Source organism: Oncorhynchus kisutch, linkage group LG6 (genome assembly GCF_002021735.2).
Source record: "Oncorhynchus kisutch isolate 150728-3 linkage group LG6, Okis_V2, whole genome shotgun sequence".
Lineage (NCBI taxonomy): Eukaryota > Metazoa > Chordata > Actinopteri > Salmoniformes > Salmonidae > Oncorhynchus > Oncorhynchus kisutch.
Window position 1 is genome coordinate 54,436,081 of NC_034179.2, and position 56,159 is coordinate 54,492,239.

At 43.5% G+C, this 56,159-nt stretch overlaps 1 protein-coding gene across 3 annotated transcripts; it reads right to left on the bottom strand.

The window, feature by feature from the left end:
• Positions 1–15,711: 15,711 nt before the first annotated feature.
• On the bottom strand, positions 15,712–50,894 carry LOC109892177 (neuronal vesicle trafficking-associated protein 2). Of its 3 annotated transcripts, none has more exons than XM_020484617.2 (5): positions 50,514–50,894; positions 49,960–50,127; positions 37,664–37,780; positions 17,171–17,281; positions 15,712–16,817 (listed from the first exon to the last, which is right to left on the bottom strand). In XM_020484617.2, exons 2-5 carry the CDS (start codon positions 50,086–50,088, stop codon positions 16,626–16,628), a joined length of 549 nt encoding a protein of 182 aa, XP_020340206.1. In that variant the 5' UTR covers positions 50,089–50,127; positions 50,514–50,894; the 3' UTR covers positions 15,712–16,625. The 3 variants fall into 3 exon arrangements, with proteins under 3 accessions (XP_020340206.1, XP_020340207.1, XP_020340208.1); XM_020484618.2 differs by having other exon boundaries at positions 50,525–50,739; XM_020484619.2 differs by having other exon boundaries at positions 49,960–50,088; positions 50,514–50,718.
• Between the last annotated feature and the right edge of the window lie 5,265 nt (positions 50,895–56,159).

Sequence of the window (56,159 nt, forward strand, 5' to 3'; positions counted from 1 at the left end):
ACTTTTGACTGGTATTGTATGTATTTAAAATATCTATATATATATTATATAATTCATGGATTGTTTTAAATGCTCATAAAATATGGTAAATACTTACTTCCTCACGTGGGACAATATGTGCTCTATCAGGTACAGATTGAGCTAACGCCAAAAGCAATGTAATTAACTTGTAAATAAATATTCATAACAGTCATGGAAAACTGATAAACCAGATGACTACATCCAACAAGAGTCAAAGGACAGAGGGATATACTGGCTAGAACCTTTTCATTGTGGATCTGGTAGGGCAAAAAGCATGGCCAATTTGATTGTTTCCCACCGATGTTGTTTGTAAGGTTCTATTGTAGGTGAAAGGGCAACATGTTGTGTGGACTAAAACAGCATACAACCAAGTGTATACCAAAGCATGACCAAATGAATTTGCCAGCTACAGTAATCCTGAGAAACATTGAGACATTCTTGGTTAAATGTTTTGGTCAAATAAATCAGTTAGCTCTCTACCTTTGATAAACAACTAGTTAGCTATAGCTAGCTGTTAACTTGCTAGCTAGTTAGCTCCCATGCCAATTTCAACTCTTTCTAAGCTAATATCTAATGTCATACATTTGAAGTTATTTCAGAATGAACGTTTACTGACTAGAGCATCATGCTGTGTGACATTATGTTAGCTAGATATCCCCAGTTAGATCATGTGTTTTCACTTATTGCATGTGCATGCTTGTTGCATTCTTCCTGGTGCACTCATTATTTCTTGAGCTGGATGCTCGTTCTTAAATAGTAATTTGTTCAAAACAATGGCAGCATGTGCAGGAGTTGTCATTCGGTTTTTGAAATGCAAAAGTGAGATAGGTGTTTTTATGCTGTTGTTCAAATGCACAGATCACTTGATATATCTTTTCAAAGAAACTACCGGAAGTTCGATAACTTGGCATCATATTTCTGTTATGATGTTTTGTTGACTCCAACCACTCCAACCACCTCACGTCCCAGGTATTCAGCTGGTCAGCGGCCGCCGCTGAGCTTTTCAAATTGAATAAGGTACTGGCATTGACCTGTATATACCTGCACTCTCCTGTTTCTTCAACCTGTCTCGTACTTCTTGTGGGTTGTTTTAAATTCTATTTTCTATTATTATCTACCATGTATTATTGTTATTACTGAATTGTTTCGAAAGAGCTTTCAAGGTAAGAATTTCACTGTACTGTTTTACACCTGTTGTAGCCTGTGCATGTGACAAAATTTGAAACTTAAAAATAGTAATAATAAAATAGAAAAAGACTAAAACAAGAGTCAGGCAGCAGGGATATGGGTAATCCAATTCTTACAGTTTCAGAGACCTGTTCCCTGTTTTCTATTTTTCAGTGGATGGAATGAATTTATTTGTCACAAATCAGTCCTTAAATAGAACAGAATAGAATCCTCTGTGGTGAACAGATCCCTGGTGACCTTTACACACATTTGTCAGCTCAACAAATGAGGCTTCAACTTTAACTGCCTCACAGAGGTCAGGACTGTTAAAAGTCTCAAAACGTAATAAAACATTAGCTGTGTCTGGGGGGAGTGGGGGGGGGGGGGTGCGCATGTCTGTGTGTGTATGTTTGTGCGTGTGTGTGCATGTCTGTGTTTTTGTGTGTGTGAGTGTGTGCATGTTATGTGTATGTGTTCTGTTTTGACCTTGTTTACTTAATGTCTCCCCTGGTGCTTGTGTCCCCCTGCCTGGGTGTCCAGCTGAGCTGCAGCCTTTCTCTGACAGCACGACAGCAGGTGGAGGAGATGAAGGTGTAGACACACAGTTTGCATCTCAAATGGCACCCTATTCCCTATGTAGGGCACTACATAGGGAATAGGGTGCCATTTGGGACACAACCCCACAGATGGCGTACAGTGGGTAAGTCCTACACAACACTCCTCTAGCAATGCCTACGAGCAGCATACAATGTACCTGAATCATTGGCATCTCAGTCTGGAGCCACTCTGTCAAACAAGCAGTCTGACAATACACCTTGTTGAGATTACGCCACCCACTTTTCATATTCAGCCTGAAATATTGAAATCTGGAAATGGTGCTCTATGCGCTCTAAAAACTCACCAAGAAATCCTGAGGAAACGGGGAAAGAGTGTCTTTGAAAATGAAGTCTGTTCAATTAAAGATAAAGCAAATAAAAGAGAGAAGGAGGGAGAGGAAGGTGGGGGTACTATCGGCTAGCATTGAAAACAACCAATCAAAGCGTCAGTATTAAAATTGGTGTTTTAAACATGGCTGTTTCGGTGAGAAAATAAATGGCTGTTCATTTCCACGTGTCAACAGTAATTCACGAGGGTGCCAGTCAGTGCTAACGCTGCATAGCCCTCTAGTATCTCCTGTCCTGCTCTCTTCACAGGTAGTAAAGACTGTCCACAAAGACAAAAGGCACGTCTCTAACAGTGACTTGACTAGTGCAGGGTTTATTGGGTTTGATAAACCTGGACAGCCTAACAATTGAGGCTATTTTCAATTATTAAAATCCCCATTTAGGAATCAATCTTTGATTGAGGTAAATATTGGTTCAATATTAACAATCAACCCTCTCTTAATAAATTAACGAAAATTGCTGAAAACATGTTTTTTCTTTCGTCATTATGGGGTAATGTGTGTATATGGGTGTAACGTTAACAAATGAAATACAAAAATATCTCATTCACATAAGAATTCACACCCCTGAGTCAATACATGTTAGAATCACCTTTAACAATTATTACAGCTGTGTTGTTCTGGGTAAGTCTCTAAGAGTTTTGCACACCTCGATTGTAGAATATTTGGACATTATTCCTTTTGAAATTCTTAAAGATCTGCCAAATTGGTTGTTGATCATTGCTAGATAACCATTTTCATGTCTTGCCATCGATTTTCAAGAAACTGTCACTTGGACACTCAGGAACACTCAGCAACTCCAGTGTAGATTTGGCCTTGTGTTTTGGGTTATTGTCCTGCTGAAAGGTGAATTCGTCTCCCAGTGTTTGGTGGAAAGCAGACTGAACCAGGTTTTACTTGAGGAGTTTGCCTGTGCTTAACTCCATTCCATGTATTTTGTATCCTGAACCCCCCCCCCCCCCCAGTCCTTATCGAATACAAGCATATCTATAACATGATGCAGCCAACGCTATGCTTGAAAATATGGAGAGTGGTACTCAGAAATGTGTTGTATTGGATTTGCCTCAATTATAACACTTTGTAATCAAGACATGAAGTTAATTGCTTTGCCACATTTTTTGCAGTATTACTTTAGTGCCTTGTTGCAAACAGGATGCATGTTTTGGAATATTTTTTATTCTGTACAGGCTTCCTTCTTGTCAATCTGTCAATTAGGTTAGTATTGTGGAGTAACTACAATGTTGTTTATCCATCCTGTTTTCTCCTATCACAGCCATTCAACTCTGTAACTGTTCTAAAGCCACCATTGGCAGTGAAATCCCTGAGCGGTTTCCTTCCTCTCCGTCAACAAGTTATGAAGGACGCCTGTATCTTTATAGTGACTTGGTGTATTGATGTACCATTCAAAGTGTCATAACTTCACCATGCTCAAAGGGATATTCAATGTCTGCTTGTTTTATTTTTTACCCATCTACCAACAGGATCCCTTCTTTGCGAGGCATTAGAAAACCTCCCTGTTCTTTGTGGTTGAATCTGTGTTTGAAATCCACTGAGAGACTGAGAGTCCTTGCATGTAATTATATCTGTGGGGTAGAGAGAGGAACTATTCATTCAAAAATCATGTTAAACACTAGTATTGCACACAGTGAGTCCATGCAACTTAATGTGACTTGTTAAGCAAATTTTTTTCTCCTGAAATTATTTAGGCTTGCCATAACAAAAGGGTTGAGTATGTATTTACTCAAGACATTTCAGCTTTTCATTTTTTATTAATTTGTAAAAAAAAATTGACATTATGGGGTATTGTGTGTAGGTCAGTGACAAAAAAAACTCAATTTAATCCATTTTAAATTCAGGCTGTAACACAACAAAATGTGGATAAAGTCAAGTGGTATGAATACTTTCTGAAGACATAAAGGACGTAAAGGAATGTGCTGTATCTTGCTTGTATTGTCCCTGGAGTTATTCAATCATCCTGTTTACTGATATTGTTCAATGTTTGTGCAACAAATCTCTCCTGTTTCATGTTGCCTCTGCCCTATGAATATCTAATTGCATGTGTTTTCCCAGCTCCTGGTTGCGTTTTGATCTGAAATCTGAATCTTGACATTCAAGACGTGTCTGAGGTTTCCCGTTGTGAGCATATGGGGAGCAGAGAGCTCAGAGAAGAAGTGCTAATTAGAACAGTAGTTATAATAACCCTGTCAGTCACTGACTCTCTGCTGAGACAAAACACACTGCCTCCCTGTGAGGCAGCAGTAACAAAGAACAGGTAAGGTATTACTATACTGTATATCTGTACCTATAGTACAGTCCTGTGATATGCATGGTGTACAGTGGTGGAAAAAGTACCCAATTGTCATACTTGAGTAAAAGTAAAGGTACCTTAATAGAAAATGACTCAAGTAAAAGTGAAAGTCAACCAGTAAAGTCCTACTTGAGTAAAAGTAAAGGTACCTTAATAGAAAATGACTCAAGTAAAAGTGAAAGTCAACCAGTAAAGTCCTACTTGAGTAAAAGTTCAAAAGTATTTGGTTTTAAATATACTTAAGTATCAAAATAAATGTAACTGCAAAAATAGAGTTAAGTGTCAAAAGTAAAAGTATAAATCATTTCAAATTCCTTATATTAAGCAAACCAGACGGCACAATTTTGTTTTTTAATTTACGGTTAGCCAGGGGCACACTCCAACAAGCATTTGTGTTTAGTGAATCTGACAGATCAGATGTAGATGCAGTAAGGGATAACCAGGGATTTTCTCTTTAAATGCGTGAATTAGACAATTTTCCTGTTGTCACGTTCTGACCTTTATTTCCTTTGTTTTGTATTTAGTTAGTATGGTCAGGGTGTGAGTTGGGTGGGCAGTCTATGTTTGTTTTTCTATGTTTTGGGGCATTTCTATGTTTCGGCCTAGTCTGGTTCTCAATCAGAGGCAGGTGTCATTAGTTGTCTCTGATTGAGAATCATACTTAGGTAGCCTGGGTTGCACTGTTTGTTTGTGGGTGATTGTCTATGTTAGTGGCTTGTGTCAGCACAGGTCTATTTTGTAGCTTCACGGTCGTCATTTGTTTATTGTTTTGTATGCAGTGTCAGTACTTTCTTTATTAAAGATTTACCATGGACACTTACCACGCCGCATTTTGGTCCTCTGATCCTTCTCTCTCTCCTCTTCAGATGAAGAGGAGGAAGACCGTGACACCTGTCCTGCTAAGCATTTAAAATGTAAGTACTTTTGGTGTCAGGGAAAATGTGTGGAGTAGGAAGTACATTATTTTCTTTAGGAAAGTAGTGGAGTAAAAGTTGTCAAAAATATAAATAGTAAAGTAAAGTACAGATACCCCAAAAAACGACTTAAGTAGTACTTTAAAGTATTTTTACTTACGTACTTTACACCACTGATGGTATATCTCTGGATATCTGTTCCGTTTTGGTCTGAACTGTTTCAGGTATTCCCAGGTAGAATATGCTTATATGACCCTGTGATGCACATGTTCGACTAGCTCTGTATGCACTTTAACCATCATACTACCAACATATTTTACATTCTGTGTCACGGGTAACTTGGTGCGTGAGGGAAGAATCAGGCGCAGAGAGCATATAGTTCCACAGGAAGACGTGCACTTTTAATATCGCACAGAAAATAATGCCCAACAAAACGGCACGGAAAATGTGGACCAACCCAACACAACAGGGTACCAGGTCCACGAACACCAAAAAAACATACACACGTAACATATGAGTAATCCCGCACGAAACAAGGGCGGGTAAACGTACTATAAATAAGGAAGCCAATCAAGCACACAAATAGACAGGTGCAACTAATAAGACAAAACAAACAGACAACGAAAAAGGGATCGGTGGCGGCTAGTAGGCCGGTGACGACGACCGCCGAGCACCGCCCCAAACAGGCAGCGGAGCCAACTTCGGTGGAAGTCATGACAGTACCCCACCCCCGAGGCGCAGCTCCCGTAGCGCGACCCGGAGGGCGAGGCGCCGGGTGATCCGGGTGGAGGCGGTGGAAGTCTCTCAGGGGGGAAGGATCCAAAATGTCCCCCACCGGTACCCAGCACCTCTCCTCCGGACCGTACCCTTCCCAGTCCACGAGGTACTGTAGGCCCCTCACCCAGCGTCTCGAGTCCTGAATGCCACGTACTGTGTACGCCGGGGACCCCTCGATGTCCAGAGGGGGTGGAGGGACCTCAGGCACCTCACCTTCCTGAAGGGGACCAGCCACCACCGGCCTGAGGAGAGACACATGAAACGAGGAGTTAATACGATAATACCTAGGAAGCTGTAACCTGTAACACACCTCGTTTATTCTCCTCAGGACTTTAAATGGCCCCACACACTGCGGCCCCAGCTTCCGGCAGAGCAGGTGGAGGGGCAGGTGGAGGGTCGAGAGCCAGACCCGGTCCCCCGGTGCGAACACGGGGGCCTCACTGCGGTGCTGGTCAGCACTCCTCTTCTTCCGCCCCCCCGCCAGTCTCAGCAACTCCTGGACGGCTTTCCAGGTGTCCTTTGAGCACTGTACCCATTCCTCTACCGCAGGAGCCTCGGTCCGGCTCTGATGCCATGGGGTCAGGACCGGCTGGTAACTCAACACACACTGAAACGGGACATGTTTGTTGAGGAGTGGGGGAGGGAGTTCTGAGCGAGCTCAGCCCAAGGAACATCGCCCATTCACCTGGCCGGTCCCAGCAATATGACCGCAGAAACCTGCCCACATCCTGGTTTACGTGCTCCACCTGCCCATTACTCTCGGGGTGAAAACCCGAGGTCAAGCTGAACGAGACCCCCAGTCTCTCCATAAACACCCTCCAAACTCCAAACGTGAATTGGGGGCCCCGATCAGAAACGATGTCCTCAGGCACCCCATAGTGCCGGAGACATGGGTAAACAGAGCCTCCGCTGTCTGCAGGGCCGTAGGGAGACTGGGCAACAGGATGAGACGGCAGGACTTAGAAAACCGATCCACAACGAACAGGATCGTAGTACTTCCCTGGGACGGGGGAAGGTCAGTAAGAAAGTCCACTGATAAGTGTGTCCACGGCCGTTGTAGAACGAGGAGGGGCTGTAACTTCCCTCTAGGCAAGTGTCGAGGAGCCTTGCTCTGAGCGCACACTGAGCAGGAGGAGACATAAAATCTCACGTCCTTAGCCAACGTGGGCCACCAGTTTCTCCCCCTAAGACTCCGCACTGCCCTCTCGATGCCAGGATGACCCGAGGAGGGTAGAGTATGAGCCCAACGGATTAGTTTATCACGGACCCCCCTTGGCACGTACTGAGCCCCTGCTGGACACTGAGGGGGGGCCGGCTCTAACCGTGATGCCCTCTCTATCTCCGCGTCCACCTCCCATACTACCGGTGCCACGAGACACGAAGGTGGAATGATGGGGGTCGGCTCAACGGACCGCTCCTCTGTATCATAGAGGGACAGCGCGTCGGCTTTGGTGTTTTGGGAGCCTGGCCGGTACGAGATGGTGAGATGGTCTCCTCGCTGCCCGGATATACTCGAGATTACAATGGTCAGTCCAGATGAGAAAAGGATATTTAGCCCCCTCAAGCCAATGTCTCCATACCTTCAGAGCCTTGACTACAGCCAACAACTCCCGGTCCCCCACGTCATAGTTTCGCTCCGCCGGACCGAGCTTCCTCAAAAAGAAGGCACAAGGGCGGAGCTTTGGAGGCACGCCCGAGCGCTGGGACAGCATGGCCTCGGACACGTCCAACTCCACTATGAATGCTAAAGAGTGGTCCGGATGTGCCAACATGGGCGCTTTGGTGAACAGCTCCTTCAGACGACTGAAAGCTCTGCCCGCCTCTGCTGACCAACACAAGCGCACCGGTCCTCCCTTCAGCAGTGAGGTAATGGGAGCAGCCACCTGACCAAAACCCTGGATAAACCTCCGGTAGTAATTGGCAAACCCTAAAAACCGCTGCACCTCTTTCACCATGGTCGGAGTCAGCCAATTACGCACGGCTGTAACGCGGTCACACTCCATCACCACTCCAGAGGTGGAAATACGATAACCCAGGAAGGAAACGGCCTGTTTGAAGAACACACATTTCTCGGCCTTGCAATACAGGTTCATGCTCCAGCAGTCGGCCAAGTACCTTACGCACCAGAGACACGTGCGCCGCGTGTGTGGCAGAATAGATCAAGATGTCATCGATGTACACTACCACTCCCTGCCCGAGCAGGTCTCGGAGAATCTCTTCTACAAAGGATTGGAAGACGGCTGGAGCATTCTTCAACCCATATGGCATGACGCGGTACTCATAATGGCCAGATGTAGTACTAAATGCAGTTTTCCACTCATCTCCTCCCCGGATACGCACCAGATTATACCCACTCCTCAGGTCCAGTTTTGTGAAGAAGCGCGCCCCGTGAAATGATTCCACCGCTGTAGCGATGAGAGGCAGTGGGTAACTAAACCCCACTGTGATAGAATTTAGACCTTGATAATCAATGCACGGACGCAGACCTCCCTCGTTCTTCTTCACAAAAAAGAAGCTCGAGGAGACGGGTGACGCGAAGGGCCGAATGTACCCCTGTCCCAGTGATTCAGCAACATATGTCTCCATAGCTACTGTCTCCTCCTGGGAGAATGGGTACACGTGACTCCTAGGAAGTGCAGCGTTCTCCAGGAGGTCTATCGCGCAGTCCCCTCAACGATGGGGTGGTAATTGGGTCGCCTTCTTTTTACTGAATGCGATAGCCAAATCGGCATATTCAGAGGGAATATGGTCTGGACTCTCCACCGTAGTTGCACCAACGGCAACTCCTATACACCTGCCTGAACACTCCTCTTACCACCCTCAAAGAGCCCCCTGTCGCCAGGAAATCACCAGGTTGTGCTGAGCTAGGCAGGGAATTCCCAACACCACTGGAAACGCAGGTGAATCGATAAGCAACAGACTAATCCGCTCCTTATGACCCCCCTGCGTTACCATGTCCAGTGGCACCGTGGCCGCCCTGACCACTCCTGACCCTAATGGTCGGCTATCCAAGGAGTGCACGGAGAAAGGTAGTTCTATCGACACCGGTGGAATCCCTAGCCTTAACGCGAGCCCACGATCCATGAAGTTCCCAGCTGCGCCTGAATCAACTAGCGCCTTATGCTGTAGAGAGGGAGAAACCCCAGGAAAAGAGGTTAACACAAACATATGACCGACAGGAAGCTCTGGGTGAGTCTGGTGCTGACTCACCTGGGGTGACCGAGTAGTGCTACGCCTGCCTTCCCGACTCCCAGATGAGCTCCTCCAGCACCGGTCGGCCGTGTGTCCTCGCCGACCACAACTGGTGCAGGAGGAGACTACTCCTCCGGTTCCCCCTCAATTTTTATTTTTTATTTTTTTTATTTCACCTTTATTTAACCAGGTAGGCTAGTTGAGAACAAGTTCTCATTTGCAACTGCGACCTGGCCAAGAAAAAGCATAGCAGTGTGAGCATACAACAAAGAGTTACACATGGAGTAAACAATTAACAAGTCAATAACACAGTAGAAAACAAAGGGGGGGTCTATATACAATGTGTGCAAAAGGCATGAGGAGGTAGGCAAATAATTACAATTTTGCAGATTAACACTGGAGTGATAAATGATCAGATGGTCATGTACAGGTAGAGATATTGGTGTGCAGAAGAGCAGAAAAGTAAATAAATAAAAACAGTATGGGGATGAGGTAGGTGAAAAGGGTGGGCTATTTACCAATAGACTATGTACAGCTGCAGCGATCGGTTAGCTGCTCAGATAGCTGATGTTTGAAGTTGGTGAGGGAAATATAAGTCTCCAACTTCAGCGATTTTTGCAATTCGTTCCAGTCACAGGCAGCAGAGTACTGGAACGAAAGGCGGCCAAATGAGGTGTTGGCTTTAGGGATGATCAGTGAGATACACCTGCTGGAGCGCGTGCTACGGATGGGTGTTGCCATCGTGACCAGTGAGCTGAGATAAGGCGGAGCTTTACCTAGCATAGACTTGTAGATGACCTGGAGCCAGTGGGTCTGGCGACGAATATGTAGCGAGGGCCAGCCGACTAGAGCATACAAGTCGCAGTGGTGGGTGGTATAAGGTGCTTTAGTGACAAAACGGATGGCACTGTGATAGCCCCCCCCTAACTCCATGGGGATAGGAGATGGAGGGCTGGGGGGTGGAAACAACAGGGCCTGTTCCGGACGCCCGCGGGCAGCCAGCAGGTTGTCAAGACGAATGGACATGTCTATAAGTTCATCCAAACTGAGGGTGGTGTCCCGACACATTAGCTCCCTGCGGACGTCCTCCCTGAGACTACAGCGGTAGTGGTCTATCAATGCCCTGTCGTTCCACCCTGCTCCTGCGGCCAAGGTCCTGAACTCCAGGGCAAAGTCCTGCGTGCTCCTCGTCTCCCGTTGCAGGTGGAACAGCCGTTCACCCGCCGCACGACCCTCTGGTGGGTGATCGAACACTGCTCGGAATCGGCGGGTGAACTCAGGGTAATGATCCCTCGCCGAGTCTGGGCCATTCCACACTGCGTTCGCCCACTCCAGGGCTCATCCCGTCAGATAGGAGACGAGGACGCTCACTCTCTCCTCCCCGGAGGGAGTAGGACGGATGGTCGCCAGGTATAGTTCTAGTTGGAGGAGGAACCCCCGACACCCAGGCGCCGTCCCATCATACTCCCTAGGGAGTACTAGACGCAGAGCCCCGGAGCCAGATGCTGTAGCAGGGGTAGGAGGTGCTGGTGGAGGGGGTGCTGGAGATGAGGTGGGAAGGCCACTCCTCTCCCATCGGTCCATCCTCTCCATCATCAGATCCATGGCCGATCCGATACGGTGGAGAATGCTGGTGTGGTGGAGGACCCTCTCCTCCATCGACGGGAGAGGAGGTGCGGCTGCTCCTGCTGATTCCATTCCAAACGTGCAGGATTCTGTCACAGGTAACTTGGTGCGTGAAGGAAGAATCAGGCGCAGAGAGCATATAGTTCCACAGGAAGACGTGCACTTTTAATATCGCACAGAAAATAATGCCCAACAAAACAGGGCGCGGAAAATGTGGACCAACCCAACACAACAGGGTACCAGGTCCAGAGCACGATCACCCAAAAAAACATGCACACGTAACATATGAGTAATCCCGCACGAAACAAGGGCGGGTAAACGTATTATAAATAAGGAAGCCAATCAAGCACACAAATAGACAGGTGCAACTAATAAGACAAAACAATCAGACAACGAAAAAGGGATCGGTGGCGGCTAGTAGGCCGGTGACGACGACCGCCGAGCACCGCCCGAACAGGCAGGGGAGCCAACTTCGGTGGAAGTCATGACATTCTGTGCATGGGTTACAAACTGACTCAAGAAGAAACTATTGGAAAAAGCAATAATCATTGCAAAATATCAACTTAATTCCTATCTAAATATAATTAGACGTGTACATAATATTATTTTAGCACAATTACAGTCATTTGCATTTTCTGTCAAATGAAAATATACACTTTTCCCTTAGATAATGTGCAGCTTTTCTTTCTCCAAAGTACAGTTGTGGCCAAAAGTTGAATGACACAAATATTAATTTCCACAAGGTTTGCTGCTTCAGTGTCTTTAGATATTTTTGTCAGGTGTTACTATGGAATACTGAAGTATAATTACAAGCATTTCATAAGTGTCAAAGGCTTTTATTGACAATTACATGAAGTTGATGCAAAGAGTCAATATTTGCAGTGTTGACCCTTCTTTTTCAAGACCTCTGCAATCTGCCCTGGCATGCTGTCAATTAACTTCAGGGCCACATCCTGACAGATGCCACATGCTTTACTGTTGGCATGACACAGGACTGATGGTAGCGTTCACCTTGTCTTGTCCGGACAAGCTTTTTTCCAGATGCCCCAAACAATCGGAAAGGGAATTCATCAGAGAAAATGACTTTACCCCAGTCCTCAGCAGTTCAATCCCTGTATCTTTTGCAAAATATCAGTCTGTCCCTGATGTTTTTCCTGGAGAGAAGTGGCTTCTTTGCTGCCCTTCCTGACACCAGGCCATCCTCTAAAAGTCTTTGCCTCACTGTGCGTGCAGATGCACTCACACCTGCCTGCTGCCATTTCTGAGCAAGCTCTGTACTGTTGGTGCCCCTATCCCTCAGCTGAATCAACTTTAGGAGACAGTCCTGGCACTTGCTGGACTTTCATGGGCGCCCTGAAGCCTTCTTCACAACAATTGAACCGCTCTACTTGAAGTTCTTGATGATCCGATAAACGGTTGATTTAGGTGCAATGTTACTGGCAGCAATATCCTTTCTAGTAACGCCCTTTTTGTGCAAAGCAATGATGACGGCACGTGTTTCCTTGCAGGTAACCATGATTGACAGAGGAAGAACAATGATTCCAAGCACCACCCTCCTTTTGAATTTTCCAGTCTGTTATTCAAACTAAATCAGCATGACAGAGTGATCTTCAGCCTTGTCCTCGTCAACACTCACACCTGTGTTAACGAGAGAATCACTGACATGTCAGCTGGTCCTTTTGTGGCAGGGGTGAAATGCAGTGGAAATGTTTTTGGGGGATTCAGTTCATTTGTATGGCAAAGAGGGACTTTGCAATTAATTGCAATTCATCTGATCACTCTTCATAACATTCTGGAGTATATGCAAATTGCCATCATACAAACTGAGGCAGCAGACTTTGTGAAAATTAATATTTGTCAAATTTTGGCCACGACTGTGCAGTCCACATTAGTACTAAAAAGCTGATTTACCATAATTTCATTGTATTATTATTTAGTTTTTAGAATTTTGAAGTAAATATGAACTCTGCCATATTTATGTGGTAAAAATGACTGCAATTTAAAGGGCCGGTACACCAAAATATGAAATATAAGTAACTTTATTGACAAAGTGTTTCATCCATTGATCCTGAGAAACAATGACCAAACAAATGGCTTAGTTTTCTTTATTTACTTACCCCAGCATACCCCACAGTCGCCGCTAGTGACACAATGGGATTGGTAGTACCTATGGCAGAATGATTCAGTAAGCATGGCCAAATCCTCGAAGTCACTTAAAAAATGTTGGTATAGCAAACAAAATATCTTAACAAATTGCACTTAGGGCCGAATTTTGGCCCGAGTTAAGAGCACATAAATGGAACGTAATTCCCTTTTCTACACTTTTGTCTCTATGCCTATTCTGACCTCTAACTTAAGCAATTAAATGAAAGTGTGGTGGAGGAGTGTCTACAAATAGGTTGTATTCTGACCTTGACTTAATACAACCGCCTTTACGCGGGAGGAAACTATGAAGAAGGTTTAGCGCAGAGTTTCATAAACTCGGTCCTGGGGCCCCACCCTGGGTCGACATTTTGGTTTATGCCCTAGCACTACACAGCTGATTCAAATAATCAAAGCTTGATGATGAGTTGGTTATTTGAACCAGCTGTGTGGTGCTAGGGCAAACACCAAAATGTGGACCCAGGGTGGGGCCCCAGGACCGAGTTTGGGAAACCCTGGTCTAGAGAACCTATTGGTTCCAAGTGGAAAATATTATATTATATTTATATTTTTTCAGATATAAATAATACCATTCTCCATGCGCTGTAATTTACAACTTGATGAAAGCTATTGATACGAGCTACGTAAATGAATAATCCATTTGGATGAGGGAATTGTAAATATAAATGACATTTGCTTTAGATATATTTAACCTTATAATCCCTGGAGACAGATGTGAAACCAGACATATGGCATCAAACTGAAGCATATTAACATATCAAAGGCCTTGGGATGGGCACTCTCTCTTAATGTCTTAATTATAGGCTACCCGACATTCTCTGTATCCTATTTCTAACTTGTTAAATATTAACCACTGTCAGTATCGACTGTCAGTGGGCCTAATAACAACACAGATTCAAATGCCAATTTACTGTTAGTTACTTTCAGTTGTTATAGCCTACATGATCATTCCATTTAATTCCATTGTTTCGTTTAGCTTAATTTGCTTCCTCTTTAACACCGTCACGGCCATGTGGTTGTTGCTGAGGATCATTAGCAACAGTTGATAATATAAAAAAAGACATGTAGGCTAATTAAATTGTTATGGAGTGGAGCGCAGACCAAGCCGTAACAGTTTAAACACGACACATGGTGCCATACTGGGCTGTGTCATCACACAGTTCCATGGTTAGTGCAGGCAATTGACACCCTATTCTCCCTATTATAATTGTACATGTATCTATGTACACTAATCTTCCAACATTATCATGGGTTAAAGAACTGAAGTCCATATCGATACAGAAACACAACACAATTATTCTGATTTATTAAGAGCAAGTTGATTGACAAAGTCATGAAAAGTTGGAAGAATTTAATAAACCACTTTTGGGATATGATTAAAAAAGCTCAATGACCATAGGGTTCTTGGTCACCTCCCTGACCAAGGCCCTTCTCCCCCAATTTCTCAGTTTGGCCCGGGAGGCCAGTTCTAGGAAGAGTCTTGGTGGTTCCAAACTTCTTCCATTTCAAAATGATGGAGGCCACTGTGTTCTTGGGGACCTTTTTTGGTACCTTTCCCCAGATCTATGGCTCGCCACAATCCTGTCTCTGAGCTCTATGGACTATTCCTTCGACCTCATGGCTTGGTTTTTGCTCTGACATGCACTGTCAACTGTGGGACCTTATATTGACAGGTATGTGCCTTTCCAAATCATGTCCAATCAATTGAATTTACCACAGGTGGACTCCAATCAAGTTGTAGAAACATCTCAAGGATGATCAATGGAAACAGGATGCACCTTAGCTCTCATAGAAAATACTTATTCAAATGTGATATTTCAGTTTTTTTATTTGCAAACATTTCTAAAAACCTGTTTTTGCTTTTTCATTATGGGGTATTGTGTGTAGATTGATGAGGGAAGAATTCTTAAAAAATCTATTTTAGAATACGGCTGTAACGTAACAAAATGTGGGAAAAGTGAAGGGGTCTGAATACTTTCCGAATCACTGTAAAATGTGATATTTCAGTTTTTTATACATTTGCAAAAATTTATTAAAATAACCTGTTTTTGCTGTCATTATGAGGTATTGTGTGTAGATTGATGAGGGGGGAAAAGTGAAACATTGACTTCAATTGAATCACACTAAAACGCTGATCTTCGGCGCTACAGATTGAATCCAACCACTACTGTACAGATTTTTTATTTATTTTACCTTTATTTAACCAGGCAAGTCAGTTAAGAACACATTCTTATTTTCAATGACGGCCTGGGAACAGTGGGTTAACTGCCTGTTCAGGGGCAGAACGACAGATTTGTACCTTGTCAGCTTGTCAGATGTGGACCAGGATAATGAAGAGATTTGAAGTCCGGAACATTGAAAACAACAGGACAAATACTTTTTGTACAGGTCACAGCTTGCTTTATTTTTCATCTCAAACCTATGGGACGCACACTGAGAAACTACTCCAGGCTTTGCTACATATTATCTACCAAAATCACAATAGTTCAAAAAGCGTTTTTTTTGACAGCCTAAAAAAATTTTTTTTAACACAACAAAACTACGCAGAGAAGCTTATCTAAAAATGTATCTAAACATTGCAGAACCAAGAGTTTTAGCAAAGACAGTGATATGCACACTGTTCCCCATAATCTCCACATCTTGGGTATTTATCCCTAGCTAGGTCCACATATTCATGTTGTGTACAGTATCTGGACTGTTTTCTAAAGCAAAACATAACTGGCAATAAGGCCATTTTTTTTTTTCTCCCTTTGAAATATTTTTTAAAACGTCATGAAACCTAGCTACAACAATGCACACACAGAAACTAGCATGAATGCATTGGGCTTTATACAGCTTGCCTCAATGACGGAACTATGACATACAGTACAGTACCTTGAAAAGTGTTCAGTTATCAAACCGTCATGATAGAGAATACTTAGCTAGCTTTTCTCAGATAATTCAGGAAATCTATTGTATACTGGTGTTCATGTTCAACTTCCATAGACGTACAAATCGATACTCACTTGGGAAAACCTTTTTTTATAAGAATGTATTCCAGTATGATTATGCACAGAGTGACATAGATAAGCCTGGACTTGAATCAGAAACATGTTCCTAGTGTTTATCATTACATGCCTTCCACTACACACAGTCATGACACTACAGGAGGCCTAGCAGATAACAGGCGCACACATCTGAAAAATGAAGTTTGACTCTTGTTAGTAGCAGCTCAGAAAAACTGACTGAGTGGATTTCAACATTGACTCGTGCCTTTGTACAAACAGTTGTTTGATATCAAATACAAAACAGCAATAACAAGTTTAAAAAAATAGTGATGATAAATAATAAATACATAGAGGGATGAGAACAGAGACAGCCGGGAGAGAAGGGAGATTCAGATACGGGTAGGAAGGCGGGTGTGAGAGTACTCTGAGCCGAGCAAGACACTGGGGAGACAGACACTCCCTGTTAAAAGCTTGGAATGGAGACTGGCAGACGAGGTGGGGTTGGTGGGAGGTTTGGGCAGGCAGACTCAATGCCCATCTGTGTTGGGCGGCTTGGCGTCGTGCGGGGCAGCGCCAGCAGGGAGCCAGGGAGAGACGGAGCGAGAGGTGGTCTGCTTGGCCATGCTGTAGTGGCTGATCACCGTATAGAAGCGCCCTCGGGAGTTGGCATCCTGAGCAGTGTAGTAGGCCTCCAGAGAGGCAGGGATGCACCGCTTATGCTGCAGGGGGGAGAGAGGGAGAGAGTGGGGAGGGTTCAATATCATACTCTCCTCATTTACACACTGTTGCACAGCACTAAGGGCTTTTTCTGGTGAAGAGTTGTTGTTTTTTCCTCTGGAGAGTGCAGTGGCTGTGTCTAAATTAGATCTACTTCAGCTAACATGCCTGTAGTCCACAGCAAAAACCTCTAAAGGTGACTGTACAGACAATTAACCAGTGTAGTTGTAACGCTCTGTCCCAAATAGCACCCTATTCCCTATGCAGTGCACTACTTTTGACCAGGGTATATATATGGCTCTAGTCAAAAGGAATACACTATATAGGGAATAGGATGCCATTTGGGCCCACTCACCTTGTATATGAATCCGTCTGGGCAGCTGTGGTCGTAGGTAAACGCCTTGTACACCACCAGGAACACTATGCAGGCCAGGAAGGCCAAGGCCAGGACTATGAGGATAGTGACCTGCGAATGATACACACCATTCAATTTAATAGCTGCCGGCGAAGTCAGGTTTCCTGTCAACGCGGAGATCTAAAACATCTTAAAGCAAGGTTCTGTTATTTAATAGATTCGATGGAGTTTGACACTATAATATTGGTATATGTTCAAAAGAGCACTCCAACTACTACCATCATTTGTCTGGGGACAAGGTGAGAGAAAACAAGTCAATTTGCAGGATATAACTCATCATTTGTCTCCAGAAATGCCATCTGAGTAGAGGTAGAACGTGTTCATTGCCTGCTATATTAAGCCCAGTGTAGACGAACAGATTCAATAAACACCTTCACTAATTACATTTTTCACAACCCAGCAGCCAAATTGGTCACAAAATGCAGTTGAAGCAGACAGACGCTGGAAAGAAAATAGCTCCATAACCACATTCCTAAAAAAGACAATCCAATATGTCAGAATACATTACTTTCAATAGAGTGATCCAAATAAGTACATCTATATAACTACTTGATGTAGAAATTTGGTGCTTCAAATGTGTATTTCCCTGGTAGACAAGATGATTTTATAGTGGGAGATTAACATATAACAGGAACGATTTTCTCCCGTGTTCCTCCTGAATCTATGATTGGTTAATTAACATTATGCAAATGTATGTCAAATGATAGCTGAGAGATGTTAGAATGGTTTTGCAATCTGATTACTTTAGAGAGGAGTGAAAGAACGTGTACACACGGCTAAGCTCTACCATAATATGTGGTGGTAGTACAGTTAAACTCTGGTTTAGTAGTGTCAAATCAAGTGACCGAATGGCTATATTCATCCTCACTTCCACAATTAATGATAATGCACCATAAAACCATTTCCCCGTTTCCAATGGCCTCCCTCCATATCGCCCATCACGCCACCTCGGCAGGATGCTAGGCTAGGGGATTTACATGTAGCTAGCGTGCTGATCAGCAGAGATCAGAGTGATTTGTAAAAAGGGGAGCACAGAGGCTAAATGACTATTGACTTAGGTGTTAATGTGAGGACACATGTTTGGTTCAGTCAGAATGTTCATTAAATTACATTTGCTTACCACACACCCTGAACATGTGAAATGGCTGCTTATAAAGGGTATTAGGGCTTTAACGGCAGTTATCCATATGACGTATAAACACATTATTCCAGTACGGGAGTGTTTAAGCATTCAATTGATAGCTTTTAACCTAGATTTGTAGTGTATTGATAATATTGATAGAAGCATGTGGTCTATTAATATTAATGATTAACTTTTTACATTATTCATAAACTCAATGAACCCTAAACCTCACAGGATTTGGTTTAATGCCATAACACTAATTTTGACATGTGTAGATATAGGATTTTCTTTATCTATCTATATGTCCATATCTACAGTACCAGTCAAAAGTTTGGACACACCTACTCATTCAAGGGTTTTTCTTAATTTTTTACATTGCAGAAAAATTGTGAAGATATCAAAACTATGAAATAACATATACGGAATCATGTAGTAACCAAAAAAATCTAAATATAATTTAGATTATAGATTCTTCAAAGTAGCCATCCTTTGCCTTGACAGCTTTGCACAATCTTGGCATTCTCTCATCCAGCTTAATGGAGGTAGTCACCTGGAATGCATGTCAATTAACATGAGGGCTTTGTTAAAAGTTAATTTGTGGAATGTCTTCTTAATTCTTAATGTCCTTCTTAATGCGTTTGAGCCAATCAGTTGTGTTGTGACAAGGTAACGGTGGTATACAGAAGATAGCCCTATTTGGTAAAAAAAAAAACATATTATGGCAAGAACTGCTCAAATAAGCAAAGAGAAACAACAGTCCATCATTACTTTAAGACATGAATGTCAGTCAATCCGGAAAATGTCAAGAACTTTGAAAGTTTCTTCATGTGCAGTCGCAAAAACCATCATGATGAAACTGGCTCTCATGAGGACCGCCACAGGAAAGGAAGATCCAGAGTTACCTCTACTGCAGAGGACATGTTCATTAGAATTACCAGCCTCAGAAATACAGCCTAAATAAACGCTTCACAGAGTTCAAGTTACAGACACATCTCAACATCAACTGTTCAGAGGAGACTGCATGAATCAGGCCTTCATGGTCGAATTGCTGCAATGAAACCACTACTAAAAGACACCAATAAGAAGAGACTTGCTTGGGCTAAGAAACACGAGCAATGGACATTAGACCGGTGGAAATCAGTCCTTTAGTCTGATGAGTCCAAATTAGAGATTTTTGGTTCCAACCACCGTCTTTGTGAGACGCAGAGTAGGTGAACGGATGATCTCTGCATGTGTGGTTCCCACCATGAAGCATGGAGGTGTGATGGTGGGGGAGTGCTTTGCTGGTGACAGTGTTTGATTTATTTAGAATTCAAGGCACACTTAACAAGCATGGCTACCACGGCCATCTGCAGCGATACGCCATCCCATCTGGTTGCGCTTAGTGGGACTATCATTTGTTTTTCAACAGGACAATGACCCAACACGTAACATGATGTCTGACGAGTGTACACTTGCAGGGCAAGGGGCGAGGGAGGGAGGAATTATTTTTTAAATGGACCACCCTTGGCCATAAATTCATCACTCGTTCATTCCGCGATGATTGTGTTTTCAGCCACCGGAAGCTTGTGGTTGCTTTATATGCACTTCAGTCAATTATGACTGCATGTCTACTTATATTAAATATATAATTATGAATATACACCTGTGTGATAGCTAGCATATTAATTAGAGAACTAATGTTAGCCTGCCTAGCTGGAACTTCTGAAGGAAAATGTTTTATTTCTACAATTTCCAAAAGATAACCAAACAAAAACATGTACTTTTTATGGGACATGTTTGTGCCGTCATGTGCATAAGTAGCACAACTTATTTGCATTTGTTTTTACTTACACGTGTATGTTGACTTCTGCAATGATGTAGTTTTTAAGGTTTCAGACTTTTCTCAGCGGATGTACAAATGTCCCGAATTGAATTATGGGGAGACAATGTAAATTGTCTGGTGGCGATTTTATTAATTGTTCAGCAGTCTTATGGCATGGGGGTAGAAACTATTGAGAAGCCTCTTGGTCCTAGACATGGTGCTCCGGTACCGCTTGCCGTGCGGTAGCAGAGAACTGTCTATAACTTGGGTGACTGGAGTCTCCGACAATTTTCTGGGCTTTCCTCTGACACCGCCTATTATATAGGTCCTGGATGGCAGGAAGCTTGGCCCCAGTGATGTACTGGGCCTTTCGCACTACCCTTTGTAGTGCCTTGCGGTCAGATGCCGAGCAGTTGCCACACCAGGCGGTGATGCAACCGGACAGGATGCTCTCGATGGTGCAGCTGTAGAACCTTTTGAGGATCTGGGGATCATTGCCAAATCTTTTCAGTCTCCTGAGGGGGAAAAGGTTTTGTCGTGCCCTCTTCACGACTGGCTTGATATGTTTGGACATGATAGTTCAGTGGTGATGTGGACAGCAAGGAACTTGAAACTCTCGACCTGCTCCACTACAGCCCCGTCGATGTGAATGGGGGGCCTGTTCGGCCTGCCTTTTCCTGTAGTCCATGATCAGCTCCTTAGCTTTGCTCACATTGAGGGAGAGGATGTTGTCCTGGCACTACACTGCCAGTTCTCTGACCTCCTCCCTATAGGCCGTCTCATCATGTTGTGTCGTCAGCAAACTTAATGATGGTGTTGGAGTCGTGCTTAGCCACGCAGTTGTGGGTGAACAGGGAGTACAGGAGTGGACTAAGTACACACCCCCTGAAGGGCACCAGTGTTAAGGGTCAGAGTGGCAGACATGTTGTTGCCTATTCTTACCACCTGGGGGCGGCCCTTCAGGAATTCCAGGAGCCAGTTGCAGAGGGAAGTGTTTAGTACCAGGGTCCTTAGGTTAGTGATGAGCTTTGAGGGCACTATGGTGTTGAACGCTGAGCTGTAGTCAGTGAACAGTATTCTTACATAAGTGTTCCTTTTGTCCAGGTGTGAAAGGGCAGTGTGGAGTGTAATAGAGATAGGATCATCTGTGGATCTGTGGGGTGGTATGCAAATTAGAGTGGGTCTAGGGTTTTTGGGATAATGGTGTTGATGTGACCTATGACCAGCCTTTCAAAGCATTTCATGGGTGCTACGGGTTGGTAGTCATTCGTTAGGCAGGTTACCTTAGTGTTCTTGGGCACAGGGACTATTCTGGTCTGCTTGAAACATGTTGGTATTACAGACTCACAGGGAGAGGTTGAAAATGTCAGTGAAGACACTTGCCAGTTGGTCAGCGCATGCTCGGAGTACACGTCCTGGTAATCTGTCTGGCCCTGCGGCCTTGTGAATGTTGACCTGTTAAACTCTCTGGGATCGTTTGGGACGCTAGCGTCCCACCTCGCCAACAGCCAGTGAAAGTGCAGGGCGCCAAATTCAAAACAACAGAAATCTCATAATTAAAATTCCTCAACCATACAAGAATTTTACTCCATTTTTGACGATCTTCATCAGGTGACACTCCCAGGACTCAATGTTACACAATAAATGTATGTTTTGTTCGATCAAGTTCATATTTGTAACTGCGTTCTTCGTTTGTTGAAAGAGAGGACCGAAATGCAGCGTGGTGGTTAATCATGATCTTTAATGAAACAAATGACGGAACGATACATGAACTAACTTATAAATACAAAAAACAACAAACTGAACGTGAAACCTATCTGGTGAAACTACACAGAGACAGGAACGATCACCCACGAAATACAAAGCGAACTCAGGCTACCTAAATACGGTTCCCAATCAGAGGCAACGAGAAGCACCTGACTGCTGATTGAGAACCGCCTCAGGCAGCCAAGCCTATACAACACCCCTAATCAGCCGCGATCCCAAATACTACAAACCCCAATACGAAACACAACACACAAACCCATGTCACACCCTGGCCTGAACAAATAATTAAAGAAAACACAAAATACTAAGACCAAGGCGTGACAATATTTATATCCAAAAACCTCAGTTTACATTGGTGCCATGTTCAGAAATGCCTCCAAAACATCGGGAGAAATTGCAGAGAGCCACATCAAATAACATAAATACTCATCATAAACTTTGAAAGATACATGTTTTACATAGAATTAAAGAAACTTGTTCTTAATGCAACCGCTGTGTCAGATTTCAAAAAAGCTTTACGGCAAAAGCACAATATTCAATAATCTGAGAACAGGTGTTCAGCCACAACAGCAAGCCATACAGTTACCCGCCGAGTCAACAAAAGTCATAAATAGCATTATAAATCTTCACTTACCTTTGCTGATCTTCGTCGGAATGCACTCCCAGGACTCCCACAAGAAATGTTTGTTTTGTTCGATATTTATGTCCAAATACCTATGTTTTGTTCGCTCGTTTAGTTCACTATTCCAAAGGCACAATGTGCGAGTGCAAAATCCAGACAAAAAGTCAAAAGAGTTGCATTACAGTTTGTAGAAACATGTCAAACAATGTTTACAATCACAATATTTTTTATAATAAATCTTCAATAATATTCCAACCGGACAATGGCGTATTCATTACAGAGGAAAAAGAAGGAACGGCACGCCCGCGTGACCGTGCAGTAAACAACTGATTGGCCACAGCCTAGTCCACTTGTTGAAACAGCTGTTATTCGAGCCCCTTCCACAATAGAAGCCTCAAACAACTTTCTAAAGAGTGTTGACATCGGCTGGAAGCCTTGGGAAGTGCAATCTGGCCCCATAGACACAGCATATTGGATAGGCAATCACCTAAATGAATCTACAAACCTCAGATTTCCTACTTCCTGGTTGGATTTGTCTCAGGTTTTCACCTGCCATATGAGTTATGTTATACTCACAGACATCATTCAAACAGTTTTAGAAACTTCAGAGTGTTTTCTATCAAATACTACAAATAATATGCATATATAGCATCTGGGACAGAGTAGCAGGCAGTTTACTCTGGGCACGCTTTTCATCCAAACGTGAAAATGCTGCCCCCTATTCCAAACAGGCTAACTAACCTCCAGACAAGCTTCAATGCCACAACTCTCCTTCTGTGGCCTCCAACTGCTCTTAAATGCAAGTAAAACTAAATGCATGCTCTTCAACCGATTGCTGCCCGCACCTACCACCCGTCCAGCATCACTACTCTGGACGGTTCTGACTTAGAATATGTGGACAACTACAGATACCTAGCTGTCTGGCTAGACTGTAAACTCTCCTTCCAGACTCACATTAAGCATCTCTAATCCACAATTAAATCTAGAATTGGCTTCCTATTTCGCAACAAAGCATCTTTCACTCATGCTGCCAAACATACCCGCATATAACTGACCATCCTACCGATACTCGACTTCGGGGATATAATTTACAAAATAGCCTCCAACACTCTACTCAACAAATTGGATGCAGTCTATCACAGTGCCATCCGTTTTGTCACCAAAGCCCCATATACTACCCACCGATGTCACCTGTACGCTTTCGTTGGCTGGACCTTGCTTCATACTCGTCGCCAAATCCACTGGCTCCAGGTCATCTACAAGTCTTTGCTAGGTAAAGCCCCGTCTTATCTCAGCTCACTGGTCACCATAGCAGCACCCACCCGTAGCACTCGCTCCAGCAGGTATATCTCACTGGTCACCCCAAAGCCAATTCCTCCTTTAACCGCCTTTCCTTCCAGTTCTCTGCTGCCAATCATTGGAACGAACTTTAATAATCACTGAAGGTGGAGACTCATATTTCCCTCACTAGCTTTAAGCACCAGCTGTCAGAGCAGCTCACAGATCACTGCACCTGTACATAGCCCATCCAACTACCTCATCCCCATACTGTATTTATTCATCTTGCTCCATTGCACCCAAGTATCTCTACTTGCACATTCATCTTCTGCACATCTACCATTCCAGTGTTTAATTGCTATATTGTAATTACTTCGCCACCATGCCCTATTTATTGCCTTACCTCCCTTATCTTACCTCATTTGCACACACTGTCTATAGACTTTTTTTCCCTACTGTATTATTGACTGTATGTTTGTTTATTCCATGTGTAACTCTGTGTTGTTGTATGTGTCAAACTGCTTTGCTTTATCTTGGCCGGGTCGCAGTTGTAAATGAGAACTTGTTCTCAACTATCCTACCTGGTTAAATAAAGGTGAAATATATATATATATATATATATATATATATATATATATATATATATATTTCAATAGAGTTGGTTGAGAGAGGTCTTAGTGCCAGCTTCATTCTGTGGTGGTAAATTGACAGCTAGGAACTATATAAATGAGAACTCTCTTGGTAGATAGTGTGGTCTACAGTTTATCATAAGGTACTCTACCTCAGGCAAGCAATACCTCGAGACTTCTTTAATATTAGACATTGAGCAACAGCTGTTGACAAATAAACACACACACACCCCACCCCTCATCTTACCAGAGGTAGCGTCTCTGTTCTGCCAGTGCATGGAAAATCCTGCTAGCTCTATATTGTCCGTATCTTCGTTCAGCCACGTCTCAGTATAACATAAGATGTTCGTTTTTTTTCTTCACGCAAAAGGTGGGAATCTGGGCCTGTTCCGGTGAAAGCAGGATATCCTTCTCGACAGACTCGTTAAAGGAAAAAGTTTCTTCCAGTCCGCGGTGAGTAATCACTGTTATGATGCCCAGAAGTTATTTTCGGTCACAAAAGACGGTAGCAGCAACTTTATGTACACAATAAGTTACACAAAACGCAAAAAAACTAACAAAATAGCACAATTGGTTGGGAGAATGTAAAACATCTGCCATGCTCTTCGGTGCCATCTTCTGGACCGCAGACTCTGTCTCACAACGTACCCAAACCAGCGGTGTGCGTGCGCCATTGTGCGCAAATTAATTTTGTCCCCCCACACAAAACGCATTCAAGACACGCAGGTTAAATTTCAAAACAAACTCTGAACCAATTATAGTAATTTGGGGACAGGTCGAAAAGCATTAAACATTTATGGCATTTTAGCTAGCTAGCTTGCAGTTCCTAGTTCATTTGTCTTATTTAGCTAGCTTGCTGTTGATAGCTAATTTGTCCTAGGATATAAACATTGAGTTGTTATTTTACCTGAAATGCACAAGGTCCTCTACGCCGACAATTAATCCACCTATAAAACAGTCAACCGAATCGTTTCTAGTCATCTCTCCTCCTTCCGGGCTTTTTCTTCTTTGCACTTTATATGGCGATTGTCATCTCAGTTACCACGACGACCGACCAAACTCAGTTCATCTTCCAATCACCCACGTGGGTATAACCAATGAGGAGATGGCACATGGGTACCTGCTTCTATAAACCAATGAGGAGATGGGAGAGGCAGAATTTGCACCACGATCAGCATCACAAATAGAACCGACTTCTATTTTAGTCCTTGGCAACGCAGACGCTCGCGGGCATTGTGGGTGCAATAATTGAGTAACGTACATGTTTAAATTTGTTTTGCGAATCAAGTGGTGTGGTCAGCATGTCAATGGGCTACTATTATGGTATTAAAGAAAGTCATTACGCAGCCATATTAACAGAGAACATTTATTATCAATTCAGGAGAATAAGCCATTTAATGAGGCGACCAGTTCAGGAGTGGGTGTAATTAATGATCAGATTCAGAACATGACATCGAAACCAGTCCAATAATGTTAATGAACAGTAATACATACCAGTGTTTAATATCGAAGAAAAAAAACAATCATTAGGATTTGGTCATCATAATTACCATATGAGTAGCTTCACAACCTTGAAAAGGTGTATATTTTTAACTAGTTCAATAAAATGTAATATGAATGTCAGAATTAATTAACAATAATAATTAACATACTGAACAATAACTAATTTATCTGTTTAGTTATTGCGTGTGTGTGTGGCCTATCAGTGGGAATCCTGGGGGTGTTTCTTCAGTTTGATAAGTTTATTGATGTCTGGGGTGATGGTTGACAGGGCAACTCGGATGTCATGCTGGCTGTCCAGTTTGTTTCTGCTTTGTGCCGCTGTGCGCTTTGTTGATCAGATTCTCAATCTCGAAATCAGCATTGGGGAAACATGTCAATCCTCCTGTTAGAAATATGATTTGGCCAAACGGTAAGCTTCATCTTGAAGGCATCCACGTTGTCCCTCTGTTCAAATTGATTGTGCCCCCATCCCTTGCTTTGACACATTGAGCGAATTCAGATTCTTTAAAAAATCCGCCAGGTAGTCAACCTTCGTGAACTACTCCTCTCAATCGAAATGGTCAGCCCAAGGTGACATGTTTTCCGAAAGAAACATAGCAATCTCCGCTTGAAGTGGGTATGTGTGGGGCGAGAACGTTATTGTTTTGGTAAGTGAGTATGTGCAGCGCGAAAACCCTCTGAGTCCGAACGTAGCTAGCCATTTCATCACTGTGGACATTCTGCACGTGCAAAGTCAGCAACAATAAGCCGTACAGCGCACGCACGCCTGTGTGTAGCAGTAACGTTCTGTAAAGTCAGCAACAATAAGCGGTGCGGCGGTATCCTTTCAAAATAAATGTTGAGGTGCGGCGGTTACTGTTCAAAATAAAATAAATGTTTTATATATTCTTGCACAAGTCTTGCGACCCCTTCAAATCATTGACCCCCCAGTTGAGAATCACTGTTCTAGAGTACACTACAACATTCTATAGTAAGTACTACACATGATCAAGGGATACTACAGTGTGTAGTATACTACACAAGGGGAGGGTCTAATCCTGAATGCTGATGGGTTAAAACCGCATTCCAGTCAGTTTTTATTCCAGAAATTACCACCGGCTAAATCTATGACGTTGAAATGCTTATTTACTCTGTTCCATCTGACTGCGCAATCCACTGTCTCATCAGCCCAGCCAATTTATGAACTATAAAAAAAAAATCTTTACATTATCTCACAATTCTTTTATACTAACATTTAGTTTTCAACAGTGGAGATTTGTATAAACCTTGCTGTATGTCTCTCCGAAATTTGCAACATTGTTTCAACATTCAAATTCGATCACCAGCTGTCCCATAGTAATGAATGTGTCAGGAGTCGGTATGAGACCGATAAGCAAGCAGCTTTTCTCAGCCAGTCGAAATTATGAATCAGCATAATTTTTATGGATATATATACAAAGAACTATCAATAGAAAACATGTAAACGAAACAAAGTGCAGCTAGTTTGCAGTCTTTCCAGCTTCAGTTTGAAGTGATTGTGTTAGCTGTGTTGTTGGCTAGCTCCTCTGAACAACAGTGTCCTGACAAATGAGCACATTTTCTGCGCCAGGCGAAATCACACATCATTAGCTCATTGTTATGGATGTATCCAAATAAATGTCACTAGAAAGCAGCTTAAACAAACGCAAATGCAGCTACTTTGCTGTTAATCTGGCTGCAATGTTTGATGTGACTGTAAATTAGCCGTAGTTGGCTAGCTAGCAAGCAAGGGATAAGAACGTTGCCAGCCAGTATGGCAATGGAACATTTAGAACGAAAGACTGGGCCGCATCCCTAGATACAGAACAATACTGAACGACTGGGTCGCTTCTCTGGCAACCGAACCGGTATAACGAACGACAAGCCGGGTTGGGTAGCAACCCTAGATTTGTGTCAGGACTATATCTTGTGGAAGGATGAAAAAGTATAAATAAATGAATATGAAATATGAAAATATGCCAATCATTATTTAAATATGTTGGTAACCTGTTGTATAAAAAGGTTTACTTCGTCTCGGGCCTAACAACACCCGTGCCAATATATCCTCCAAACACCGGCTTCTCGGGCATTATCACTTAATTATTCTACAGAATTCTGTAGGAAGTACTGTAGTATTCTTCAGTAAACTGTAGTATTTTTTCTTGTGGTTATTGGCAGATGTGTGCTCCACGCTGACACTGGGTTAGTTGAGAATAGGATGGACTTGCTTGGACTGTAATGGGGATTACATTGGTGTGCAGTGACAGATGACCCTGTGCCATCAAATTGGCCCATTTGAAGTGCTGGTATTATTTCACTGGGATAGTCAGGGGTCTGGTATCTGTACCGCCATGACACCGTTTGTTTTGATCTGTATTTTTGATTAAATACACACTGTTTCATTTTCGAAAGCTTTTTTCCGGCTAGTGGCAATGCCAAAGTGTATTTGTCCTTGTGCCAATTGTGGGCCTACATGAACATTCCCTTAGCACTTAACTCTTCAATGAGGTCAGGGAGGGACGTCATCAAATGAGGTCAAATTTGCCCCGAACATTGCAGCTCTAGTCTAGTTAGTGCAGACAGACATAGGCGAGACATTAGACCATCTGCTCGCCTCTCCTATGCCAGCACTGTTTCTCCGCCTGCATGTTAGTTTATTACTCTGCCCTGCTGCTGAGGCTCAAGGTTGATGTTTCTACTGCTGTTGTTGTTGTCGGCGTCATAATCTGACGTCAGTATAATCCATATAGACGGAGGCTCATAATCCCCCGGCAGCAGTGGGATTTATTCACTGGCTAAACATCCCTGGAGTGCAGCAGGGTGGATGTGTTACGGTGCTACAGTAACAATACAGTCAGTGGTACAGTGCAGAGAGGGAGTGTTCTTCAGCTGGCCACGTTGAGGAAACAAAAGACAATCCAAACAGATTAAAGAGTCAGACGTGATTGTGTCGCTCTCCCTGAGATGAGCCCCACTGCAGATGTCCATACTGTGGATGGCTGGACATCTCAATGACTCCGTTAACCGCCCACAACAACTGCTAGTTTTAATATTCTCACTCCCTTCTGTCTATCACCCCTCATCTCCTCTCCCCCACATGTTGTTCAGCAGTTCACTGAATCATCTGTGGCTTTTTGTGTAATAGGTTGCTGTTCAAATCTTGATTTATTATTGTAGGTTCCGAATGCAGGGGAAAATGTCAGCATATGGCTGCTATGTTTCTTCAGCACCATTTCTGTCAACATCAGACATATGGTTTTGCTATACAAGTGTCAGTTTTATCTACCCTTTCCTACCTAACGCTCGCCCAGCCTTGTAATTCCAGTCTCCATCCCGTATGCTGTTAGAACGCCACCCTCACAGCAAGACCACTTTCCCAGCCATATGTTAGAGCGAAAACTCTTACAGTCGCTCCAGGGGGGGAGATAGTGAGGCAGAGAGAAAGCTAGAGAGAATCTGTTCTTCTTCCTCTAGCACCAGGTTGGTGCTGACAGAACAATGGGAAGATAAGTCCTAAGTAAATCAATAGGTCCTTGATTGGGACCTGATTAGGAATAAAGGCCCATTGTCTTTGCGTCATATTCTTATCAGGCACAGAAAATAAACCATTTTCTTCTATTGTAAGATAAATAACACGAAGAAAATCATCTTCGTCTGCCATTTTCACAACAATGACCAGATAACTGCATCTCCGAGTCTAAGACTTCGTAAAATGGAGGGAGCTTTGTAAGACCGAGGGAACTACAACTGTCTTTTTTTTTCTTTTCTAGGATGTAATCATCTTAGATTTCCTGCCAATGCTCTTATGAAATGGTTTCAGAGGAGTGAGCAACATGGCAACCTGCAGGGGAATGCCCACTAGGGCATGGTACTGTAGTAGCTGAGGAAGGGAAGAAGAGGAGTGTCGCTCAGGAGACGTGCCAGGGGAGAATGGATGTCCCATGCGGGTTGATTATCCTGTGGAGGTAACCATGTCTAGAACAACCACAAAGTACAAACATATTCTCTCTTGTTGAGATGTCATCTGACTCTCGGGTCATCTCTAAAGAGCCACACGTACATCTTCAATGCAACAAAATCAGATTTCTGTACAGTACAATCTGTATGACAACTATGATACCGATAGTCAGGTCCATAATTATTGGAACCCTTGATAAAGATGAGCAAAAAAGGCTGTATACAAAACAATATACAAATACTGAGCTATAATGTATGCTCCAAGAAATGTGGAAATTATTATTTTATACTAATACAATTGCTCAGAGAAAGACATTTTGTTTAACAAGTAAACAAATCTAAATACTGTAGCACCCCTTGCGAGGATAACGACACTGAGCCTTTTCTTAATTGTTTTATGAGTTGGAGAACACATTGGGAGGGATCTTAGACCATTGCTCCATACAGAAACGTTCCAGATCCTTGATATACTTCATCTGCTCTTATGGACTGCCCTCTTCAATTCAAACCAGAGGTTTTCTATTGAGTTCAACTCCAGAGACCGAGATGGTCAGTGCAAAATGATAATTTTGTAGATTTGATTAGTGCTTGCGGTTATTGTCTTGCTGGAAGATCCACTTGCGGCCAAGTGTCAGCCTCCTGGCAGAGGCAACCAGGTTTTGGGCTAAAATCCTTGAGTACTTGGTAAAGTTCATGATGCCATTGACCTTAACAAGGGCCCCAGGACGAGTGGAAAGCAAAATAGCCCCATAACATTAAAGGTCTACCATAATATTTTACCGTAGGTATGAGTTACTTTTCTGCATGCGCTTCTGTTTTTCAATACCAAACCCACCACTGGTGTGAGTGGCCAAAGAGCTCTAATTTCATGTCATCTGACCACAGCACCGCTTCCAATCCAAAGGCAGTGCTATGATCAGATGAAAACGCACACCAGTGGTGGGTTTGGTATTGAAAAAGAGAAGAATATGCAGAAAAGTACCTCATAACTTGCATCTACAGGTCCTGTTCTCCAATGTCATAAAACATTCTTAGAAAAAGGCTCAGTGTCGTTATCCTCGCTAGGGGAGGATGCTAGAGTATTGAAAACGGGTGACAATAACATTGTCCCCAATCTTTTTTGTATTTTTTTGTATTACTTGTTAAACTAAATCTCGTTCTCTATTCTAAGAGTATAAAATAATATAATTTCCCAATTTTCCGAGCATACAATATAGCTCAGTATTTTGTGTTATTTATTTTATACAGTCTTTTTTGGTCATCTTTATCAAGGGTGCCAATAATTATTGACCTGACTGTATGTGCATAATGATCAACACACAATTATACTGACACACAAATGCCAATAGAATGCCACTTATCCATTAGAGAAAGGAAGCAGTGTCATGTTCAGTATGAGTTCATTTCTCATTATGTTAATGTTTCCCAATTAGGACAGGTCTCTCAGGAGATAGAACTTCAAGTGTGTGAAGGAACACACTGCCATGTCTAATAAGGACAGTCCCTGGCTCAAGATTATGAACTTAGGGACACAATCTCAATTTTTTTTAGGGATAACACTCGGAAGACTTACTGTAGTGGCGTTCTATGAATATCCGCATGCACAGAGAAGAGGACGTGGAGTAAACCTCAGAGACCGGAGCTGAGCCTCATCTTCTTCCTGGCAGCATGGCACTCACTCACTTTCTTCTTTTTTTTTTTTGCGATAAAATGAGTGGAATCCTGGCCATCTACCTGTTCTGAGTAAACACACCACTAACGAGGTTCAGAGGATATGCAAACAAAACCAATTTGATTAGCTAATAAGCAAGCATGTCAGAGACATAACGTTGCTGAGGAGAAAGAGGAGATATTAATGCTGATGTGTTCGGGGCTCGGGAAATCTACCCGACAACACCCCATAGGCTTGGTAAAGAACAACTAAACAGTCCTCAAACCTCCTCTTTTAACATCCCTTAGACATTAATATCTTCGGGTCACTCAGTCTCCAGCGTCTCACACACACACACACACACACACACACACACACACCTCGTATGTGCTAGATGTAGGGAGAGGAGGAGCAGCTTGATGAGGAGATGAAGAGAGTTCCACATGGCCCTATGTGGACCCTGCCTGCCTGGCTGTGTGCTACCAAGTGCTTAGTTAATTGTACCTAATGCCTACTCCACTGAGTCACTGTCTGAGAGCATCATCGGCAGCACAACAACAAGGCTGGTGCTCCTGGGCAGTGGCTCCCCCGCCACGGTGCCAAGGGATCCTCAGGCCAGTTGGCCGAAATGTAATGATGTACAGTACAAAGAGAAGAGATAGAGAGTAGAGGAGAAAGACGAACAGATATAAATCTAGAGAGATAGAGAGCCCAGCGAGTGTCATACTGTAATAACACACAGAGAGAATTGGGGAGGCGAGAGAGAGAAAAACAAAACCTGTTCTGTATCTGGAGCCACTAATTGATCCCCAAGCTCACCTTGCCAGGCCAGGAATGGAGGCCCCCTGAAGGTAGGTGCCCCGGGGCCCCAAATGCCGTAGTCTGATGGAGGAGAGAGCTCTGACAGAGCACAGCAGTCAATGAGAGTCCCACTGTTTTCGTCATGGTCTCACAACATGCACAGTGCTTATGGAAAGTGTCAGTCACACTAACCAGAAACAAACCACAGCATCCCTGACATGGACTGCTTGGATCACAAATAAGATCCCTATATGCTACCTCCTCAATGTGAGCATCGTTCTATTCCCACATCATGGTAGATCAAATGTTCCAATCACTTCTGCAGGGAGTGAAAAACAGATGACAGAATGTAAACCTGGTAGAGTTGACGGAAAATTGAACTCGTCCTGAAACTTTATACAGAATGTATAATCATTAGGGACAAAGTTCATTGGATTTAATATTAGCTCTATATTCAGATGTAATGATTGTGAGGTATTGGAGGCAGCTGAGAGGTGGGATTAATCAGCGTTAGAACAGAGAAAAAGCCATCTGGCTCTATAAATCATCTCAGGCATTGTTCACACAAAAGCCCTTGTCCCCCATGGCACCTCAAATACGCTGTCCTTTTTGAAATGACAAATCACAAAAAGAAATTGCCCCTTTGGCGCACACACTACTAACCGTCTTTTGTTGTTATTTTGGTCCAATGGAACAGTGAATAGGAGTCATAAATTAGCATATCGTATTTCCCATCTGTAGCCTGTTTGTATATGTGTGAGTGGCAATAATGGGGAAAGCAATTCATTGTAACACTTTCTCCACATGCTCAATCTTAGCTATCAAACAATGCCTCCTATCTACTCATGCCATAACCATTAAAAGTTTAACCTCCCCATGCAATGCCATGTTGATCCAATCAATGGCCAGCATTCACCATGAAGGTGTCTCTAATTGGCTACCACTAGGACCTGGCAGTGTTTCCATGGCTCCAGGGTGAGTGGGTCAGAGGGTGAGTGTTTGTATTTACTCGCTGGTCTGCAGCCCTCCTACGGCGCAAGTGACAGACTGACAAAATAGTAGAGGACTGGTGGTTGCTGCTGGCCAGAGGCCATAACATAGCTACTGACTGGAGGACTGACTGTATCAAAGGCTGATTCATACTGGCCATTGACATGCCTCAGTTGTGTGGCAGAGCTGAGGAAAGCATGTTAGTCAAATATGCACGTTGGGGACGCTGTGAGCTAGTGCATTACTTATTGTCAGTCTGAAGGGCTGTCTGAATACAGGGAGAATAGCCTCTGTTACATTCCCCAGTGTCTGTGTTGTTGTGAGTTTGTGTATATGTATGTGCGTATTTCAGGAAATGGCTTCCTGAATTCCAAAGCAGCTGATTGGTCGGCCCATCACTAATTGGAGCTCTGACCCCACCCTCTCGTCAGGGGATACAGCTGTCTGCAATTACCGACTCCTTCCGCAGCTTGAAAAGCGAGTGTTCCTTTGTTTCGAGAGAGAGCTTCTTTGTATGTCCTGTGTTTTGTAGCCGCTCCTGTAGAGGTATACCATAGTACCTAATGTTTTTGGTTTATTCAAATTGTCACTAAGTTTGGTGAATTTATTTTGTTTAATTTATTCCCGGGGAAGGCACCTTGGGAGTGTTTAGGCAAGAGGACTGCTAGCATACATATACCCGTAGTATTTACTATGTCTATGCACACTAGGTAAGACCTGGGCGTACCACCCCCTGTATTTTGGTTAGCGCGCCAGGTTGTGCTAAGAATAGGTAACCAGTGGGTAGGTAGGAGAGGAACATATTTTTTATTTCCTTTGCTTTGGTTCCATCCAGCCCCTTTTCTCCACCTTACCGTGTGAAGGAAGAATAAATTCCCTGTAAACTGTAATATTCTCTGTCATCCTTACCCGCACCTACAATCACATACTTTTTTTCACTCCGCAAGGAGTTGAGTTGTAGCAGGGTGTTGCATTCCCCCCTCCTAGAGGTGTACGTAACAGCCTCTCTACATGGAAATGATACATTTCTTTGTAACATATTTAGAGTTCCACAGAGAATCCATGTAAATCAATGTGATGCCTCACAATCCAAAACATACACTCACTGGTCAGTTAATTAGGTCCACCACCACGTTGAGTTATGGTGGCCGTGACTTGCTATATAAAGCAGGCAGACAAACATCAAGGCATTCAGTTACTGTTCGATTGAACGTTAGAATTAGCTCGTCAGTGTCAGGCATGCCGGATCCAGTAACTCAGTGTTTTTCACACACGCAACAGTGTCTAGGGTTTACCAAGAATGGTGCGACAAACAAGAAACATCCAGTCAGCAGCAGTCCTGTGGGCAGAAACAGCTTGTTGATGAGAGAGGTCGAAGGAGAATGGCAAGAATTGTGCAAGCTAACAGGCGGGCCACAAACAGACAAATAACCGAGCAGTACAACAGTGGTGTGCAGAACGGCATCTCGGGAATGCACAACTCGCCAATTCTTTTCATGGATGGGATATTGCAGCAGACGACCACACCGGGTTCCAATCCTATCAACTAAAAACAAGAAGAAGCAGCTCCAGTGGACATGCGATCACCAACACTAGGCAATTGAGGAGTGGGAAAACATTGCCTAGTCCGACGTATCCCAGTTCCTGTTGCGTCATGCTGATGAGTCAGGATTTGGCATGAGCAGCATGAGTCCATGGACCCATCCTGCCTGGTGTCAACGGTACAGGCTGGTGGTGTAATGGTGTGGGGAATGTTTTCCTGGCACACATTAGGTCCCTTGATACCAATTAAGCAAGGAACGTTTCCAACCCCTTGTAGAACACATGCCAAAGAATTCAGGCTGTTCTGGAGGCAAAGGAGTGTACGACCCGGTACTAGATGAGTGTACCTAATAATAAACTGACCGGTGAGTGTACGTTGTCTCTTAATAAAGAGAACACCCACACCTGCACAAACATTTTTTATAAATTGCGCTGCTTCGCATTGTATCCCGACTCTCTACTCCATCTCTCTCGGTGTCCACTGATAAAATGGCAGACAAAACAGCATCGGGGTCTAAACTAGCAGTATTGTTGAATATGTGGAGATATCTCTGCAAGCCGAGACACCCAGCCAGCGCCTGTCCTTCATTCTCATTCTGCAGCCTGCCGGCTTCTCTAGAGGACGAGTCCCTTGACAGAGAGAGAGGCATCTCAGCTCAGATCTCTGCACTTTCACGTCATTTTCTCTCTCCTCATGTGCACATGGGGAGAGCCTAGCTAGTGTTGCAGATGAACCAATTTTCCTGTGTGCGCGCATGTGTGCGTGCCTAACAAAAAATGACAAAATAATCACACACGGAACATTCTGTATGGCAGCATTACTCATCCAACTGAAACGACATGCTGTTTGTAGAACATCCGTGACCTCCAACCTGTTAGAACACGAACACTTCGGTGGAGTGGAGCATTACTTGCGACAGGCCTTTTTATCTTCAGATTTAGATTTCCTCAGAAGATAATTATAGGATAATTGCTTTGGATGAGTCTCTCTGGTTGTGTGGTGTGGGCAGGACTCTGGATGTGGCTGCTGCTGTGTGCTCTACTTGGCAGGTTGTGTGTGTCAAACATCCTGCCTCCCTGCCTGGAAAGAAAAGAGAGAGCAATAACCTGCACTCCGAGCCCCAGCAGCCTGCTTAAACCCCGTCCACCTATCCATCCACCCACTCATCCATCCATCCCTCAATCCGCCTCCCCACTTTAATTGAGTCCTTCTAATTCCCCCTTTTATTTCGACATGATATGTTAATATGTTCCGCTTTGCTGCATCAGATACCAAGAGACCTCCGTCTTCTTTTGTTTTGTGTGTTTAATGAGGGAGAACGTTCCTCCCCTGTTTCCCGGATAAAGTAACTAGGGGGAATTTGGCTGCGCTCATCAGGGAGCAATCGCACGGAGAACTTCATCCATCAACACAATCTGCACAGCTTTGGAGAGGGGATGTGCGAGCTTTCGACACAGATCCGTCTCTCTCTCCTCAGTCAGCGCTGGGCCAGGTTCATCAGTCACGCAAGGCAGGCAGCCCACCCCAAAAGTCCCTACAGCACACAAATCAGGCTGAGTAAAAAAAAAGTCTCATTTGAATTCCCTTCCACCCAACAGAAGTTGATAGCTCACTGCTTGCAGTCTGCAAGGGAGGGCCCTCCTTGTTTCCGGGTCATATGTCTCCGTCTCATCTGCCGGTGTGGGAGGGAAGGCCAGGCATGGTCGATCAAGCCTCTCCACTCTGCCACGGAGGGAGCAAGGCAGAAGATATCCGCCTCTCTGTCAGTCACAACCCCACTCAGACAAGCTTCACAGCCTCTGTTTGTGTTGAATATCTAATTCTCTTTCTTCTCTGCTGGCTCCTCAAATGACCTTAACGGCAAAGCCAAACTTCCCCTCTCTCTGCTCTCCTTTCTCCATCTCACATTAATTATAGTCAAACACTCTGCAGAACTCTCTCTTCCATCAAAATGTAACAGTACCAAATGGTTATAGCCTCACTCTCATCGACTGTATAAGGAATTGCAGCTGTGGAGGGGACAATGACCACTGCTATTGACATTCATCAAGCAGAGGGTGTGTTAATTATGGATGAGGTCAATCCATTTCACTCTATGCTCTGGGTCTCCACTCACTGTTCGAGACAGAGCTGCTCTGGGTAAGATAGTAGTGCATCTTGGTTTGAATATCATCCTGGAAATCTAATTTGTATGTAAATAATGTGATAAATTCAGATGATACAGACAGAATTTACTCAGGTACTGTGGATCGCACACTGTAATATTCATACAGGCATTCAGTACAAGCTTGCTAGCTCAAGTATTAGAGACTCTCATGAGTTTATGCATGACTTCTGGCTACCATGACAACCAAATTACAATTTTGTTTCCCATAGAGCACCTAAGAAATTAAACTACGATCCGGATCCAATGAAGTTGATGCTTTCCCAAAGGTAACTCCTCATCAGGAACGATGGTTATGTGCTTAGGACCAGAATTATAATACTGAAAACGCCAGCCACAGCCAGGGGGGGCTGGTGGGAGGAGCTATAGGAGGATGGGCTCATTGTAATGGCTGGAATGGAATTCATGGAACTGAGTCAAACATGTGGTTTCCATATGGTTGATGTGTTGGATGCCGTTCCACGAATTCCATTCCAGACATTACAGTGAGTCCATCCTCCTATAGCTCCTCCCACCAGCTTCCTCCGGCAGCAACGTTGCTGTTTAGCACACTGAGGGAATAGTTGGTACGTCTCAGTGAATGAAGAAATAACTTTCCTAGTACCTTGATTCTCTCTGATACTCCATCAGTGAAGCTGATGGTGAACTCCTCCACCTTGGGCACCTTCAGCTTGGTTTTCTTCTGGTCCGTTTGGTACTCAGTCCGTGTCTTCACCACCACCTGCAGGGAGAGGAAAACAATACACAGTCAGTCGGTTACAGTGACACAGCACATTATCACTAATGGGTTGGCTGGACTTCGGTTAGACACAGCCATAAGCCATCATACCACAAAGTCTTGCTGTTACGTCATCACTGTGTTATATATATACAAAAGGGCAAAGGCAGAGAGGAAAACTAAAACCTCTGCCAAGCAACTGTCAGGGGGTGGCTATTTTAGGCACTGTCCCGTATGATGCCCGCCAATCAGAGCCAATCAACTCTCTTTTAACATGATGTAGAAGAACAGAGAGCTGGGTAAGCAGGGGTCTGTCCTAGTAATGTCACTCTGCTATTCTTCACTGAAATTGGCTCAGAATTGCAGTCAAAATACAGAGGGGGAGAGAGAGAGATACAAGTGTGAGCCTCATTTGGCTGCTTGTATGAATGTTACACCTAAGGTGTCGGCAGAAAGTACTATGCAGTAAATGACTGATGAATTCAGCAGTTTGTACTGCTGGTTCCTTATCACTTCTACAGGCCACTGTACTGTTTCTCTCAGCTATTAGACACTATTCACCTGAACCTCTCTAACTTGACAAAAGCACAGGAACTGAGTGACGCTAGCACTTCCAGTAATGATGGATCAAGGAATATATTTCCAAAATAATTACGCCTTCCACAAACCCCTGGTACCTCCACTCTCCAACTCACAATCTGGAATGAATGGCATTATATTATCCTGAAGTCTCCAAGAGGAGACTCGGCTACTGCAATTACAGCCTCTCCGACTCCCTCCCGATCACTTTGACATTTAATTTTCCCCCCGAATTACCAGGCTGTCTGCACCCATTTTTCTCTCCATGCTCCCCTTTATTATTTGAGAGACCCTGTTATCATTACCACTGTCATTTCATTTCTCATTCATAGATAAAAGCAATGGTTAGGCTACCCTTGGGTGAGGACCTGCAGTTGCAGTTTCCCAGGTAGGTATTTCTAGTCAATGGAAGTACTAGGAGCTTCTCCTGAGTCATATAATCCAAAAGGGACTGTATTTGCATTATGATTTACGTGGATCAAAATGGCTAATACTAAAGGATGGACACGGTTATTCAAATATCCAAACGGATGTTAGTATTTGAATACTTGCAAGAGTATTCATTTTTTGAAGAGAAAAAAATCATAGACCTATTTTAACAATGAAAAGGCTCTATTTGTCTCAATTAAATAAAAATGTTATGTGACATTGCTATACACAATAAAACAACAAACTTTTGAATATAGTTCTTATGACGTTGGCCCCATAAAGACAAGAGCTGTGTTCGAATACCCATACTAACAAATTGTATACCACATACATAATGAATATATACTACCTTCTATATACTATTAGTTCATTTTAGCATACTGTAAACGAACGGTATCCCTTTCAGTTGAGCGTACTAGCACTTCGCCTGTCTACCGGAAGTTGATGCTGATGCTATTGTACAATGCATAAAATAGTAAAAATAAAGAAAAACCCTTGTATGAGTAGGTGTCCTAAAACTTTTGACCAGTAGTGTATAAATATTTTTTTTTGGGGGGGCTGTTTTTGCAGGTTATTTTGGCATTAATGTGTGTCACATATCAGTTTGCAAACAATGTAAAATAAGTATATACAGTTGAAGTCAGAAGTTTACAAACACCTCATTTAAACTCATTTAAAGTTTTTTCACAATTCCTGACATTTAATCCTGGTAAAACTTCCCTGTCTTAGATCAGTTAGGATCACCACTTTATTTTAAGAATGTGAAATGTCAGAATAATAGTAGAGAGAATGATTTATTTCAGCTTTTATTTCTTTCATTTCTTTCAGACCTCCTTGCTCACACACGCTTTTTCAGTTCTGCCCACAAATTGTCTATAGGGTTGAGGTCAGGGCTTTGTGATGGGCACTCCAATACCTTGACTTTGTTGTCCTTAAGCCAATTTTGCCACAACTTTGGAAGTATGCTTGGGGTCATTGTCCATTTGGAAGACCCATTTGCGACCAAGCTTTAACTTCCTGACTGATGTCTTGAGATGTTGCTTCAATATATCCACATAAAGGAAAATTATCTATGGTGCCATCTATTTTGTGAAGTGCACCAGTCCCTCCTGCAACAAAGCACTGCCACAATATGATACTGCCACCCCTGTGCTTCACGGTTGGGATGGTGTTCTTCAGCTTGCAAGCCTCCCCGTTTTTCCTCCAAACATAACGATGGTCATTATGGCCAAACAGTTCTATTTTTGTTTCATCAGACCAGAGGACATTTCTCCAAAAAGTACAATCTTTGTCCCCATGTGCAGCTGCCGTAGTCTGTTTTTTATGGCGGTTTTGGAGTATGTGCCCCATGTGCTGAGCGGCCTTTCAGCTTATGTCGATGTAGGACCCGTTTTACTATGGATATTGATACTTTTGTGCCTGTTTCCTCCAGCATCTTCACAATGTCATTTGCTGTTGTTCTGGGATTGATTTTCACTTTTCGCACTAAAGTACGTTCATCTCTAGGAGACAGAACGCAACTCCTTCCTGAGCGGTATGACGGCTGTAAGGTCCCATGGTGTTTAGAAATTGGAAATTGCTCCCAAGTATGAACCAGACATGTGGAGGTCTACAAATTTTTTTCTGAGGTCTTGGCTGATTTCTTTTGATTTTCCCATGATGTCAAGCAAAGAGGCACTGAGTTTGAAGGTAGGCCTTAAAAAAGATCCACAAATACACCTCCAATTGACTCAAATGATGTCAATTAGCCTATCAGAAGCTTCTAAAGCCATGACATCATTTTCTGGAATTTTCCAAGCTGTTTAAAGGCGCAGTCAACTTAGCGTATGTAAACTTCTGACCCACTGGAATTGTGATACCGTGAATTATAAGTGAAATAATCTGTCTGTAAACAATTGTTGGAAAAATTACTTGTGTCATGCACAAAGTAGATGTCCTAACCAACTTGCCAAAACTATAATTTTTTAACAATACATTTGTGGAGTGGTCGAATAACTAGTTTTAATGACTCCAACCTAAGTGGATGTAAACTTCCGACTTCAACTGTATCATTGAGTTAATAAAGTCACATTCAAGCACGGTCTCTTTTTTGTTTTCTTGAGTAAGGCAGCTCCAAAATGCAGGTGTTTCAGACTAGATCAGTGGTGGGGCAAACCAGCAGAAAATACGGAGCGTTGTGCCGTGATTGGCTCAGTGTTCTGTCACTCATAGGGATACTACGTCACCGCCAAGTCTAAGGGGAGACATCGAAAATTCGAGCCCCTTGGGTGCTGCCATAGAGTTACATTAGAAGAGCCAATCCAAGAAGGCTCAGGGTCATTGGCCACGGATAAAATGACGTCAAATCACGTTATAGGTACAGTAGCTTTGATTAGACTGATCATGTCAACATCATACTTTCAAAACCTTAGCTAGCAGTCATCATCATGAATCAAGTCGACAATCTACTTGTCATATGAAGAGAAATAATAAAGAGAAATTATAGATAAAACGTATCGGTGCTCAGCGGCCATTGGACATCAATTCAACAATGAGTGATGGTCCCAAATTTGGTATTAAGGGGCTCTTTTTCAAGTTTAAAATGATAAATGTTCAACATTGGCCATGCTGTCAATGAAGCATGATTTGTGTCGCGCTCAAAACAACTTTTAACTCGGAACTGCGAAAACTTCACTTCAGTGAGTTCAAGACAACTGGAAAGTCGGAAATAAACAAGCTCCGACCCAGAAAATATGTTTTGAACGGTCACCCAACTCAACTTTCTAGAGCTACGACCTAAAGATCAATGACATCATTATTCAACCTTGTTTTTTTCAGAGTTCCCAGTTGTTTTGAAAGCACCATAAATCCAGAGAATGCCAGACTTTGATGACAAAATTTGCCCACGAAGGACCGCTGCACCACCTTCCTGTTCAAGTGAGCACAACAAGGTGTCCAAAAATGTATTGTATGCTGCTGCATAAATTATGTAATATGCCAGGGGGATATGTATACTGTAGCTATGAAAGTAATACTAAGTGTATGTTGTATAGTAAGATGTTAGTAGCCCATGTGCCTCACCCTAATAATTTAGTAAATTTACCCCTCTTAATTTCGCCTACTATTCTGACTTGGTGGTACATGTAGCCTATAACCTGTTTTAGAGAAATGTAATCATCAAAGATTTTAAGAGCTTTCATTGTCTGCTTTTACACCCCCTTTAGTTATCCTACGGTTCTGACTTGGTGTACATTTGGTGTACAGGGAGAACACTGTAAGAACGGCCCATGTTCTGAATTCTGTCGCTTTACATTTCAAAAGTGCTAAACAAATAGTTATATTGACTACGTCCGTCCTAGCTCGCTCATTAATGTCTTAATTGAAATTACAGATTGCCTCTTATCTGCTTGTTGTCCCCTTATGCCATAGTTTGTACATCTCAATTGTCATTAGAAACCACATTTGCTTAAGCAAGTCAGGCATATCAGCTATGTTTTTTTTAAGGTAGTATATGAGGCTGAATTAACTGTTTTGCTGCCAGACAAGGCTCCGCTGATAGCCAGATGTAGCAGTGGTAAGAGGTTTGGACTGCTGTTGGGACGGTTTTATGTAGGCCCTAACAGTTTGTGGGCACCGTTTGTCATCGTTATATTGCAATTAATGCATTGTTTAGTGTTGTGTAGTAGCTTTGCTGGCATTCATCCCACTTTTACTTAAATTTGCCCCACCAATATTTACATTTTAAAATCACCACTGGTGATGTCTTATTCTAAATCTACAATCTTTCCACACCAGCCCATAATGACAAAGCAAAAAACAGGTTCAGACCTTTTTCCCCCCCATTGTTTTACTAATTAAAAAATAGCTTATTTACATAAGTATTCAGACCCTTTGCTATGAGACTCCAAATTGAGCTCAGGTGCCTCCTGTTTCCATTGATCATCCTTGAGATGTTTCTACAACAAATGATTGGACATCATGTGGAAAGGCACACACCTGTCTATATACGGTCCCAGGGTTGACAGTGCATGTCAGAACAAAAACCAACACATGAGGTCGAAGGAATTGTCCATAGAGCTCCGAGACAAGATTGTGTTGAGGCACAGATCTGGGGAAGGGTTTCAAAAAATGTCTGCAGCATTGAAGGTTCCCAAGAACACAGTGGCTTTATCATTCTTAAATGGAAGAAGTTTGAAACCACCAAGACTCTTCCTAGAGCTAGCTGCCCAGACAAACTGAGCAATCGGGGGAGATCACTCTGACAGAAATTCAGAGTTCCTCTGTGGAGATGGGATAACCTTCCAGAAAGACAACCATCTCTGTAGCACTCCACCAAGCAGGCCTTTGGGGTAGAGTGGTTAGACAGAAGCCACTCCTCAATAAAAGGCACATGACAGCCCGCTTGGAGTTTGCCAAAAGGCACCTAAAGACTCTCAGACCATGAGAAACCATGATTGAACTCTTTGGCCTGAATGCCAAGCTTCACGTTTGGGGGAAACCTGGCACCATCCCTACGGTGAAGCATGGTGATGGCAGCATCATGCTGTGTGGATGTTTTTCAGAGGGAGGGATTGGTAGATTAGTCAGGATCGAGGCAAAGACTAACAGAGCGAAGCACAGAGAGAGATCCTTGATGAAAACCTGCTTCAGAGCGCTCAGGACATCAGACTGGGGTGAAGGTTCACTTTCCAACAGGACAACGACCCTAAGCACACAGCCAAGACAACACAGAGTGGCCTCGGGACAAGTCTCTGAATGTCCTTGAGTGGCCCGGACTTGAACCCGATCGAACATCTCTGGAGACACCTGAAAATAACTTTGCAGCAATGTTCCCCAATCCAACCTGACAGAGCTCGAGAGATTCTGTAGAGAAGACGCATGTCTGAAAATGTGGCCACCATCATAATGTGGACAAGTTCAGGACACATTAGAAATGCAGGTGTGCCAAGCTTGTACAGTGGCATCATACACAAGAAGACTCGAGGCTGTAATCGATGCCAAAAGTGCTTCAACAAAGAACTGAATAAAGGGGATATACTTAAGTACATTTATGTTCAGTTTTTTTTATTTTTAATACATTAGCAAAAATGTCAAACTATTTTTGCTTTGCCATAATGGGGTATTGTGTGTAGATTGATGAGGGGGGAAAAAACAACTTAGCAAAAAACAACCTAGCAAAATGTGGAAAACGTCAAGGGGTCTGATTACTTCCAGAAGACACTGTAGGTAGGGATAAAGTGACTAAGTAACGGGATAGATAATAAACAGTAGCAGATGCGTATGTGACATGTCAAAAAAGTTAGTGCAAAAAAGGTCAATGCAGATAGTTAACCAATAGCTGCCCGGACTATGTAACAAACTATTTAGCAGTCTTATGGCTTGGGGGGTAGAAGCTGTTCAGGGTCCTGTTGGTTCCAGACTTTCTGCAACGGTACCGCTTGCCATGCGGTAGCAGAGAGAATAGTCTATGACTTGGGTGGCTGGGTCATCCTCTGATACCGCCTGGTATAGAGGTCCTGGATGGCAGGGAGCTTGGCCCCAGTGATATGCCTGCCTGACTACCTCCGGAGGTGGGCAGGAAGATCTGATCACAATCAGATCACAATGAATCTTTTGATTGTCTACACTTGTCTAAAAATGTTGGCACAATCAGAATGTGGACAAGATCAGGACAAAGGTTGTATGTTAGAACCAGTTTTAAAAGGAGCTAGTGAGTTCTACTCTTCATATATTCAAAGACGACAAACCAAGTAGCCTATTCAAACCATCTGATTTCCTTGTGTTTCTTGAGCCATGTAATTTGCCATGTAATTTGCCCTGTTCAGCAAACACAGGACCACTGTAAACACGTCATGAAATGAGCCTTAACTCTGCTGTTTCAAATGTCAATAATTCCGCATTAAAAAACGAAATCTTTGGTATTTTCCAAGGCTGTATGCCCAATAGTCTTTATCATGCCCTACATTACTCTTCTCATATGTATATTCTGTACCATCTACTGCATCTTGCCTATGCCGTTCGGGTATCACTCATTCATATATTTGTATGTACAGTGGGGAGAGTATTTGATACACTGCCGATTTTGCAGGTTTTCCTACTTACAAAGCATGTAGAGGTCTGTGATTTTTATCATAGGTACACTTCAACTGTGAGAGGCAGAATTTAAAACAAAAATCCAGAACATCACATTGTATGATTTTTAAGTAATTAATTTGCATTTTATTGCATGACATAAATATTTGATCACCTACCAACCAGTAAGAATTCCGGCTCTCACAGACCTGTTAGTTTTTATTTAAGAATCCCTCCTGTTCTCCACTCATTACCTGTATTAACTGCACCTGTTTGAACTTGTTACCTGTATAAAAGACACCTGTCCACACACTCAATCAAACAGACTCCAACCTCTCCACAATGGCCAAGACCAAAGAGCTGTGTGAGGACATCAGGGATAAAATTGTAGACCTGCACAAGGCTGGGATGGGCTACAGGACAATAGGCAAGCAGCTTGGTGAGAAGGCAACAACTGTTGCCGCAATTATTAGAAAATGGAAGAATTCAAGATGACGGTCAATCACCCTCGGTCTGGGGCTCCATGCAAGATCTCACCTCATGGGGCATCAATGATCATGAGGAAGGTGAGGGATCAGCCCAGAACTACACGGCAGGACCTGGTCAATGACCTGAAGAGAGCTGGGACCACAGTCTCAAAGAAAACCATTAGTAACACACTATGCCGTCATGGATTAAAATCCTGCAGCGCACGCAAGGTCCCCCTGCTCAAGCCAGCGCATGTCCAGGCCCGTCTGAAGTTTGCCAATGACCATCTGGATGATCCAGAGGAGGAATGGGAGAAGGTCATGTGGTCTGATGAGACAAAAATATAGCTTTTTGGTCTAAACTCCACTTGCTGTGTTTGGAGGAAGAAGGATGAGTACAACCCCAAGAACACCATCTCAACCGTGAAGCATGGAGGTGGAAACATCATTCTTTGGGGATGCTTTTCTGCAAAGGGGACAGGACGACTGCACCGTATTGAGGGGAGGATGGATGGGGCCATGTATCGCGTGATCTTGGCCAACAACCTCCTTCCCTCAGTAAGAGCATTGAAGATGGGTCGTGGCTGGGTCTTCCAGCATGACAATGACCCGAAACACACAGCCAGGGCAACTAAGGAGTGGCTCCGTAAGAAGCATCTCAAGGTCCTGGAGGGGCCTAGCCAGTTTCCAGACCTGAACCCAATAGAAAATCTTTGGAGTGTGCTGAAAGTCCGTATTGCCCAGTGACAGCCCCGAAACCTGAAGGATCTGGAGAAGGCCTGTATGGAGGAGTGGGCCAAAATCCCTGCTGCAGTGTGTGCAAACCTGGTCAAGAACTACAGGAAACGTATGCTCTCTGTAATTGCAAACAAAGGTTTCTGTACCAACTATTAAGTTCTGCTTTTCTGATGTATCAAATACTTATGTCATGCAATAAAATGCAAATGAATTACTTAAAAATCAAACAATGTGATTTTCTGGATTTTTGTTTTAGATTCCGTCTCTCACCGTTGAAGTGTACCTATGATAAAAATTACAGACCTCTACATGCTTTGTAAGTAGGAAAACCTGCAAAATTGGCAGTGTATCAAATACTTGTTCTCCCCACTGTACATATTCGTATTCATTCCTTTACACTTGTGTGTATAAGTTAGTTGTTGTGAAATTGTTAGGTTATATTACTTGTTAGATATTACTGCATGGTCGGAACTAGAAGCACAAGCATTTCGCTACACTCGCATTAACATCTGCTAACCATGTGTATGTGACAAATAAATTAGATTTTTGATTAGATTTTTTCTATTTATCCAACCACCTTGGGGAAATCTACTGGCATGGCACCTAGTCCATTTCAACAACTCCATCTCCAAACAACCACAAAATATGTACTCATCTGACCCTCTACATGGTATATCTTTTAAAAAAAACATTTAGAGGCGTGTATCAACCCATTGAGATGATGAGTCAAAAAAGTTAGTGCAAAAAAGGTCAAAGCAGATTGTTACATAGTCCGGGCAGCTATTGGTTAACTAACTATTTAGCAGTCTTATGGCTTGGGGGTGGAAGCTGTTCAGGGTCCTGTTGGTTCCAGACTTGGTGCAACGGTACCACTTGCCATGCAGTAGCAGAGAGAACAGTCTATGACTTGGGTGGCTGGGTCATCCCTTGATACCGCCTGGTATAGAGGTTCTGGATGGCAGGGAGCTTGGCCCTAGTGATGTACAGGGCCGTATGCACTACCCTCTGTAGCGCCTTGCAGTCAGATGCCAAGCAGTTGCCATACCAAGAGGTGATGCAGCCAGTCAATATGCTCTCAATGGTGCAATACTTTTAGGGATAGGGCTTGGTCAAAAGTAGTGCACCAAATAAGGAATAGGCTGCCATTTGGGACGTATCCCATGACTTCCTGTCTGAATAATGCACATGAATCACTGCATCACTGCTACCAGGAGTAATGAGGTGAAACGGAAACTCCAAAGGAAGAATACCAAGATACAAAGCACCCAAATATGCTCTTTACATATGCTATATTCTTTTTGATGTTTTGATGTGTTCACTTTACTAAAAAGCACTGCAGTTATATATTGACTAATTTATACTGTACAGAGTAACATGGCATCCCTCATCCAAAAGGCTCTCAGATCTCTGGGCCAAGTGATAAGTCATCCAGTTCACTTTGGCAAACAGCAGCTTGTTCTTGAAAGAAGTGCAATAAAAAGGCCCGGCCTGGAGCCTCAATTCTTAAGAAAATGATTTATTCAAAGTGCTGCATGTACCACTCTCCACTACACTCCGCAGGTCAACCATTTCTAGTCAAGCTCTGCTAGTTTCCCTGAAATCACTGTCCATCCAATCAAGATATTGGTGCCCCTGTAGGCGCATCCCCGGCCGTCCAGATGGGATCAAGGCTAATTCCTCCCCATTCCCTCAGCACTGGCCTACTGAGGATTGTGTTTATCAGGCACGTATGTCTCACTGCTGCCCAGTAGCCCTGTGTAGCCCTGGTCCCACAGCCAGCAGTGGTTAGAACGATAAAAACATCTGTAGCTCACTGACAACTCCTCCCACACAGGATGACAGAATGGACTTAAACCCACAGTGTTCTTTTTGAAGGTACAATATGTGTATATTATTCGGAGGGGGAGTAATGGTTGACTCTCCTTTTCGTCTATTTCAAACATATTTTTTTTTTATACATCCATCTGAGAAATGTTTAAAGGTAATACAGGGACATTATTTTCATACAGCCAAGAAACTCTGAGAAAACATGGTACTGTAGCATCACCTCAGGCTTGGGAGACTTTTTACATGAGGGTGAAAATAGAATCTGCGTAAAGCAGAATGTGAACTGTTCCCACTGCTATGGCTTATCTGTATAGCCCAACGAAACCGCCCTGTGCCCACTCTACTCACACCACTGCCCCCAGAGCTCTGAGAGCCTGCATGGACCACCTCTCAATCTCTGACAGGGATGAACTGGATACAAGAATGACCGTTCTTTGAGTGGAATCTGGAGACTGTAGCCTCATTTATACCCGGTTCTAATTTGTCCTGATCTTGTTCACAATTATGATTGTGGCCACATTTTCTTATTTGCTCCACTGTGTCCGCATCCCTCCCTATATGCAAGTTATTTGACATTCTTTCGTAATATTTATTTTGAAACATATTGATGCCATAAGTCAATGATTTTAGAGGGTGGAATAACGATGATTAAAATGTTTTTACTGTCCAGATCCATCTACACTTGTAAGATATCCAGACACAATGCCTGCCTGACTACCTCCGGAGGTGGGCAGGAAGATCTGATCACAATCAGATCACAATGTATCTTTTGATTGTGCCCACATTTTTAGACAAGTGTAGACAATCAGAATGTGGACAAGATCAGGACAAAGGTTGCATGTTAGAACCAGGTTTAAAAGGAGCTAGTGAGTTCTACTCTTCATATATTCAAAGACGACAAACCAAGTAGCCTATTCAAACCATCTGATTTCCTTGTGTTTCTTGAGCCATGTAATTTGCCCTGTTCAGCAAACACAGGACCACTGTAAACACGTCATGAAATGAGCCTTAACTCTACTGTTTCAAATGTCAATAATTCCGCATAAAAAAACTCAATCTTTGGTATTTTCCAAGGCTGTCAGCCCAATAGTCTTTACATGTTTTCTTTCTCCAACCACCTTGGGGAAATCTACTGGCATGGCACCTAGTCCACTTCAACAACTCCATCTCCAAACAACCACAAAATATGTACTTAGCTGACCCTCTGCATGGTAAATCTTTTAAAAAAACAACATTTAGAGGCATTTATCAACCCATTGAAAGTCCTGAATGGTGCTCCAATTCCTCCTCGGGGCGGGCATGGTTAAGACAACAGAATCCAAGATGAGGGCTGAAGCACCACTCTGCAAAGGTGCCAGGGCTCTTCCCCTAATGTTTACTACAGAGGGTTCAGCCTGCATGGGGCCATGGGTTCTTCTGTGCTGCTGATCAAATAAGCCAAACACAAGCCTTATGATAAGCTGGGAGCTGACAAATAAATCACAGAGGAGCATCATTTCAGCATATCAGCATTCACTCCTGAAGACAAACATGCATGAAATGACTTCAGTAGGTACTGTAGGCCTTGTGATAACACAACAAAGGATCTGTCCTTCACTCCTATGGAAAAAAAACAATTCTAAACTACTTTGATCATATGGAGCTGTTTTGATTGAAAATCGCTTCAAAGTAAGATTAAATTATGTGCATTATTAAACAATTAGAAATATCATCACTCATATCAATCATATTAACATATTCAGTTCAGTGAGGCAGCACTGGAAATGTAATAATCGAAACTGTTATATGGCTTTAGTCAATTCATGAATCATCCTGTGTAAATAAGATGCAGCAGTCTGGTTCAAAAATAAAACCCCTTGTCAAAGTAAATTAGGGATGACATGTTTGCTGGTTTCCTAGAATGGATGATGTGCATCCCAGTTAAAAAACAACAAGGGCTTCTTTAATCTGCGCTTTAAACAAAGGAGGCAACAGGGCAATTGAGATGACAAAGAGATGGGTTTGCTGTTTTATTATGTAATGGCTTTGGCCATAAATCAAGGAGTGTGTGTGAATCAGAGGAAATGTCAGCAGACAGACAGTCCATTTTACCTTGTCTGGGGCTCCATACTGGAGATTACCGACATCCAGAGGGGTGATGAGCGGCACGTTTTGGAAGCCATCCTCCACACTGACCGGTTTAGCGCCTTTGTCTTGTAGATTACTCCCCAGTTTAACCATCTTTACCAATAGAAAAATAGTGCACTTCTCAAGCAGATGCTGTAAATATGACAGACACTGTTAGTTAATTGTACATGTCTAATTTATCAAACAATAAAACATCTACTGAGCACGCAAATCAATGGTTTATCTTTGAACATTAAATTACATACATCGGATTTGAACTTCAACTTTATAATTATACTTTTTTTTGCAGTCTAATAAAACGCTCTGAAACCCCGTTTTAATTCAATTAAATATTGGTGGTAACAAAAAAAAAGGTGGAAAATCACATTTTCCAGCGCCATAGAGCAGGCGTCAAAATAAATCCTATATCCGTTCATAGGCTAACTGCATTCGGATGCACCTGCAGTATCCTAGCCTAGACTACTTCGCCATTCTTTTCGTCCAAAAACAAAAGAGCTCAAACTAAAACATCTACTTACGATGGACGCACTTGTATAAGTCCTTTTCGTTTCTTCGTCTGCTGTTTTGTTATATCAAAGACAGGATGCAAGGAGCAGATGCATGCAGGCAGACCGGGCGGAGTTGCAATCAAAGCTCAGCGATGCTGATGCAGGGAACTAGACAGCCCGATCGCTGCAGAGACTAGCGGGCTCCGTAGGCAACCCAGAACCCAATTCCAAACACTGCCTCCTCACTTTATGCTTGCATCTGGCGCCGCTAGGGGGATTTTTGAATGAAATCGCACATTTGTTATGCCTGACTTGAAAAAGACCACAAACCGCATTTAGTTGTGTTTTTTTAGTCTTTATCGCCACCTAGAGAGAAAGTTAGAACTGTGCCGTGTCTGTATATCTCCCTCTGCATAATAGTCTATCTACTGGAGGCTATATAGGCTTGGTAAAGAAGGACTAAAGTGCAAGACCGTAAAAAGGGGCATTATTGCACTTCAAAGTCCAAATTTGACAGATGTTTTGAGACATCAAAAGTGATTTAATGTCAAGAAAGGTCCACGTCCCAAGCCATCTGTTTTGTATATCCAGCCCCCATGCCACAATTAATGGAAAAGATAATCAGATGAGAAAGGCAATGATCTGTCCATCATCAAATATAAATCTAGTGCATTGAAAGTGTTAGCCTATGTTTTATCTGTCTGTATGCTGTATTGTCCACCAGTTTTTTATTTATTTTACTAGGCAAGTCAGTTAAGAACAAATTCTTATTTTCAATGACGGCCTAGGAACAGTGGGTTAACTGCCTGTTCAGGGGCAGAACGACAGATTTGTACCTTGTCAGCCCGGGGGTTTGAACTTGCAACCTTCCGGTTACTATTCCAACTCTCTAATCACTAGGCTACCCTGCCGTTTAATCTGGCCATCAATACCAAAATCTGTTTCACTAAACACCACAAGAGGGCGCATCCATCCCATCAATCTACTGTTTGAACAAGTAAAACATGTGGAATTGGGAGCTGGGGGGGGGGGGGGTTCGGGTTAGAGTTAGGGTTAGGGTTAGTGTTAGGTTTGTGCTTAGCATTACAGCTGTAGGGCCATTGCAATACCCTTTTATGGTTCGGGTTTGCTGTTATTATTACAGCTTTAATGCTAACCTCAAACATAACCCTAACCCTAGCTCCATTTGTCCCTTACCTCGAGAAACAAACTTCTGCCCTCAGAATAGCCTCAATTCGTCAGGGCATGGACTCTACAAGGTGTCCAAAGCATTCCACAGGACGCTGGCCCATGTTGACTCCAATACTTCCCACACTTGTGTGAAGTTGGCTGGATGTTCTTTGGGTGGTGGACCATTCGTGATACATTCAGGAAACTGTTGAGCGTGAAAAACACAGCAGCGTTGCAGTTCTTGACACAAACCGGTGCACCTGGCTCCTACTACCATACCCCGTTCAAAGGCACTTATATAAATCTTTTGACCCATGTCTCAATTGTCTCAAGGCTTAAAAATCCTTATTTGACCTGTATCCTCCCCTTCATCTACTCTGATTGAAGTGGATTTTTCAAGTGACATCAATAAGGGATTATAGCTTTCATCTGGATTAATCTAGTCAGTTTATGTCATGGAAAGAGCAGGTGTTCTCAATGTTTTGTACACTCAGTGTACTTGTTGTACTGTAGATAAAAATAGTGGATGCATCCAAGAACCATATATGTGCCTTTTGAAAATAATTAAATAGACTTCATGAATCATTGTAAAAAGTATGGGAAATATAAGTAAAGTACAATTGAAAAGAAGTAGAATTGAAAGAGAGATTTCTTTTAATAATGACACTTGATGTGGTGTACAAATCCCCCCCCCATTATTTTTTTTTGACAATGTCTTAATTTTTCTAAACGCACATGCATGGTTCCCTTTAAACGCACATGCATGGTTCCCTTTAAACACACATGCATGGTTCCCTTTAAATGCACATGCATGGTTCCCTTTAAACGCACATGCATGGTTCCCTTTAAACGCACATGCATGGTTCCCTTTAAACGCACATGCATGGTTCCCTTTAAACGCACATGCATGGTTCCCTTTCAGTCAGCCAACTTCGGCACAACATACTATGGGGAGTAGCACTCTCGCGACATCGCTTAAAGGTTCAACAATCAAGCCTGACAGGGCCAATAAAATCCACACCACGCTGGGAACCTGCCTTCCACAGGTGATAAGCATGAGGCTCGGTTTAATTCCTTCAATCATTCCTCTCTTCACCTTGGTGTGAACGGGAACGATTCACGCTACTAAAACAAACAATTGGAAAATGATACTGTTTAAACTGTTGCATAGTGTTATAGCCTGCTCACCTGCTGGACGTTTTGTGCTGAAGTTTGTACTTGTTCTCATTAGTTTCCTAATAACAAACAATTTGCTAGCACAATGAGTAAGATGGCTAAGAAAGCAACCGAAACGTGTGGCTACGCCGGGTTTGTGGTGGAGATCATGACCCCAGTCATGTGGTTATAGTATTTCTATGAAAGATACTCACGATTTATGTGTAGTTTGTCTTGGCTTGGAACACCCTCAGGTGGCCCTCGCTCGAACCAGTCAGTGTGCGCATTGCCACGTATGTGCGGACAAACTCCCCGGAAAGACATGTAAGCATTCTTGAGGAAGCTTGGAGTTACCGATGGCGACTTTCGGCTTGGACTGAGGTGCCAGAAGAGGAGAGAGACTTGGGGCTGTGGTCGGAACAGATGGAATTAACATCCCAACAGGGGGATAGTGAGACAGTTGGTTACATACAAAGCCCAGGTTAGGATGACGACTTGGTGTCTCTGGATGGCTCCAGGAGTTTCTCGGATGAAGAAGAGGACTTGGTTCTGGGACAGCCACCTCCTCACGCTACGGGAGTAGCAGGGGAAAACATAGTTTACAATGCATCGTTCATAGAACTGTGTTACAGGGTAGCTATGCGTTTGGAGGTGACCAAAGTCAAACAACACCGACCCCTGTTTCTGGATTTCATCGAAGCATTGACAACAACCTGGTCCAACCTACATTCAGCTCAGCTGTTGCTGCATGGGTGCGCCCAAGGATGAAAGGGCCAGTGCTGAATCACACACCAGGGCATTGCTAATGCGAATCCTACGCTCCCTATCAAGCCCTGTTGCTTTTCGGCTGCTCAGCTGGAGAAGGTGTATAGTGCAGAGGGGGTGGCTGCCTGGTCCCTGTTGTCTGTCACTACGCTTCAGGTCTACTAGACCGAGTTGCTGTAGGAGCTCGGCATGGCTTTGGCCACAGGAGAGCCCCACGCAGAGCTCCTGGATGAGATCCGCTGCGTTATGGCCGACTTCAATTTATGCATTTCCCGGTGCACCGTTCTGGCGCTTGGGAAAAGCATGGCAACTACTGTGGTGGTGAGAGTCGGACCTGCAACCTCACTGGGAAGGAGACAGCCCCCGCACACCTAGCTCAGGGATACGGGTGGCACGGGGTCAGGTCCTCCCTTGCCATCTGCCCCTAACGCCCGTGGTGACAACAGCACGGTCAATCGGGGTACGTCACGATGCCTCCAAACCCAGAGTGGACCGGGCTTCAGGCAAACGTATGCATGTTTCAACCCCATTGTTTTCAGGTTTCAAGAGTGTTGTGTATTCTTCATGTGAGTTCAGTAAAGCATGTCCCTCCTCCACATTCAGACACAAGGTTATCAAGAGTGGTGGAGATTTTTTTTAAAGATACAAAAATAACCTATTTCTGCCAGTCCACGACAGATGTCGTCTCTCAGATGGCCCTTTACGGGAGACTCATTGCCTGCTCGCATGCACAGTGTTGCCCTGGGTAATGCAAACCATAACAATGGGGTACAAATTGTTGTACGTACCCTATTTTTCTGCGCCATCAAGACGTTGACTGTTCTCCTGGCCTCAGCACCAGTATTAAGGGAGGAATTTCCTGGAACCTAAAAGGGACAGGGGGTTACGCCCGATTCTAGACATACATGCCCTGAACAAACATCAGAGTTTACTAATTAAAGATGCTCACAAATCAGTGGCTGTTCCAGTCCGTGAGTTGGTTCACCACTATTGACCTAAAGGATGCAAACTTTCATGTACCCATGTACCTAAAGTCACAGAAAGTTCCTGAGATTCCATAAAGAGGCAAGCCTACGGAGCTTCTCGTCTCCATCTTTTCAAAGGTGGTGGAGGCAGCTCTGGCACCCACAAGGAGCCAGGGGCTGAGGTTATAGGACTATCTGGACGATTGGCTGATAGCAACAGAGTCATGGGAAGATGTGCGGGTTCCAGCTCTGCTTGGCCCAATTTCGGTTGGGGCTCACAGTACGTTTTTGCCAGTTACTGCTCCTACTGGGGATAGTAGCTTCTATGATAGTGGTCATTCCCCTGGGACTATTATTGACGCAGCCATTCCAGCAGTGGGTACTAGCAACGAGCTTGGATGCATCTTGCCACCTAAGCTTGTCGATTCCGGTGTCCCCGACATTCCTTTGGGTACTGGCCCAGTGGATGGATCCCCAGCTGCTGTCACAAGGGGCTCCTATGGGCCAGGTGTTGTCTCGCAAGGTGGTCATGACAGATGCGTCACCCCAATTGTGGGGCACGCTGTGCGATGGTTACTCAATTTGGGCAGTATGGACAGTGTCACAGAGTGCCTAGCATATGAATTACTTTTGACTGTGTACTTAGCATTTAGGCGCCTAGTCCCGCGTTTGCCGGGCCATGATGTGCAGGTCAGATCCGACAGCATGACAACGGTGGCATACATCAACAGGCAGGGGGAACTCGGTTCCTCCCCCTCCTCACCTTGGCTTCCTGTTGTTGTGGAGCAGAGCACATTTACTCTCACTTCGGGCAGTGCATGGTGTTCTCTAAGCATTGTCTCTCTCACTGACGGGTTGCATCACTACCTGGTATGGCAACTGCTCGGCCTCTGACCGCAAGGCACTACAGGGGGTAGTGTGTACGGGCCAGTACACCACAGGGGCCAAGCTTCCTGCCATCCAGGATCTCTATACCAGGCAGTGTCAGAGGAAGGCCCTAAAAATTGTCAAAGACTCCAGCCACCCTAGTCATAGACTGTTCTCTCTGCTACCGCAAGCGGTACCGGAGCGCCAAGTATAGGTCCAAGAGGCTTCTAAACAGCTTCTACTCCAAGCCATAAAACTCCTGAAATTCTAATCAAATGGCTACCAAGACTATTTGCATTGCCCCACTCCCCTCTTCTATGCTGCTGCTACTCTCTATTATCTATGCATAGTCACTTTAATAACTCTACCTACATGTACATATTACCTCAATTACCTCGACTAACCGGTGGCCCCGCACATTGACTCTGTACCAGTACCCCCTGTATAAAGCCTCGCTACTGTTATTTTATTGCTGCTCTTTAATTATTTGTTACTTTTATTTGTTACTTTTTTTTAGGTATTTTCTTAAAACTGCATTGTTGGTTAAGGGCTTCACTGTAAGGTGAAATACCTGTTGTATTCGGTGCATGTGACAAATACAATTTGATTTGATTTTGATATGATTTGATATGATTGTGGCATATTTCCCATGGCATATAGCAGCAAGGAGCAGGGGTTACCTAGACGAGTAAGCGCCCACTCCACCGGCATCTTGGGTGTTGTTTAAAGGGTTGACTATAGGAGATATTTGTGC

Coding starts and splice junctions, on each gene's coding strand:
- LOC109892177 (XM_020484617.2), bottom strand. CDS start 50,088: ATGGTTAAACTGGGGAGTAATCTACAAGACAAAGGCGCTAAACCGGTC. Junction 17,282..37,663: donor GAGTATCAGAGAGAATCAAG/GTACTAGGAAAG, acceptor TATCATTCGCAG/GTCACTATCCTCATAGTCCT. Junction 16,818..17,170: donor CAGACGGATTCATATACAAG/GTGAGTGGGCCC, acceptor TCCCCCCTGCAG/CATAAGCGGTGCATCCCTGC.